Source organism: Sylvia atricapilla, chromosome 2, assembly GCF_009819655.1.
Source record: "Sylvia atricapilla isolate bSylAtr1 chromosome 2, bSylAtr1.pri, whole genome shotgun sequence".
Lineage (NCBI taxonomy): Eukaryota > Metazoa > Chordata > Aves > Passeriformes > Sylviidae > Sylvia > Sylvia atricapilla.
The window spans coordinates 7,997,135-8,069,223 of NC_089141.1; positions in this window are offsets into that span (position 1 = coordinate 7,997,135).

A 72,089-nucleotide genomic window follows, 5' to 3' on the forward strand; every position below is an offset into this window, starting at 1 on the left:
TGATCTTTTATAAATGAACTGTCTAAAGGCTAATGGGCATATCTTCACCAAATGTATTTGGAAAGGAATTCACTGTATCTATCACTGCCTTGGGAAGATGCTTGGTCAGGCGGGACACTGGCAGACCTTTATGATTTCTCTGAATCACATATATGTATCTGGAAACCTCTAAAGTAATTCTTTATATTTCAGTTCTGGAGTCTCAGTGAGTGAGATGTTTATACAAATACTTAATCTGAAACATCTTTAGAATTTCATTAGCTTCCCTGGGATTACTCATTTACTTGTAATTTAGGCATGACTTTGAAGAACTAAATGAAGAATTGATTGAAAAACAGCTTTAAAATATGGTTCCTTAATAGAAACAACTGTTCAGTAGCAAAATCCTATAGTTCATATTAAAAAAAATGAATTGTAATTAGATGGAAATTCCTGTGTAAGAAAATATCTTTAAGGGGTGAAGTTCACTGAATCTCTTTCATCCATGTTATTATCTGACAAATTAATTTAAATGCAATATTATGTAAAATGTAATGGAAGATATTATTTTAAAACATTTCATTCTATTTACATCTTCATGGGAGGGCTAAGTTTTTCTTTTCCTAAGAAAAGACAGCTTTTGAAATTCTCCTGTGGAAGGACTCCTTTTCACACCTTTCAGTTGACTCACATTGAAGAGAATATTTCTTTGACACAATACCTAAACCCCTCAAGAGCCTGGAAGTACACTCCTAGGACTTTGGAGATATGTTTAATCTTGGCACATACCAATGAGTCCCACAGAAGAGGAAGGTGACCACAGAATCATATGCAGGCTTGGATTGTAAAGGACATTAAAGACCTTCTCACTCCAACCCCTCTAACAAAGGCAGGGACACCTTCCAATGTCCCAGGCTGCTCCAAGCCCCATCCAACCTGGCCTTGGACACTTCCAGGGATCCAGGGGCAGCTGCAGCTTCTCTGGGCTCTGTGCCAGGGCCTGCCCACCCTCACAAGGAAGGATTTCTACCCACTAGGTCAGACTGCTCCCTTGACAAAAATCTGTGGTGAAGAGGGTAAAATTGTAAGGCAAAAGAAAGCAGTCTCTTTAGTGAGGTATTACAGAGGATGCAAAGTTATTCTTTTGCTTTGTTGAGCAATATAATAAAGAAGCCTTGCTGTACCAAACCACTGAAGATTATAAAATAAATCTAAGGAAAGGCCAGGAAATCGTCTTTGTTAGTAGCTGCTGTTTCTGCTAGTTTTATAATTTTGAAATGTCAGAAATAACACATGCTTTACATAAGAATGTAGAAAAGAAAACCTGTAGAAGATATGCTCTTTTGTGTGAGGAAAGTATGTTCTCTTTATGGTCTTCATTTTATTCTGATAAAATTTGTATGATAGAAAATAATAAGAAAAAGATGTTGTAAGTTTTTAAAAACTTTTCTCAGACTTTAACAAGTCAGTCTCTCTTTTATTACATTGTAAGAATGTTTTACTTTTATAATTCAAATTTTGAAAGTTTTAAAAGAGTTGTGCCAGCATAAGATAGGATCGAAAAAATATAAGAAAGTAAAATTAGTAGTGATCACACATTATTGAAATAAATAATTTTAAAAATGGTTTTGGAAATAGATAGCAAACTAAATAATTTTTTTCTTGAAATTCCTGACATGAGGTCCACTGGCCCTATCCAGACAAGGAAATCTATGTAATCTATATATATCTATAAATATCCTGCCTCAAAGTCCCAGTGAGAGCCCAGCACACACTGACCCCTGTCCAGATCTCTGGTTTCTGCACCAAAGTGAGCTGTTCAGGCAGGGCTCAGTTGTGCTCCAGCAAGTATGTTTTCAATAGTGATTTCTAAAAAAAACCCACCGATTAATCTCTGAATAAAGCAACTGAAAGTGCTACTAGATGTCAGTCATCTGGTGACATGTAGTAGAGGCTGACAGTATTCAAATCAGGAAAACAGATAGCTGTGTGTGGTTTTGAAGATGCTTTGAACAAAAGGTACTAGTTCAATGCTATTTCCCTGAAGATTTGGAATGTTCTGCTTTGACAAGTTCCATTTTTGCTAGGATCACCATATTAGTCTATTCAGAGGCAGAAGGGATTAAATTAAACACAAACACAAGCCATCAGTTATCAAGCAGGGCTACAAATGGTGTCCTTTATCCTGACTTGTAATTTTCTGACTGCAGAACCTTAAAGATAAGCACTCTATTTTACAAGGTAACAAGAAAGAGACTGGTATATCTAACTCTGGACACTGGCTGGGGTGAATTACCTTGTAATTTCCCCAGTATTTCCTGCCTTCTTTTTTATGGTAGCATAGATCTACATTCACTGCAGTTATTAAACTGCTGTATATTAGATATCTCACTTATACGAATATCGCATGTCATCATGTGCACCAAATCTGTTGATCTTTTTTTCTTTTTATAAAAAGCCTTAAGGATTGAAGGACTCATGAGCTGAAGAAAAAAGGAACTCAAAGACAAAACTGTACAAAATAAGCTTGCTGCTAAAGTACTGGTTTTGTGTGATTAAAGGAGCATGTACTGTTTGTCACATAGAATCATAGTACAGTGTTGTATAGGCTTCAGTTTAGAGGTGTAATGATAGATTTAGTTAACAGAGACAGTTTTTGGGAGGGGGCATTTATGACTGTTTTGATAGTTCTGATAGATAACAGTATTGTGTAAAGGTTTAGAAGTCTTTACCAAAAAACATATCTTATTAGCATATACAGCCTAATATAAATTTATCTATTTATTTATATAAAGCCTGGAGTTATTTATGTGAATATAAACTCCTTCATTTTCCCAATATATTTAAAATTGCCAGCTTCTCATGTTTCTGACACTCTCACCTAATGTGCTTGGAAGGTACTTAACTGCTACTTTCTTCTCTTTGTCTCAAGACATTGTACACTGCTGAATAGTGATTTAAAAACACAGAACACTTTCAAAGCACCTAATGTATATTTTATGACTTCCATAGATAACTTCTCACAAATTACTAAAAATAAAAACTATCTAGTGTTTAAAAAGTACAGTCTTTTTCGGTTTGACTTCTCTTGCTGTCAAGTTATTTGGTGGCATCTCAGTTTTGTTAATAATTTCGGTCTTCTGATAAGTTCTGTGGCTGGCTCATCACTGCAAAACAGGCTACTCGACTCTGATATCTGTGAAAACTAGCAGGATTTCTTCCTTGGTTCTTCCTCTAATTTCTTCCTCTAATTCTATATTAGAATTTTTTGCGCTAATTTAATTTTTATGAGCATGGCTTGCTCCCCTGTTCTTACAAAAAAGTATAACATAAAAAATATATGTTTTAAATGAAACGAAATTATACTTGTTTCTTCACAATAAGAAGTACACCTAAGACTGGTCTTAGGGATAAAAATCTAAAATAATGGATCCTATGTAATATTTGAGTTGCTTTTTCTCCATCTCAAATATTTCACGTATAGTCCTTGACTGAAAAAAATCTGCTCTATTCAGAATTTGAATATTCATGCTGATGAACAAAATAATTACTGATTGCTGTTCAATATATTGCTAATAATGATGGGTAGAGATAAGAAATCACCGTAAATATTACAAAAAGAAGACTATCCATCTCTATTTCAAAAGTGACGGTACTTAATTGCTAAATTATTAATGGCAAAATACACAAGACTAAAATACACAATGTGTATCTCAGATTGGTTTTCTAAACAGCAGAAACATTTGGAGTATTGTGGCTGATTGAAGTTTATCTTGAAATCTTTTGATTTATAATGAAATAGTCATAAATAGTGCAAGTGGGAGTTAGTTTAATCTCAGCATTCAGAGTGCCCAGAAGCCTAGCAAATTTAAGGACCTTAGGAAGTTTATTGGATTGTGCAGTAAACACTTGTAGAAGTTGGGAAGTTAGCTGGCTGTGGTCTTGCACTCAGTCTTAGGGTAAAAAAGACACAAATGGAAAAACAAATCCATTCTGCAGTGCCCATGGAAGAATATGAAATATTACCTTTGTTCTGAATTGACCAGGATATAGAAGTATCTTGTCAGATAAAGAAAATCATGTATCTGGTAAGAATAAAAACAGTACAAAATTAAAAATAAACAATCAAACCCACCAACTAAATAAAACAACTTTTTTAACTGATGATTCAGATTTCCTATTGATTTCACCCAGGGGTCATGAGGACTCACCATTGTTCAGCTAACTGTCCTGCCAGAAAATTCAAATACACAGGGAAAGAATGGAGGTAGTCTTGCTTGTTCCTTAATATATTGGAAGTACTGCTCCTCTTTTTATTTGTTTTGTGCAGCAAGTTGATGTCTTCACTAGGGGTGAGTGAGTCACTAATTAAATATAGAACCAGAACATCAGCTAGCAATCAACCTTGCTCATGAAATCACTAGACCAGCAAAGGATCTGTTTCATTATTATGCACTGCTACTGTATTATCTCTAGTTGCTGTAATAAACAGATTGGGAGGATGTTTTACCCCTCTGTTGTATACCCATATATTCAGCAAGCACTTGGTAGCTGAAAATGGTAGGAAAAAAAATATGTAATGCCTTGACTGATGAATATGGGTATTGAAGCGTGTAAGTGAAAGTGCCTGACTTACACCTGGAGAGAATTAATCAACCAAAAAGCAGTGCCAAGTAGGATATTATATGTTTGCAAAGTACACACTGAAAATGAAGTGAATGTTTTATTAGGAGGTTATGGTGGGTTTTTTTATTTGATCCCTTCTTATTGATGCTTACATCAAATATAATTCTTTTCACTTCACTTAATCTCTTCTCTTTCAAATCCATCTATTATTTGGCCGTAATTCTTATTTCCGATTTTATTCTGATGAATATAGGTTCACTTTGGTCCTTGTGTTGATGAGTCTTAGTGCTAAGATGGGCTAATAGACTAATGTTGTTTAGTGGGGTTTCACTGAATTCATTTGCATAGCTAGTGTTGAATATTACAAACTTTTGAGTTAAGTGAATATTGACAAAATATATACCTTTTTTATTATATTTTTGAGATACACGGACACAAAACTTACACTAAAACTTAATGTGTCAGAATTTAGGAGCAGAACAACCTCTGCTGAAAGAGGAGAGGAAATTATGAGGGGATGGAAAAGGTCTGGGGAAGAGCCAGGAGGTGGAAGGGAGAATGCAACAACCATTGAGGGCAGAAAGGGAGATATATGTGGATGAAGTAATTGTAGCAAGGAAGAGAAAGGACAGTCTGGCTCAAGAAGAGCATTGGTTCAAGGCTTCACAGGAAGAAATATTTATGTTTGTGAGCAAGAGGAGGAAGAAAAGGAAGAGCAGGAGAATAAAAATGGCTATATTTGAAAATTGGTGTATTTGTAATTGGGCAATTTATTACTATTGTTTAGCCATTATATTGTTAAATATTTAACAATATTTAATATTGTTTATTGTTTTATTTCATCAATAAAATAACTTGACAAAATATATGAGCTTGTTTTTAAACAAGCTTAATGTCACATGCCAAGTTAACACCATCCATGAAATAACTTCCACACTGCACTGCATTCTCCTGTGGAAAGTTTGTTTAGCAACAGTTTAAGCTTTTTATCAAGGCCTGTTACACAGGATGGGGGGTTATGGTTTTAACCTAAAAGACAGCTCATTTAGACCAGATATAAGGAAAAGGTTTTTTACAATGAGGATGGTGGAACACTGGAATGGGGTGCCCAGAGAGGTGGTAGATGCCTTGTCCCTGAAAACAATCAAAGCCAGGTTGGGTAGGACTCTGAGCAACCTGATCCAGCTGAAGATGTCTCTGCTCACTGCAGGACTGTAGGACTGGATGACCTTCAAAGATCACTTCCAAACCAAACTCTTCTATGATTCAATAAAATCACCAATTTGTCAAAGAATTTAGAATCATAAATGCCTCTGTAACTATGGAAAATTAGTCGCAGAGCTGGTCCTCTTAATCTGTGCCTTTATAAAGATTAACAACTGTGCAAAACAAACAATAAACAATTAAAGGAAAAGATTACAGAACTAACAATCTAATATTTTTCTTTGTGAACAAAGGATTTCACCCAAGGAAGTGAGTCAGTTTCTGAGGATATCAACTAACAATGGCTTTGTGAAAGATTTTGATTTAAGACCATGGTTCTTTCCTTTGCCTTTGTTGCTACTTACCCAACACTTATGACCTTGTCTACCTACAGACACTCTACCCATTAAATCCTGTTATTACAGTCTTTATTCAGCCTCATCAACTTCTCCAAATGGAGTTGAGAGAGCAGGAGAGAGAAGAAATATGAAAGTAGATTTAATAGGGATAGATAGTGATTCACAGTGTTTCATAGATACCATTAAGATAACAAACACTGTATTCTCAATGAATAGAGTTTTATAAAACCCTTCTAGCTTGCTCCTGCTGATAGCTTTTAAAGTTTCAAGAGGTAAAGCATACATTTCCTTCAGTCAAGGTTGTACTTTGCAGTCATGGGGACATTAAGGTTCTAAGGGACCCACTTAATGTCAGTCATCTTTTATACTCAGTCAATATATCTTCCTCAGTTCATGAATTAAAAAGAAAATATGATTTTTATGAACTTGTTCTGTTTGTATTGTTCACTGGACTTTATTTATGACCCTGCTGGTTCCAACAAATACCAGTCACTATAGGATTACATGGGTATAACTGATGGAAATTTGGGATAGCGAGTCAAATACAATTGGTATTCATTTAAGACATGAAAACATTTTTGCCTTTTGATACTTGAGATGTATTGCAATTGCTTTGCAACCCATACAGCAACTCTATTCTGCTTCTCTAGTGCTCATATGCTTGAAATTATTAAGGCTCACATCCCAGTCCAAATGGGCCTTAATAATCCCTTTCAATAGCAAAATAAATCGGAAATATAGCTAATATGTGGGAATTCTATAATTTTTGTTCAAAATCTGCATCTTATATGAATCTCATTTCTATGTTTAAGCATCCTACTGATGAATAGACTAAAGAATAGCCACACCACTGGCACAAACATCCAGTGTGGATGCTCAGATTTCTTCTCCACCCCACTGCCCCTCATCCTCTTTGTGCCACTATTCCACCACCTCTCTTGACTACATTGTTTTGCTGCTATGCAGACTACTGAAGTCATCTCAGTGGTTTCAAAACAATATATAGACTTGAAGAGCTAATAATCTTAGCCTCCAAATTCTTACAATAGGATTTATTAAAGATTAAAGAAAAGGCTACAATTTCAATTGTATCTGTGACTGAGAAAATGTTAAATATATTTGTGAAATAAAAGATTCCTTATGAATTTGTGAATTTAACCGTTTTTCTTTTGTATGACTTCCCAGAATCAAACATTGGAGATGTTACTTTTCTTTGTAGAGTCTAAGAAACATCATTACTCATGGATGATATAGTGTTTTATTGCAAAATAAACACTTGAATTATGCCTCTGGATATGAAGCATGGTCTGGATAGCAACAGTTTATAGTGACAACCCAATCAATTGTAGGTATTAGTCTTTGCTATAGAAACAATTTGTCAGTCTCTGTCAAAATGAAGTTTGACTAATCCTCCTGATCAGTAGGACAAGCAATACCAAGGTCAGATAGGACTGAAAAATTGTGGAAAGTTTCTAGCTGGAATATTAGTATGATTCTCTCCCTATTTATCTTGGTACTTTGTATAAACATGTTCAAAATAAATAAACGTCACTGGAAGTTTAATTCAGCTGATTCATTTTGCAAAAGAAAAATTTAGAAATTTAATTTGTTTTGGTTAGGTTATATTCAAACTTTTCCAAAGTGTACTTAAATCACTTTGCAAGACCATCTTTTAGAAGTCATACATTTTATTTTGAATGAAAAAGGTCAGAAAAAAGCAGCTATATTCTCTTAAGAAATCTTTTTCATATATGATAATATTTCTCTTAATGATGTAACTGTGTCTCATTGTAAAGGGAGAAAGTGATCTTGCTTGTCATTTTGGTCATAAATAATGAACAATATTCCTATTTATCTGGTAAGTGTTCATAAGGAATTTTTCAATGCATGCAGTAATGTTTTCTAGCTTGCAGAATGTATGAAAACAAACAAATGTAAAGTGGAGGAATTTATCTTTCTAATTTACAGGAATCTGAAGCAGACTGAGACAGATTTGACACTGAATCTTGCATCGAAGGATTCAGTCTCCATTCACCTTTTGTTGCATAAGATGGAAATCCATGTGGAGTTTCATGGATGCAGGAACAGTGAAGAAACACATAAAAACCACTGATATTAATACTGCCTCACTGATTTTTTTAAAAGGAAACAGTCAATCAAAGGAAAATTAGATCTGCAAAGCAATATATCAGAATATAGGTATAAAATAGCCAAGTAATCAAAAAATCAGTAATAATATGCATTGAAAAAACTTTTTCCAATCCTTGCTGGAGAAGTTTGAATGTATACATTGGCACTTTGAAGGATATATTATTGTTCTAGTCTGAGGAAGTACTGAGAGAAAAAATAAGTGCTACACTACACCTGCTAAAGAATTAATGTGCATTATCTAATTTAGAGATATTTATAATTGGTGAGTGTAACTGGTAGATTATATGTTACATTGCAAACAGTGTCAGAATGCATAGGGCTCTTTCCATTAGCTGACTAAATTGCTGATCTTCATGTTCTCTCGGCTGGGACTAAATTTGTGATAGAATATATTATTATGAAGTGTATGTTCATGGATTTGGTTCTTGGGCTATATGCCTTCCAAGTCCATTAAGTAATCTCTAACAAGCTGTCCAGCTGTACCATTTAAAGTCCAATTAATGTGGAAAGGCATGAAGAATATGTGTGAAGGGGAGAACTGGTTCTGTCAAGAGTCAAGTGGAATAAAATATAAGACATCCATTGTGTTTAGGAATTGTCAGTCTTTCACTTCTTGCTATCTGAATTTTCATTTTTTGTTCCATTCATTTAAGCTCCATATTTGCAGATTTTATTGAAAAAATCATATCCTGAACTTTCTTCTCAGCAGTGAAAACAATTCAGAATAAATAAACGGTCTTATTCAGAGTCTATGGTAAAATTCTTTGACAGGGATTTTCACTATGTTTAGATGTACTCTTTCCCATTTAACTGGAAGTATCATCATTCCATTTTTTCAGGAGCCTTATGCATTTCTTATACATGAAAAAGGCTTTTTTCCACAATGCTGGCCTTTGCACATGCTAAAGAAAAACCTAGAGTAAAAATAAGATTGGCAAAGTCCACCAGAAATAGCTGATTATAATAAGACAAATCACATGCGGGTAGCCACTCTTTCTTATTTAGAAAAAACAAAAACCTAATGGATTTATTCTCAGTACTAGATATTTATTTATTTTTCTTACTTAGATAAATATGTTTAGGACTTAAGAAAGTAATACCTAATATTTGTGCAGTTATTTCATCAAAATAGAAACCTTAAGCATGCATTTTATAGTATCCTCCTATAGTTTATTTTACTTTACTTGCACATAGTCATGGTCTGTCTTATACACTGTCATCTGTTAGATTTCACAATTTTAGGATAACTGAAATTTAAAATTAAAATTAAAAATTACCCAGGGGTCCTACAAATAAATGAAATATAATTGTATTAGTCATTTGTACAATAAAGACTACCATTCTCTTGGCTGCCACCTGATCATTTGTGTTTTCCTGTGAAAAATGCCTATGTTTGTGAAGTTTAGATGTGAGAAATCTCATTTAAGTTCTTCAGGAGTATTAGTACCAAGAGGAAAAAAAATAAGAGAGGAAAGTCTCCTCCAGGTTTTTGTGTTCTGTAATGCAGTGTGTGCTGCAGTGCATTACTTGATCATATTTCTGCACTGCACATTTTTAATGTATTTCAAAAGTATAGTTATGTGCATTTGAAGGATAATAAATAGGATTAACTGCAGGGATATTTTTAGCCAACAAGAGAAAAAAAAAAAAAAAGAAAAAAAATTGAAACTGTCCATGACTTTCTTGATAATTTAGTAATATAGTAATTAACACTTAGCAGTATCCAAATCTTAGATTTTAATTAAAGATATTTTACCATTGAGGTTAAGCAGAAAGCATAGTTGCTTCTCATTCTGAACTACAATATCCCAGAACTTCAATGGTCTCAGCTTGGCTGCAATCAGGTTTTCAGACAAATTATTGCTCTGAAGCAGGAGTGGTGATCAGCTGCAGTATTGAAAACAAACTGGAAAATATCCATCTTGTGTATAAAACATGTTTTCCAGTTCATAAAGATATAGTTAAAACTTGTGAGAAAGACTTCAACTTCTTTTAAGATGACAAAAGAGTTGTAGTTAAGGTGCAGATACCTGGAACATGCTTTCATTTTTGAGTGATTTGTTAAAAAAAATCACACACAAAGACCATGCCCCTCAAAAAAACCAAACCAAAAACATAAAACCACACAAAAAACCAAATCAAACCAACCAACCAAAACAAGCAAAAAACAACCAAAAAAGCTGAAAAAACCCAACCAACCAACCAAAAAAACCCACAAAAACCAACCAAAAACCAAACCAAACCAAAAAAAACCACACAAAAAAACCCAAAATAAAAAATCATTTTAAAAACCACCAAAAAAACAAACAAACAAAAAACACCCAAAACAAACCAAAAAATCCCACCCAAAAGTCATGTAAGTTTCCATCATGATTTTATTAGCCTGTTACAGCCAAGGTACAGAACAGGTTAAATTTTTTTTTTTTTAAACTTTCTACACTCAAAACTTGTAATTGTAAAACATTGGTAAACCTAATACCTACCTTCAAGAAGAGGTTTTTCATTTGAGAAACTGAACACAAGCTTTCCAATAACGTCAAACTTATTTAAAAACTTGTGATTTTAATTTTTGTTTATACCATCACCCTTTTTAGTGATTTGCTGCTGGGTTTTTTGGGGGGGATTTTGTTCATTTGGTTTCAAATCTATTGATAAAAGAACAAAATAATCGACTTACTACTGCTGACTGGAGTATTACTAACAAGGAAATAAGTAATCTTCATAGAAGCAAATTAAGGTAACATAAGGAGAACTTTGTACCTTTGAATTAGAGTTAAAAGTCTGAATTGTGATATTTATATTTTGCTACTCTATTTTTTTGACTGAGTACTGTGCATGGAACATTAGCTTCGTAATACCTAGAGTAGAATGGATTGTCTTTCTTAAATTATTGCACGTTTTATTCTAGATAGGAAATCTAAAAATATTTTGCTTGGCACTTAGGAGAGAGAGATCTTTAGGACTTAAACTTTTGGCATTTGTATTGCATTTGGCTTTTTAAAAAGAAAAAATTCTCTCTTAAAATGAAAAAAATCTATTTCTTTGTGATATGAAAGATAAGTGTAGATGACAAAACTTATAATAATTCTTCTTTATTGGGCAAAAACTGTTGTGTAATATATGGTTTATAAACCAATAAAGATATTTAACTTTAAAATCATTGTAAGACAGCAAAATAGCACAAACAAGATGAAGAATTAGCTACTAATATCTGTCTCAGACAAGGGGAGGTTAGGATAGAGCTACTTCTTCACAGGTTGCATTTCCACTGAGATTGGGTCAGCAGGTACACTGAGATGAGTTTCTGTTTCTGATCCAAGATTTTCCAGGCACTGCCAGGGTTAGTAGTGACTCTTCATTGTTGCAGTGAGCATCATGTTTCTGTTTTAGAAGCAACTCTGTTTCTCCTCACAAAGGCATTCTTTTAGAAAAATACAAAGGACAATTGGAAGTTGATTAAGGAAAACCATGTAAGCAAAATGTGGCTACACAATAATATAGAGTTTCTCCTGCAGGCAGCCATAGAAAATCACCTTTAAAAATTGCATGGAAATGTATGAGAATACCACAGTGCATAGTAAAATGAACACTGTCTAGTACTTCCAAATACACTATTCTACTGATATTGCCTACATTTGGAGTAATTCTTAGCATCTCTCCTTTAAATTATGAGACCAGAAATCTTTCACCTCCGTTTTTTACTAGAAGATAAAATGTCAAGATTAACTAAATATTTTCTTTTAATACAGCCATGTGTTTATTACGAAACAGTGATTCAGAAGTAGTTTCTTTTCCCACACCCCTTCTCAGGAGCCAGAGCTTCTCTCAACAGTCGTTCAATTGCCTTTTAAAGGAAACTGCATGCTTTAATTCCTAATTTGATTGCTTGCTCATACTTAGGGTCAGCCTCAAAGGCTAAGAGAACCATTTGACTCCCATTAACACCATGTCTGCTGTTCTGTGGCTCCTATGCCCCACCACATCAATACAGAAGTAGGTTGATTATAATGCAGTTTTTCAGAACCTGTGCTATCACTACTGGAGCTACTAAATGAAGGAGTTGGCTAGCAAACACTGAAGCAAAATCAATGCAAACCTGTTAAGTGTTTTCATGTTACCAATCTCTGCAGTTCTCTGAAAAGACATTCTTTCCAAAATATTTCAGTCAGTTCTAGTTTTTCAGCCTTTGATGTCAAATGCCTTAGAACAACCATCACACGAGAACAGCTTATAGAATTGTATTTAAAGAATATTTATATTTTTTTCAGTCTTTATATCAAATTGTGAGCTGCTTGTTATAAAAATGAGATTTTCCTTTCTTATTCAGAATTTCTTTTTTTTTTTTTTTTTTTTGTCTTTTTAAATTAATTTCATATAGGTTCCCTAGCAGAGTTTGTTTTAAAGTGATGTAGAGAAGGCAGGAGGTAAACATGTGTTTGTAGAGGAGCACTCAGATTTTGTATCCTTTGTACCCATACTGCTTCTTTCCCTACCTTTGGAGAATATCTTCATATTCATTAAAAATAAGAAGTTCTGTTTCTTGGGAATCAGTTCCTCTTGGGTATATGATTTTTGTGGTTAATCAACTCCCTAATTAACAGTCTTATTTTCACAAGTCTTTTGAGTTGTCAGTTACATTACTAGTTCATGAAAAGTAACACAGTTAGTAGGGATCCGGGTCTAATCTAGTAAATATTGTAAAAGGAATACAGAAGTCCAAGCACTATAGTAGAAGTGATATGTGCCAGAATTCTTGTGGTAAAGTATCATTACCTATGGCACTTTTAATAATTGGTACTTAGAGAAGGAAGGCAAGGGTAATGTAGAATTCCACTAGTTAGTCTCAGTATATGATGTAATAAAATTAGCTGTGAAAAAGGGATGTTCATATCGGCCACATAGCTCTCAAATCTCCTTTATAGCAACAACAGATTTATTACAACTGGAGATTATCATCGTGTTTTTTTGGTGTTTTTTGGGGGTTTTTTTGGTTTTGTTTTTTTAATGATGAGGTACATTTTGATTTTGGCATAAAGGCAACTGTGAGGTGCAAGTTCACAATATCCTTTCCCCCCCGAGAACATACAGTAATCTCATTTATTGCCTACTTTCTTCTTTCCCTGAAAAGCTGTGTGGTTGCTGCAGGAAACATCATGTCTTGATAGGAGAGAGAAAAAATTGTGGAAATGGGTTCCAAATGAGAGATTAGTGTCAAAGACTGTACAGAATCCCCACCAGCATTCCTGATTGCAGATCAGACAGAATCTCCTCTTTTTGAACATAAATCTTGCAAAATACTTACACATGGGATATGAAGCCAAAAGAATCTTCCATGTGTTGAAGTGCTTATCTGGCTCAGAACCAGAGGAGCTGGTCAACCTTTGCTTGCTACACTGATTTCATGTTAAGTGTCCATATGTTTCTAAAGAACTATTCTTCATGGAATGCCTCAAAACACTTCTACATTACAAGCTATATAGAAAGAAATTGCTTCAGCCAGCTCTGCAGTACATTTGTGGTGTATCATGCTGCAGTGGTTAATAGAGCACAGCCACACTGTAAAATGGTTCAGGACAAAAGCACAAGAATGCTGAATCTAATTTAAAATGCAAGGGAAAATGAAGCAGGCAGAATATAATTACATAAGCTGAAATTCAGCCAGTACATCAGAATTAAAAGCTTAGTCTTATGAAGCTTTCTTGACTTCTTAATAAGCATTAGAGGTATAGGTGTATTGCTAAACATTTGCCTATGTATGTTCTCTTGAATTTACATTGAATTTATGCAAGTCACTCTCAGCATTAACATAGTGATAAATTACAAGTTAAGGATTATCTAACTGCATAATCTTTATATGGCAAGGACTTCCATCTGTAGGCAAGATATTCACGCCCAAATCACTATAATTCACAAGGGGTATTGAATGAAGTCAGAATGAGGGCTACCCAATATTAGTATCATAGTCTTCACACAGAAATGATAGAAAGTGTGAGCAAAAATACTGCATATACTCTTCAAAGACGATCCAGTATATCTACTCATATTTTTATTTTCTACATGTAGTGGAGACAATGGCTCAGGTCTATACCAGTGAGATTAACATACCACATGTTGTATTTCTCTGGGGAATGTTTTTCCCCAGGACCCCTGAAGCCTGTAACCATGTAGTTTGACCTTTCTTTCCTTTCTTGACCCATTTGGCTCAGGTCCAGCCATCCATCCTGAGCAGGAGCCTTGATAAGGCCCTGTTCTTCCTCTTTTTTCCTCTTGCCCTCCAGCCCTCTTTCCCTCCTTCTGGACCTTTCTTGCCCTCTGGGCCTCCTGAACTCATTTTCCCTCCTGGAATAAACATCTTGGATCAACCCTGGGGGTAAGACCCTCTTTTGGATCTTTTGCCCTGTCCCTGAAATATTCCCCCAAAGCCTCCCAAGAAACTGGGCTAGCCCCGGAGGGCTGCAGGGGATTGGTTTCAACCCCATACACTTTGCTATGAATGGTTGGGTTCTAACATGGCAATACCAGAATTCTCCGTCCTTCTATCAGGGTGCTCCCTTCTTGGCTTCCTCCTGGCTGAGAAAGATTTGTGTTTTGTGTTGAGGTCAGAACTATGGGTTTGCTTTATTGTGCTGCACATGTGGTAACCACATGCTGGGCTTCCTAGCTTGCACTGCCCTGTGTAGGTACTTTGGGTAACTTATCAATTTTCTCGTGGTCTGACTCTTTTTGGTATTCTTGTACTTCCCTTTCCTCATGCCAGTCTCCTCCCAACACAACCTGCCAAAATAGGTTTTCTCCTCTGGTACCTGTAGTCCAATCTCAGCCTTGTATGAGATAGATAACATTGAGGATCAGTTGGCTTTACAAGGCTTTAGTCCCCTGAACATACCTAAGACTGCTCCCTAAATACCTGGGAATCCTGGCACAGATGGACTCACAACTCCCTGTGTAACCAGCCATGAAACCTGCCTGACTTTTCAGCACTGTCTTGTAGCTTCTGCCAGCTTCCCACACTGTTCTCTGTCAGGTACAGCATTTTCCCATGTCTTGTCCAACATAAGCTTGAGAGCCCAGCCAGCAGCCTAGAGAGCTGCCTGGAGCTATAACACACTGTCTGTATGACAAACACTACTTGGTCCACCAGATATATAACATTTATGAAGCTGACTGTAAGAGCTTCTAGTGTAAGGACATCATCAGATAAAAATTAAATTCACATTTCAGAAATATGACCACAGATTTGAAGTTCACGAATACTAAATAAAAAAACATAATGAATGTAACTTTATTCCGTGTCTCTAAATACATTCTTTGGTGGTCTGATGGTACAGAAAATGAAAAAAAAAAATGGAGGGGAAGAAAAGAAGCAACATCTACAGTAATTATTAAATTTCATTCATATTCATAAGACCACTGTGAACAGATTTTTGGTGAGTGCCACCTACATCTGGGTTTCCAAACTTTAGCTGAGGTCTCAGATAGAGCAACCTACAGGGCACTTGCAGAGGGTGATGGCAGAATCCCCAGAGGGGATTTAGAAAACCTTACGAGGTTTAAATAGAGATTTGAGGAATTAAGGAGAAAAGAGTACTGAAAACCAAGACAGACTGTGGTCATGATCTAGGAATTTTGTTTAGTAAGCATTGAAAACTTCTGGCTAGAAGAAATTAAAAACTATGTGTTAATGGCCAGGAGTTAGAGATGGGTTGGATTTTGAAAGCATGAAGAATGGGACCTCTAGACAGCCTGTTTATCTTCACTCTCCTCTCTACTGTGGTATGGTAGAGGTACCACATCCTCTAAGGTATGTGGTAACCTTATGTGCCCATAGACTTAGTCAGAGGTGAGCTCTTAGACATATTTGCAAATCTTGAAGGCCCAGAAGCAACTGTTGTGACTTCCAATAAAAATGAGAGTTAATGTTTTAAAAACTCCTGATTAACAATTACTAAATGTGAGTTTGAAACTTCAGACCACAAATATGGCCAAATGATATATACATAATCTATAAAAGGATAAAAAATAAGAAAGATTCTGCCATCCTGTTCTTTTATAACTGAAAAAAATAATTTTGTCAACAAACTTGAAATCAATGTACAGACCATCCAAAAGTACAAGAGTCAGTAATTGAATGTGACTTGTTCTCTTAAGAATTTAAGAGGAAAAAATTGATCCACTTCTTTACATTTTGTGTTTTTAAACAAAATCTTCTTTTATAAATGAACCATCATACAACAAGAAAAAGTTCAATATTCAAATTTAGAACTGAAGAAATGTGTGCTGCTTGTCAGACATGTCAAATATTTATGGGTTTTGAACAAGTAACTACCCACTTAGGCTAAAAACTCCCTAGACATTCAGAGTTAGACTTCTTTAGCAAAATAGATAAATAAGTCAAAGCTGTCTGAAGTACTTAATCTGATTTTTAATTTTTTTTTGGGGGGGAGGGGGTTTGGTTTGTTATTGAGAGTAGCTCACAGAGAAATTTAAATCTGCCAGAAATGTGCATGTCCATGTTATTGGTAACACCTTTAGTCTTTGCTTTACTCTGACAGTCTACAGCACTAGGGACAGATGAACATTTTGTGATACAAAACTCCCTCCTGCATCCAGCCAGAATAAAATACTAGATCAAACAACTGGGACTTCTGTCCACTGTCACTTATTCCAACCAATACGAAGAAGACCAGAAATTATATTTAAATATACTCAGTACAGAAAGGGTAAACTCACCAAGAGTCAGTGGAGCAGTGCTTTTTCCATCCTCACTCCAGCATCCCACATCTGAGGAACTCTGCAGAAAAATGCTATAAAATTAAAAATAAAAACCAAAACAAAACAAAATAAACAAAACAAACAAACAAAAACCAAAACAAATCTACCATAAAAACAACCCAACCCAAACCAGTATTGCAGCAGAACAGAAGAGATACTCCTTCAGCTATAAGAGAGGGCCACATTGCTGATCAATTGCATTCCATTGATTTATATATTTTTCTTCTGTCATGCATTGTTTTGTTTCAGGATTTGTACAGTTGTCTGTACAAGAAACAGACTGTGGCTCATTCACTTTATGACAAATGATTTATTTTCATTTATAGTGTAAGAAAATTTGTTGGTATTGTTCACTTTTTAATTAAATCTTTCATGCTAATAGTTTTTAAATTATTGAAATGACTGTCAGTGAAATAATTTTCTCTGTCTGCATGTGTAACTACTTTCTCTTGTTAATGTTCTTGTAAACATTACAATAATAATTTTGCCTTTCAGTTTGTACTAATTAAATGGACATTCCAATAACAACAGACTTTTCAAAGAACTTTGACTTGACCTTTTGTATTTGTTTGTGCTTTTCCTGTGGACAATCCTCTGAGGAAATATATATATTTTTGGTGTTAGTGTAAACTTTTATTTCCATCCTCAGACTATATATTAGTAATTAATATCTCCAGTAATTTATTAGAAATGTGTGTGGGGCATTTTTTACTACTTTTTCCTTTACATAGTTCCAATAATGTACATAATCTTGTGTTTCTAATTAATACTCTCAAAATGGAAGTGTACTCTCTGCTATAACAGCAAGTTCAATTTCTGGTACTGTGATTTTTTGGAAACATAACTTTCCAAGAAAATTCTGAAGACGTATGAAATAAGTAATGATTCCTTAAATATTTGATTCATCTGCTGAGATTCCAACTGATTTGCACCAGTGCAGAAGTCCTGACTTGGTTAGAGAGGCAGTGATTTAGACTGATAGTGGATCAGGGTCATTGTCCTAAATTGAGGGAAACATCTATATGGCAATTATGTCACTAAAGATTTCTTGTAGCTGGCAGGATGTGCAAAACCTGTGCAAGCACTAATCAGAAATACTTGGACTTTGATGTGTTATCATGGCTGATTCAGCCACAAATCCAAAATGCAGCACAATTCAGGCTGCTAGAAAGGAAATTTCCTTCAGGAATAGAAAGAGAGTGAACTGATGTAGAAGTTGTCAATTTTACCACATTCTGCACAATCAGGCTGTTACCTAAAATTCAAGTAAGTTTTTCTCCTTCTCTCAGGGTTGTGTTTTGATGGCTGAGATGTATTCCATTCATTATGGGACATCACATCACAACCCCCTGCATGGGGAGCTGATTCTAAAGGGTCTGGTAGCTCACTTTCATTTCTAGCATTGACCATTTAAAACCTACAAAGCACTCGGCTACCATGAGGCATTCCTTTCCTCCCTCCCTCTCCTCATTCCCCCATTTCTCCCTTTTCTTTTCTCTCCCTCCCTTTTTTCCATTCTAAGCATTGGGTAAACCCAACTCATGTGTTCAACACTAGAGCAAAGGTATTTAAATGGCAGTACTCTCCTCCAGTCTTTGTTTATCAATTTAGATGGGAAGAGAGCCAGCTATTCTGAAGATGCTTATCCACAGTTATTTGTGGTCTGAAAGTTTGCAACTCAAGAAAATAAATCATTTCTATGGGACAATTATGGATTTTATAAAAGAAAAGCATAAGCAAGCAAGTATTCGCTTAATGAGACATATTTCTAAGCTAATATGCTACAGTTTTATTAGTTAATTAAATATGAACAGAATAATGATCAAATAATGGGCATATTTAAAATTGAATCAATAAATCAGTCAGTTCCAATTATTCAGTCACTAAATTACTGGATTAAGTATCACCTTGGCTTATGAGTTTGACATGGGAAGGAATTGTTCAGTGTTATCTTTGTCTTGGGAGAATTTAAGAGGGATATAGTTTCCATTCCATCTCAGAACCAACACTCAGAACCAACAAATTCTTGTCAATACAGTGCATATTCCTTATATTTTCTCAATTTCAACATCATATGAATGTTTAAACTGGGACTGAGAAGAGACTTCTTACATTCACAGACATAAGGCAGTAAAACTTTCTTCCAGAGTGCAAGGAGTGAGTGAACAATGCTCTCACCCATGTGGTTTAGTTTTAGTTAGTCCTGAGAGGAGCAAGGAATTAATTGGACTCAATGATCTTTGTGGGTCCTTCCCAACTCAACATTATCTATGATTCTGTCATTCTTTTATCTGCTGTGTGCCTGAAAGTGTGTAGGTAGTTGGTTTTATCTTGAAACCCCCACAGAAACATTAAGAAATGTTATACATGTACAGAATGAATACTCTATGAAGACATCTGAGAATTTAAACTTCCTACTCAAGTTTAACTATTCCACAGAATTAAAAAATAGCATTTCTTATGCCTGTGGGAGAATTCAATGCATACCTTGCATCTGTCATGAAAATACTTTCAGTACTGAGATCTCAACAAGGAAGGCTTTTTTTCCTGTTTAAATCATGATGTAAAAATTATTGTAAAAAAATAATTACATTTTCCTAGAAGGAAAGTCACAATATAGTTGATCTGTGAAGCCCAGGTCTCAGGGAAAGCCTGGAATGCCTTTGTCCTGAGTTGGGTTTCCAGGAGCCCCACAGCCAAGGGCTCATTGCCCGACATGTCTGAACTCCAGCTCTGGGAATGCTGCTGTAGGAGGGGTCTGGAGAAGGAGGGGATGCATCCTCACGAAACTTCACGATAGATAAATATATATCATATCTTCTCTATTATCTAGATAATGTTTTCTGGTGTATCATCAGAAATGAGAGAATGGGCTTTTGGTTTCTAACCTCATTAATGTTCATGAAGCCATTGTTAGCTGTAGTACTCCCTTCCTTATAAATATTTTGAAAATTGTTTTTAATCACAAGGAATCTAAAGACCTAATCAGTTTATTATATGAAAAATAAAAATTGGTAATAAAATTGTATTTCTTTCCTCATACACACATTCACCATATAACCCTTACTTAATTTCCTTCATCGTATTGGTATTTGAAGTAATAACTCGTTCAGAAAACAGATGGATTTTTTTATTTTGTGTAGAACACAAGATGCTTTCAGAGATTTGATTAAAATTGCCACAAAATTATAAATATGTTGAGGAACAATAGGCATTTTTATAGCAAAAATATAATTTTTTAAAGTTTCTTTGTTTTTTCTGTGAGTTTGAAACATGATAAAAACATATGCACACTTAGTGGTGATAATAGAAAAAGAAATGTCTGTGCATCTGTTCAGACCTTAAATAATAATTAAAAATGTTGCTAACCAAAAAGTTAAATGTACGACTGAATATCATACTGCTATTTTTTATGATGGTTTCTTGTTAAAATACAGCTGTAATTGCTACATTCAATTTACACAGCAGTTATTATCATTTATATACTGGACTATCCAGAAAAATAAATCCTTGAAAATTTCACTTTGTTATTTCATTTTCTCCTTTATACTTGTTACTGTTTTATAAATTCTCATAAGTACACCTATGGAAAATATACAGGTTAAATTTTTCTCATATTCAATGAAGTATTTGCTTCTACATGTTTAAGTGATGTGATTTGCCACTGGTTTGGAATTTTGATTTTTTTTCTGTTAATATCTGATCCTGCATTTCCTTGTAACAGCAAACTATTTCTAGTTGTTTGGGATTACTCATGGAGAGCATTTAAAAATCATACCTTAATCAATGCTTTAAGCAGCATGAAATTTTAAAAATTGTAAGGGTTTGGCTCAGGTTTATTTGGTTGAAGTCTTTTGTGTTCTAGGCTCTGTAACAAGCAGAGACTTAAAAACAGAACAGGATCCTGGCTATAGAACCTTTATGAGTGCAAGAAATTGTAATATAATTGTTTTAGGTTGTTCAGCTTTGCCGGTATTTTCTACCCCCTGCTCATTATCATGCAACACATATTCTGAGGTACATACTCTGTCTTCATACCTGATTTCCTCTTTGGAGAACTATCTTGCTTTGCACATGTTTATTCTGATTGCTAAACCTTTTTAATGCTTTTAATTAACTTTTAGCTAGAGAATGCAAGTTTAATGGAAGTACTCTACTTCAGTCCAACCCAGTGGTAGTTTGTTTTGTGTAAGAGCATTTAAATGTAGAGAAAACCCTCTCAGTGTGCTTCTCTTCTCCTGTTAATATTCTTCTTGAAGTGCTTACGGAGAGAGTTTGTTTGATTTTGAATCACACACATGTATTTTAATTCCACCTCAAGTGCAACATGAGTCTGCTTCTGTTTTCTTTTAGCTGAAAAACTAATGAAGATATAAGTGAAATGATTATTTTAATGTAACTCATTATAGATGTGATTAATGTGATTAATGTGATATATACATTGATAAAGGTTTAAAATGTGTATGTATAACTAACGTGTGTATAAAGCATTCCAAGATTCCTGTTATATGTTTGAATAGAAAACCATTTACAGACCAGATCTAAGAAGATGGTCCCTTGAGGGGAAAGCTATTTATGTCTATTCTTGGCCATTTCCATTAAAAATCTTCTACTTCCTCCTGTTATAATTCAGAAAAAGGAGGGCGAATCACTTTAATCTAATTCACAGGTTCAGTTCCCTCCACAGCCTTTGAAAGATCGCAAATTTCTCCACTAAACAGCCCCATGCCTGCTCTAGCAGCCCAGCAGACTTCATAACCTAACAAAACCCACTGCATATCAGGTATTGTTTTGTAAAAAAGGCAGATCAGATTTCATTGCAAAAAATATCAAACCATTAGCCAAAACATGATTAACCAATATTGACCTTTATTTTATAGAAACAACATTTTGAGATTGTCTTTCTCCTAAGTGAAACAGAAACTTAATAATTGTGTACTGGGATATGTAAGGCATACTGAAACATTGTGTGGCAGAAACTGGTGCTGGTTCTGTGGCATACTTCATGCTTTCTGACATGTCCAATTAGCACTGATCGATAAAACGAAAGGTGTTGGATCAGACAGCTTCCAATGATGAATTAAAGTTGAAAATTAAATTCTGGTGGGTTTATTCATAAAAGAAATAAAGAGCTTTAATGGCAGCTGCCACATGCACAAGGACCAATCATTCATGACTCAGTTGAGCACCTGAGACAATTTTCGGTACAATTTGTTTGTTTGGTGTGTAGTTCATTTACGAATTTTTCATGCTGATCTAATTGATTTGCAGGAGGGATAACAACCCCGTTTCCTGCACCTGGTTTGACAATTAATACCATCTGGTTCATTGGATTAGCAGCTGTAGTTCACAACTTGTATCAATTCAGACACATTTGACAAGAGTTCTGTGTCTTTGGTCTCTTTCAATTCATTTTCCTCTTTTTCAATTCATTTTCCTCTTTATATACTGAGCTTCTTCACTGCCAAGTGAAGTTTTCTTAATTTATAGTGCAGAGATAACATGATGATGACAATTATTATTCTAGTCTAGTTAGAGGTGAAAAAAGTCTGCATCAAGCTTAAAGCAAACACAAGGGGATGAATTAACATTGAGGGGCACATCTTCATTTACTTCTGTGGAAATGGAGGGTGATCAATATCTCAGAGAAGTAGAACATTTATCATGAAGAAAATAAATATAATTATTCCATTTTAGAAAATATTATCAGGTCTACAAGGTTATTTGTTGAGTGTCTCATCTGCCTTAACACTACTTCCTGACAGTTCAATAAATATTTCAATATATCTCTCATAGTATGAGAAACTGGGGTAAATTTAAACCTGTGATTTCCTTCACATATAGGCTATTGTAGAAGTATAGGAAATTGCTCGAGGGACACACTGCTCTGTTCTGGGGATACACCTAACCATCAAGAGACCTCATTTCTATTTTCCATGTGCAAGGCTGACATCAGTTAACTTGCTCTTAGGCTTCCCAACCCTATAGGATGATGAGATAAAGTCATGCAACAGTGGTAAATTATTTTGTAGTTTCACAGTTGTAAAAACAAGCTAATTAAAGATTTCTGGTGATTACCACAGAATGGTGCAAATTGAGGTGAATTCCTCACCAGCATAATTTGTGGTGTACTGCTGCTCATTTTCCAAGTGCTGGACAGACTGTAATGGAAGGGAATATCACTGTGCACATACCCTGTTCACATATCCCCTTGGCTAAAATTTCCATCTTCTTAGTCTAAAGAGGAAAAAGAGAACAAAATAAAAAAGCATGAAAAAACACACTTATGTTTGAACTGGAGTATTCTCACACGCTGATGTTATGGAGCTTTTGGCAAAAATCTGTATTTTTGCTGTCTGAATACCAGCACCACTGGGGGGGGTTTGGTCAATGGACTCCTATGTTGTGTCTCACCTGTTGAAATCTTGCTTCTCTCCCTGAACTATTTTGAACCAGCTACATAAATGCTGATGAACCAGAGTCCTTTGCAAAATGGAAGGAGTTTGTGGCACACCATCCTACATGAAAGTTCCTGGAGATCATGGATGAATGCTCAAGAAGGGTTTATAGTACAGGCTGCTATTTCAGGATGCACCTTTAACAAAAAAACATGAACCTACACCTCAGTCACATAAGATCGTTTTTCAAACTTGGAAAATAATATATTTAAATAATATATTTATATAATATATTTAAATAATATTTTAATCCTATCTGTTTGTCTGGGATTTATCTATGCGGTAATAGTAATGATCACTTTTGATGTACAAAGTGCAGCTCAAATATTAGCCAATTAAACTTACACTCTTTGATTAAAAAAATATTTTCCAAAAACATAAGGTGTTTTACATGACCCATTAGTTCATTAAAAAGATTTAAATTAATGTTTTCCAATCATCGAAGAATACATTTCTTAGCAGGGAAAGTTGCCGGTGCCTGAAATCTTTGAAATATGTTCTTCCCTAAAGAATAAAATATTCAGATCATGTGAGTGTAGGTACCTAGCAACCTTTTTCTGCTCTTGCAGCTCTCTGTCAACAGTCTGGTTTTTTAAAACATGTTAATTAGTAGCACTGCTATTTTCTGGGAAAGAAGACTATCTTAGCTGCAGCTACTATCCAGAAAGCTACTGTTTTGGAAATATTTCAGTTAGTAAAAATAAAACAAAAGGAAATTCATCCTGTCCCACTGTGTATAGATATTTTTCTACTGCAGAATTTTATAAGTTGCAGCAGAGGCATCACTACTAAAATTTGCATAGTTCATTTATAGCACCGTCTACAAATGTATATGTTTATTTTCCACATATTATAAACCCAAATAGGAGAGGGAGCAAATAATTTTAGATGTATAATACTGACACATGTAAATATTTTTATATATGTGTATGCATGTATGCATGCTTTACAAACATTTATGTATTTGTACGTGTGTATTTATATCCATTTTTTATACATGGAGTAACAGAAGCAAATATTTAACTTTTTGTTTGTAGTAAAACTGGGTAAAATAATTTGCTAACACCTTGATTTTACATTTACTGTACTCTTGGAGCAAAAATTGATCCACTGGACTTAATGATTAATTTTGAAAGCTTTTCCCAGGAAGAGAAAAAAAAAAGTTCGGTCTAAAGATGGACATTTAAAATCTCTTTAGCATTTCTTTCTATAATTTTACCTTTACTATAGTTTCTGAATTCATCTTTGTCAAAACTGACAGTAAGAATAAGATGAAATGCTGAAGCCAGTACACCTAGAGTAAAAGTAGCAATTACCATGAAAACACTATTAAATTAATATATGTTGAAGTGCAGAAATAACTATTCACGAAAAGAGTAGACATTCTGCTATAGTCACTGCAATAAGGGGTCAGCCAATTTCATCAATAAGCTATTTTATTGAGAAATATTGTGAAATAGAAATTTGAAAAAGCCACAAGCAAAGGACAGCACCAAGCCCGGGATCAGTGCTGGGTGAACCTTAGATCCAGCCTCTATCGCACCGTATCCTCTCCCATTCACAGAGACTACTTCTGCAGGGCTGGTTTATGTACAGTTTTTTGGCCAGAAAGAAGGTTGCCTCATCCTTTTGTCCACTCAGTCACTGTTCAATATTCATATTTCTTTTATGTTAAATTCATAGATTATTTGTTTAAAATTGTTTAAAAATGTTCTTTTCTCTTATTTTAAATAAAAATTTGGAATATTGCATGGTAAAAATGGTTTTTTAATGCTATTATAAATATACTCAGTTAGCAAATGAATAGCTAGATTCACAAAATTATTTTGGGAGCTGTGGACAAATGTGCTATACAATATACTAATGGACTAATTTTAGTTTAATGAGACTACCAAGAAGTCACAAAATAATTTCATTTCATGTTTTAAGTCACATTCACATTACTGTTATCTAGTAGTTTATTTGTGTTCAAAGTTCATTCAAATAATTATAATTAAAAGGGGGAAATAACTCCACAGAGCTACAATCAATATTTTTTTCTCATTTTAGCCAAAATGTAAATTTATTGAAATGCATAAGATGTTCAGTTAATACCAGGACATTAAAAGAACTTAAATGGGCAATGAAGACTGTAAGGTCAAAATGTTAATTTTTCTTTTCACATTAATATATCAATTGAAAACAAAATAACAGGAACATGTTAGGATATAAATTTCTTTAGCAAACTCTAAAACATTTATTTCCAAAGTATTCAGAATGAACAGAAAGTGTGGAGTCAAAAAAGCTTTTAAAGGCCCCAATTATATTATAGACAGTATAGATCTCCTGCTGCAGTGATTAACTAAGCAGAAATGTTGGGATCGTACAAAGACAGAAATTATGATGAAGGTAAAGTCCTGAGACTGAGTGAGTTTCATTTTATGTCACTATAGGGTGAGTATAATTGTATTTAGTCAGCACTGATCTATAAAAGGAGCAGAGTAGGGCCAGTGTTTTACTCCTGGTCTATTTTCAATGTGCTGTGTATTTACAGATAAACTAATTTTTTTCCTTTCCTCTCTCCTAACACATAAACTTCCCCAGAAAATATATTAAAAAAAAAAAAAAAAACCCACCAAAAAAAACCCAAAAAAACAAAAACAGCTGTAGAGATATCAGTGCCCCCAAGTGGCTTCCAAACATGCTTATACATATTCTCACCTGTTTCTGTTTGTTTGCTGGAGGTTCCAAATGCTTCTGCATTAATACAGAGCCTTGAAATACTACCATGTTTTTTATTGCCATGATTTGTCCTAGTAAAATCAGTAGAGCTAGTTGTGCTGAAAATGTCAATAAAATGTTCTCCAGATTGGTTTCCAAACATCGTGGCTGCTATTTGTCATGTAAGGCTCACTTTTTCTAGGAAAAACTATGTCTGTGTGTATGATGATAAAAGGGAGAGAGCAGGGAAGACAGACTGAGAGGCAGTGACATGCTCTGCACAGTCAGAAATGTGCGTTTTGCAGCATTGAACCTTCAAATTTACCAGCTTAGATCCTTCAGATTTTATGCTTCCTTTCATACATTGAAAGTCAGATTAAAGGTTGTTTGTGTTTGCAGGGGCAAACAGTTCAATTTGTTCAGTTTGCAGTTCAGTTTAGGAAACTTCGAATACACATATAACTTGTAAGAATTCTAAACACTTCCCTTTTTTCAGGATCAGACCTGAGCAGTGGACATAAAATAATCATCACACCCATTTGTCAGTGGAACTAATTTTGGTTTGTAATATTTCTTCTTAAGTGAAAAGCAGAGCAACTGCAAGTAACTGCAAGTGTTTCAATCAAATTCTCAGAGCCCAATGTGTCATTGTTACTTCTTTGCTGAGTAAAGCTGTTCTGACCATATGCTAACACTTCAGACTGCAGGAGTGTTTAAGAGCAGCAGCATAAGCAAATCTATAAAAACATAGCTAATAAAGTCTAAAAGAGACAACAATGACGATACAATTTAATTCAGGCATTGGTGTTGTTTGGCACACCTCTTGATTTCTGTACAGTTCTGTCTTTCCTAAGGGAGATAAGGGAGTATTTCAAACTTTTTTTTTTTTTTTTACCAGCTGTGCACCTTGTGAGCATGAATAAAAACTCACTGATACCAGCATGCTTTGATGTAAACCAAAGCCTGCATTGTTATTACAAACACTCGGAAATCACAGACCTACTCAATTCCTCCTCCAAATTATAAATGCTAATAAAACTATGTCTAGGCTATTTTAAACAACTGGTTTTCCTCCTCAATCTCTAAAAAATATTTCTGACCCTGAAACAATGTGTAATAAAAAGGAATTCTTGACATTTTCCAAGGCCACATTAGCTCTTCTGAATATGAATTTCAGGTAGAAGACCAAGGTCTGAAGGAGTCTTAACAAACCTCAGGGTTTTGGCAATACTGTTTTTGCAAAATGATTTCTAAGATGTATTGCTATTTCACTGCACAAGTGTGGTTCATAAAGATGTTTTCAAAATGCAATGTCCCTTGGACCTAGACAGCCTAAAGGACAGAATTTTGTGAAATTCAATAAGTACAAATTAAAAAATTTTCCAGCTGGGATGGATTTTTTATTTTTTTTCTTTTAATAAATATGGGTTTAGACCTCCAGCTGGGCAGCAGCTCTGCTGAAAGGCCTCTGAGGGTCTGAGGGTCTGAGCCAACAGCATGCTGACCTAGACATATCCGAAATACCCAGCTCTGTCCTGGGAAACTGAGGGGTACTGTCCACCCAGCACCCTGTAGCCTTCAAGTCCTGGTTCCTCTGTAGAAGAAAAGGCATTCACAAATGGGGACAAATGTAAGATGTTTGAGGCTGGAGCACTGGCCCTATGAGGAGAGGCTGAAGGTCTGAGACTCACTAAGTCTGGAGAAAAGAAAGGTCAACTTCCTGCCTCCCTCAAGAGTATGAGGGAGCATGGGAGTAATTTGAGACAGGGATAAACAGGGATCATTCTCGCTGGATGTAAGAAAGTTTCTCCACCCTGAGAGCAGTGAAGCATTTGAACTGGCTGTCCAAAGAAGTTATGTAAGACCATCTTTTCAAGCTCTGAGCAGACTGGTTTGCTATCTGACTGCTTTGGGCAGGATGTTAGACTTGAAGGCCTCCTGGCGGTCCTTTCATCCCAAGCAGCTCTTGCGTGCAGAGTGCTACACAGTTGAAAACTCCCCAGCAGTTCCAAAATTATGAGTAGATGCAGAATCTTCCAAAATTACTATTTGCTTCATTTTTTTACTGACAACAACAAAACAACACCTAGGAATTTTCCACTCAGTCCATTATGGACAAGACTTTTGTAAAGTGCTCCTTCTTTAGGTGTTCAAACACTTGGATCAAATGGTTGAGAACTGAGGGGTAGTTTTCTGGGACTAGGAGGAGAGCTGAGGTGGAATAGTCTTGCCATTTTCCATTGAAAGCACATCTAAATCTTTTAAAAATACTAGGAAGATTAATGAAAACTGAGGGCTGAGCTGACAGCTAGGATTCAGCTGGCATTTGTTCAGCTGACATCTGTTATTAGTTGTTTTTCTGTTAGGACTTTTCCATTGAAGTTCCAGAGTTCTACCAGATTCAGTCTGAGGTAATCCAGTTGTGGGGTACTTCAAGGCTGAATCTGTTTCTTGTAAACCTAATGTGATCTGTTATGCTGCATCTGCCATTTGTGAGGAATTCCTCATGGAAGCCTTTAATGGCGTAAATTTTTTATTGACATGGAAGCTACAGCATGAAGAATTGCATGTATCTTACTTTATCTAGCTGTAATATGTATAACAGAGAGCAAAGAATAATCTCCCTACATATTTCCCATCAAATAATAATAATTCTATATATTGCTTATGTAATATTCTTCATTCCAGTATTTCCTTGCATGGATTCTCTGACTTTGCCTTGGCGGCTGTATTTTTATTCTCTTATTGCTTCTGGAATATGCAGACTGTCTCAGCATGCTCTCAGCATGTCTTATTTCCCTATGCATTTTTTGTGTGCCTGACAGCTTTCACTGATACCTTGTGAGTGGTCCAATCTCCTGCAGAGTCTTTAAAGTTTAGTAATTTTGACATCATACCAGACTTGTGAGAATCATGCAGTTCTCCTCCCTAACCTTGTTCTCTCGGCACTTCTTCCTCTCTGAGTCTGTTGCTTTTGACTTTCTGTGTTATCAATCTCACACATCTCTCCCTAACAGGCACAGGGATTAGTTCCATGAAGAGAGACTCCCTTTGTCTATGGAATTCATGACAAACTATGTATTTGTGCAATGTCTGATACTATAACCAGGACATAAAATATTAGAGAATAATCAAACAGTGGAAAGATATTGGTGTTTTTAATGCACCTCTGCACTTTGGAACTGTAGTCTGCGGTCTGCAGAAGGCATACATAACACTGAGGTACTTCTGCGAAAGATTGTATACATATAAGCATGAGTCCAGTCTGTTTACTTTCCCTACAAAATGGAATTTTGGAATTGGTGTACAAAATCATCAGCTCTTGAAAAGGAAGACTGAAGGAAAAATGCAAATACCAGCAATGCGCAGTGAGAAACAACTTAAATTTAAGGTGGGACTGAAATGTTGGACTCAGAGATCAGAAGGCAAAGTGAACCCAACTCTTCTAATGACTGATTCATAGCAATGTCTCTAACTGATTTTCAAAATTAACTAACAAGACTCATCCATCAAACAGAAAAAAAATTACAAAGACAGTAAAGGGCTTTCTATTTTTATCAGGAATACACATAAAAACCTGTCACTACAAATGCCAAGAAATATTGACCCCTAAGGAAGTATTTTGGCAGAACACATAAAAAAATCACTACCACTCCCCCCAAAAAAGGACAAATTTATTAATTTTTTAGTTGAGATATAGAAGAGATTTGTATTTGCTGCAGTCCTCCATGAACTAAAATTCAGAATTTCAGTTCAAATACTGGTTTATTGTTATATTTTTTTTTAAGGTCAACTCTGATTAGAAAAACTTACATTGCTTAATCCAACCCTCAACTAGTTAGAGACAGTGCTAGAGTAAATGCCCTAGGCCATCCCCCATCTCAGGATATTGGAACCTGAGTTCAAGATGTCTTAGATGAAGGTTGATCTTCAAAAACATCCTTAGACTTATGGGTTGCCTAACTTTTTTCATCAAGCAGTTAAGCATAGCTTGTCTAAATATAACACCACTGAAGAAAATACAGGAGAAAAAAAAACAAGAAGGAACAGATTTAGCAAAAAATAATAATATTTTTCCCTTAAACTTCACTGGGAAAATTGAAATCTTTTATAACTGCTTCTTTTCTGGAGTACCCACCCTGGGCTCTGCTACTGTCTGTGTACATCCACTTCTCCCATCCCATACACCTCACCTGTTCCTCTACTTCTGATGTGAATTTTCTGCTTTCGCTGGGTACAGACCCCTTTGTGTCAGTGTATTGCATTACAACTGCAGCATTTACATACACCAGTGCCTCCTCTTTCCACCCTAACTCACAGCACATTTGGCCCATCTTTTTATAAATCATTTTGGTAAAACCTACATCTGTTAAAGTAGATGTTTTATCTAGTAAAATTCACTCTGAACTCTAAGTAGTCATTACTCCAAGTAGCTCACTAAAAGCATATAATTCTCCCCGTATCTGCAAATAAACATCCTTAGAAATTGTATGTTTTTCCCAGAAGTATTCTGTCTTCTTTGGCTAGGCTTATTTTCTGTCATTCTTCTAAAAAATGCAGTGGCAGCAACTCTGTATGTGAAAAGGCTGCGGCAGATATAAGGGTCAAGGTATAAGAGTATAATATATCTCATTAATTTTCAGATGTGATTTGTGTTCTTAATAATTTCTTATTTGGAAAAGAAAGTAGAATGAAAAAAAAAAAAAAAAAAAAAAAGGTGGGAACCCCCACAAGTTTTAATGCTTTTAAAATAACAGCACTGTGCAAAACTAGTGATTGACATAAATTTTTAAACAGACAGGCTGTAAATTTTTTCATCTAAAAATTCCAAGTGTGTCATCACTGTCATTGACTTACTTTATGATGGTTTGAAATGGATAAATACAATACCTGAGGAGCAAGAACATCATAAATCTTCATTGAGAAATCTCTTCTATCTCCCAGTGTAACAAGAAAAGTGAAAGGAACAGATTGCATACAACTAGGCAGAGCTGTTTTACTTCACAAAATTAAATGATCAGCATGGTATTATGTCAGTTCATGCTGTTGCAATTCACAGAACAATTTCAAAATGAGCAGGTGTGCCATCAATAAACTACCACGTTACATTTCCCTATGCTTATAAGGAAGTCTCTGCAAAGTTCAAATTAGGCACCCTTTCCATGAAACCAGAAGCAGTTTAATGACTTCTTCCCCTCTCCTGATCCCAAATAAAAGTGCTGTAGTGATACATGATAGTTTTTTACTTTGAAGGTGCTAGTCACTGTGAAACAAAATCATTCGTAACCTTTCATGCATTTGACGTTTCAGATGGCACTTTTCCCTTTGTGATGTTCCTATAGTAGTTGTTGTTTCATACTCATTTGAAATAACAAGAATTACATTTTTCCTAGTGAGAAACAAGTGGTGTGTGTATGGTTTTCTGCTATTTGATGATTGTCTGATTCTACGGGTCTAGGGGAGTGTCTTCATGAATCAAAGCCATCCTATGCTGTTTTGATATCAATTCTTAATTGAGAGGTTTTACAAGATGCTTTTATTATGTAACAGGTAGATTTAAAAATTGAATGATTTGATATACTGCAAAATTCCAGTTTATTGAAACCAGTTTATTGGTCAATGGCTCCAACTCTTGCATTGATTTTATCACACAATAAAAGTCTCTACCGGTTGATTTTACTCAGCCCAGGAGACAAAGAAAACAAACAAAGAAAAAAGTGCCATCTGAATCTTCAAATGCATATAAGGTCATGAATGATTTTGTTTCAAGGTGACTGGCACCTTCAAGCAAAACACTGTCATATATCAATGTAGGACCTTTTTTATTGATTCTGCTGCACTTCCAATCATATTTTTGAGCTTCAGAAATCCCCTGTAGGACATTGTATAAATATAGCCACCATAAAGACAGTAAAAGGAGGCAGGCAGAGGAAGAAGGCAGTTGGACACCTGGTCTAACCTCTTTGATGAACGATGAATTAACAAATGTAAATTATGAATTCATACAAAGGAAGAATAGATCATAAGGTAAGTAATTGAAAGCAAGAGGCTTCACAGAGAAGAGTAACATAGATCAACAATACTACAAAATATACAAGAACTGATATATATACTCTCTGAGCTCAAATTAATCAAAATAAGGAATGTGGTAGTTAAAACATTCAGAACTTTCCCTTTAAAGTCACTTTATGACATCAAAGGATAAAGAGGTCATGAAATCATACATATATGGATCCATTAAAAAAAAAACTAAAGGAAATATTTTTACTTCAAAATACCAGGGTAGAGACTTAATGAACAGCTTTTTTTCCTCCTTTACTCTGGCAACCCTTAGTCAAAGTTTCTTTAATGCATTTCTAAGACTCTCATCTATCTCTCCATCCTCTGCCCTTTCTTCTTTCCATTTCTCAACTTCCATGCTTCCCTACACACAGATTCTGTCAAGGGATGAATGAAGAAAAGAAAAGGAAAGGAAGGGTCCAAGACCAAAAGGGACTTATTTGGAAATGTCAGCCTTCTGAACTCAGTCTTCTTCCACTCTCTCCTCTACCAATTCAAGAGCCTTTAGATCCTTTTTTTTTCTACTTTTTTTCTTTTTTTCTCATTATTTTCTTTCAGAATTGCAATGAAAAGTAAATTTAAATTTTTTTCCCTTCAAATTGTTCTTAATATTTGTTTTCTTCAGTATCTTAGTTTGGGAAGACAGGTATCTGGCAGGGAAAGCTGGAGTTTCCCTTGGAATGGAGAATGTAAAACCCTCCCTTCCAAATTACTATAATTTTGCAACCAAAAGCTTTCAGGCAAAGATTTGGGAATAGGAATAACAGTTCTTTACTAGGAATATTAAGAATACAAATGTACAAAAAGCAAAGCAAACAAAACAAACAAAAATCCTAGAAACCCTGACAGAGTCAGAAATACAACCTGACAACCTTTTGGTCAGGGTGCTGGAAGCAGTCCAAAGTGAGTCCTCCTGGAGTGGCAGATGTAGTTCTGTTGGAGTAGAGATGGTCCTCAGAAAAAGATCCAGTCTCCCTAGGGGAATCCAGTGGAAACAGCAGATACCTGGTGTTCTGGCATCTCAGTTTTTATCTAGGTAGGAACTGCCTGGTGTCCCCCACTGGGTGGAGCATCTCACACTGGGATGATGTAATGTGTCATGTCATTGGTGAGGCTTAATGGCCCATTAACAGAAAATATCTCCTGGAGGGAGGATGGGTCATGGAAGAGATAAGAAATATTATTCCTCCTGGTTTTAATGGCTGGCTCATTACCAGAAGATACCTGCCCCCTCCTCCCTGGAGTTACAAGATATAAAGAAAACACCTCCCCATTTGGTTTCAACAGATGGAATAGAATAAGCATTTTTTTGGTTACATAACCCAAGACATTCAGGGTAAGACCCCATACCTCATTCTTTTTCCAAAGTGTCTGGGACAAAAAGGGCAATTCTAAAATGTTTGATGGACCTTAGGGTACATATTCATTTCTTTTCACATTTTTCCCTTGATTTTCCTTTTTGGCTATTCAAATTTTCAGTTCCTACTATTCCATGTGGTTGCAATAATTCTCAGATAATAAAGGAAGACCATAACTATATCAGTGATTTTAAATAGCTGGCAAATATACTGAACTGATTTAGCACAGATTATGAACTACTCAAGAGTAAAAAAAATTCTTGCTTAATTTCAAACTGACATATTTTAATAGCAGGGTGAAAAGACTAATTGTTGTTATTTCACATAACATTGATACAATATAATGACAGGGATGTCAGATACAGCAGAGAGGTCTTCACTGAAAAAAAAATTACTGTCTGACTGTAAACCTTGCCTTAAAGTTGTTTCATATGGATATTAGATAAATGGCTGAAAGCAGTTAGTTTTTATTCTTAAATGGATTGAATATTCCTATATAATTTTTTTCTTAACAATTCCAGTTCTTCAGTTTTTCAGTGATCTTTCTAGGTCCCTTCAAAACACAGGTGAATCTAAATCCTTTGGCATTATCTTGGGGTAATTTTATGATGATGCTTTATTCCATAAACTGCCTGTTTTATGCCCAGAAAAAGGCTGCTGTAGCTTTGAGGTGGATGCTGTAGCCTTGGCCTTGGGCTCCTGTAGGGTTTGAATTCAATCTCTCTCTCTCTGCCTGGTCTGCAACTTACATGGATTATGCATTGCATTTGCTGGGTTAATTTTCTTCAGTTTAGGCAAGAAGCTTCTGGGTTTTTTTGGTTTGGGGTTATTTTTTGGCGGGCAGGGGCGGGGGCGGGGGGAGGGGCGCAGATTTTGGGGTGTTTTTTCCTTCCCTTCTTCTGTAGGATTTTCAAATCCTTTCAGCAGGTTTTTTTTTTTGTTTTGTTTTTTTTGGGGGGGGTTATCTTTCTTTTCTCTAGGGCCTGGGGAGCCTGTGGAATGGCTATGGCAGATCGAATCCCAGAAAGACTGAGCCAGCAAAAGAACAGACATTAAACTCCACCAACTTCTCCTGCTAAGAGGAGAAGATCCACACCACAAATCCAACAGGTTCTGATATAGGTACATATTATAAAGTTGGCTTTTTGCAAATATTAAAATGAATGGTATATGCATAATGTTGGAAAGATTTCCTGTATTAATATAGTATTTTGCAGTATTAATATAGTTTCTGTTATTTTTGCTGTTAAGAGGGCTTAGAAATGGTGATGTGATGAGTGTATACATATATATATTTCTTAGGTTACAGCGTAATATTATAACAGAAACTATGTGATGTTTGATGCTTTTTGTTGCTAACTCAGAAGAATGGGAAAGATAACCAGGAAATCCCCACATTCTTGGATTATCTGGATGAAGATATCAGCATAGACGCCAGAACTCCACAGGAAGAATTTTTTGCCTCTGTTATCAGAAAGTGAGGCAGCAAGGCGGAGCCAGCAAAAGAAATAAAATGTTGATAGAATGGGGGTAGGCGGAGGTTAAAACCAACAGCTACAAGGAATGTTTGAATAATACATAAGGGTTTATGAATATGCAACAAACTGATACATTTAAATAAGTGTTTTCTGACTTACGGTGTGCTTTTGGTTGAATGCCAAGCACCCAGCCATACATGTTTTCCCTTATTCTGTCTTCTATTTGACTTTTTATTAAACTTTTTCAAATTTACCAAGGAAATGAACTTCCTTTTTCATAGGTTTGCAGCTGCTGTGTGAACTCCTTTTTCTCCTCCCTTCCCAGAGATGAAGAAGGGCAGCTACCATCTTTGCCTCCCGGACACACAGTGAGGTGGAGGTGGGTTGTGAGGTTCAAATTTCTTTTCTTCCTGTGCTCTGAGGATATCTTGCTTTGTTAATAAACACTTTTATTTTTTCACTTCCATTTCCTGATATCCAGTTCTCTCATTGTCAGAAGAAGAGGGAGTTACTGAGCCTTTTCCCTCTAAAGGAAACACTCATTCCAGGGCATTTCCACCTTCCAAACTTGTCTCCAAAACTGAGACAGGCATATAACTTCTGCATGGTATTTAATTTATTCTCTTCTTGCTGCTTAAATTTCCCATACCTGCAGAAGACAGCTAAAAGACTTTTAAAAAATGTGACATATAGAATTATTGCTTGCAATATGTGGCAAGGCTGCTCTGCTGGTCTGTATAGAACTTTCAATTGTAACCAATTTTAGTGTTTAATAAAATTTACTTCAATTTAATACAATTCTTATTAAGTTAGATTTGTCTGGTCCCTAAGGACAGCAGACAACAACTTAAAATACTGCTATTTTTAGTCATATTATATTCAACTGAGGTGTTTGAACTGCAGTAATACAATTATTGGATATCTACTCAGTGAAAATAGCAATGATCTTGAATAATGTCCAAATGGACAAAGTGTTTTGTGAAGTAAAGATTGAAATTTGTTCCAGTGAGAACACTTCAGTGCAGGAGATAAGGTGAAAATGCATCTTGTGTTAATTATTCAATGCAATGGAAAAAAAAGCAGTGAAAAACAGTACAAAATACACCATTATTATATCTACAGCCTTCAGCTGTATTCCTGTATGCAGAGTTTGTCCTCCAGTATAGCAGCCTAGCTTCTCTGGCTGGGTGCTTGGTTTGTTTGGTATTAATAGTATATAACTTGAAAACACCTTCATCATGAAGGGTTAATGAAGAGAAAAAGAAAAAAAAAAAATGATACTTAGTTACGGTATCCATCTCACAGAAGCCTAATATTACTCTTGGGAAGCTGTGTGGGAAACCACATGGCAGACCTCAGCTTTTAGTTCAGGCTTTTGCTCCAAAAACTCTTGCTGCATTTCACATTACACTGTCAACAGTAACAACCTGGCATGCCAAGATGAGAATATGGCCAAACCTTCAGTGCTTGCCTATAGAGTCTTGTTTAAGGCTGAGAGAATTGGGATTGTTCAGCCTGGAACAGAGAAGGCTTTGGGGTAACCAAATTGTGGACTTAGAGTACCTGAAGGGAGACAAGAATGACAGAGAGAGACAATTTACAAGAGTCTGGAGTGACAGGACAAGGGGAATGGCTTCAAAATGAAGGAGAGCCAGTTTAGCTTAGATACTAGAAAAAATTATTTACTGTGAGTGTCATGAGGCCCTGGCACAAGTTTCTCAGAGAAGATGTAGGTGCCCCATCCCTGGAATTGTTCAAGGCCAGGTTGGATGGGGCTCTGAGCAAGCAGTGCAAGGTGTTCCTGCCTATGGCAGAAGGGCTGGAACTAGATGACCTTTAAGGTGCCTGCCAAGCCAAGCCAGTCTATGATTTTGTGATTCTTTGAAACACACTTTTCATCTAGTATGGGTCAGACATTGCATCTCATCAATTAAAGAGCTTCCTTTATCAGTGGATGGAGAACAAATTACTGGTGATTCTAATATATTGGAACACAAGAAACCCATGTGTTTTTATTCTTCTACAGCAAGGTGATGGGCCTGCACATCAGCCTCTTATGGCTGAGTTTTGGAACAGACAGTTCTGTGAAAATATGTGAGAAATTTCTATTTTTACTTTTCTGAAGAAATCAACAAAAAATTGCATTTTTTGAAACATTTAATCTGTACCCCAAGAATTAAGTGTATTCTGGGTCGAATTGTTAAATGAGTTCACACTTATTAAGGAAAATCTGACTTCTACATAGGCCTAAGGGAGCTAAGAAATGCCAGCTGTGAAATGCCATGGTGAAATCACATGCAGATTTCTGAAATGGCTAGAGAAATACAAAAACACACATCATTAATTCTGAAATATTTTAAATATTTTATAAACTGTTTTCCACTTAACAGTGTCTTTATTTTTTAGATACATTTCATATGTGTTAAAAAAAATACATATTTTCTATACATAACAAAATCTCTCTAGTTTTTCAAATTTAATTTTCTAAGTTCCTCCCACTGGTAATATTTTTCACTCTATTTCTCTAAGCATAGTCTCTTATGGTAAAAACTGTGCGTTGAATCAAATAAAATAGCAGAAATACCCTTTTATATGATACTCCACTGTATTATCTTAACTGGATTTAATAACATTCACTGTAATCAAACTGAATGCCATTAAACAATAGGCCAGGAAAATTCAAAAGTCACTCTTTTTGGTGACAAGGAAGAACAACTCTTCTAATATTTTTTAATTCAAGAACAAGTAAACAAAATTGTAGGTAGTTGTGTCTGTCAGTAGGTTGACCCATAAATCAGTTAAGATCAGTTAAGATCGGTTAAGATCAGATTTCAATTAAATTGGTTATTCAAAGATTTCAAAACTAAAATATCTTCAAAATATCAGACTTTACCTGTTATTAATATTATTTTTATGAGGTTATGAGTCAGTGATTAAGAGATTTCTCCTTCAGAGGTGTTGGCTTGTTCAGACCAAAGTATCTGCATTGCAAATTAAAATGGAAGGGAAAAGCTACGGAACATGAAGAAGGATTAGGGGACTGCTTTTTAAAAGAAAATCTCTGAAAATTTATTTTAGAATTTAATCTTCAGCTGACAACTTGTATTATTATTTGATAGATAGTATCATATGCTTAAGAAACCCAGAACTCAACAAACCACTTCAAAGACGCCCGGGGAAAAGGAAATGAGTCAAAAGGGTTTAAAAAGTAAAGCAGCATTTTTAATTATGACTTGTTATCTTAGCAGATAGAAATGTCCACTTCAGCCATCTCTCTACATCAGTAAGGTGAGCTACATATGTAGTGTCTGAGGTAATAAGATCTTACATGACTGTGTAATTTTTTAAAATACTAACAAAAAGACCCAATGCAAACCAGAATGATTTAGTCTCTGGTCAATGATATAGTAAAATGAATAAGAATTATTATAAGCTTACCCTTTCCCTTAAAATGAAGAAATATAAAAAAAAGCTTCTAAACAAATGAACAAAGCCATAAACCATTGTCTCTGCTCCCAATTATTGCATAACATTTTGGCAAGGAATTGAAATGTGATTAATAATATATTTAAACTATTTAGGCTTAAGTAATTATAGTTACTTCTCACATAAGCCAGTCAGTTTATAAAGGTAGATTTCATATGTCTGGAATTAGACAAATTCAGGAGATAAATGAAATTGGCTTCTGAAAAATACCTAAAGTGCAAGACTGTGTTTGTAATAGGGTACACACAAAGCCACAGACATAGAGGCTGATATGAAAATGTTTCCTTAACAAAGAAAGTTTCTTTCAAAAACCACTTTCTGCAACCTTTTTCCCATGAGATATGACTAGTGCTGGCACTAAATCATAAACAATATGGTCAAAATATTGACCATAATGGAGCAAACACTTGTAATAAGTGTTAAAATTTTAACTCGTGTGTGATACAAAGACCAATAACCAAACAGAGACTGAAGGCAAACAAATAGGATTTCATGGCTGATGTTTCAGGCAATTAATGTAGACAGCTTTTGTTTTCCATTGAGGTTAACTGGAAATAATTCATTCTCGAAACTTCAGACAGACTCCCACCAACATTTGTCTCCATATTTCTCTTGATCCTCTGAGCAGCAGATTTTCCAATTCCATTTGCGTCAGTACCACCTCTTCCAGCTCTGACTGTGTTCTCCTTTAATTCTTCCTCAAACTATTTCATAAGGTGCTTTCAGAAGTAGTTCAGAAGACATAACTTTTCTCCTCAACTTAAGGAAGAAACTGAGTGATACACTTCAGCATCCCTCAGGAACCTGAGACCTCTGTGATGCCTTTTCTCCAAGATGACAATCCTGCAGGAAGGAGGGTAAACATGGAGAAGAAGAAATCAGAAGCCATAAGGCAGTGAGTGCTGGTTAAATCATAACTTTCAGAAACCTAACCATCTAATATTCTTTCAAATTCTATAACATTGAGCCATTTCAGCACAGGATAGTGCTGGAGCTCAGGACTTCTGGATGAACAACCAATATGATTTATCAGAAGCCATTTATTGTTTTCATTCAGCTGTATTTATACATTCTAGGATCACTTGTTCATGCAACCAGGCATCATTTCATTGGATCCTCTATCTTGTCCACGTGCTCAGCATGCACCTTTCAGGAAGTAGTTACAGTCCATCACTTCATGGGCCTCCTTTATCTAGTTCTTGCAGTCTTGGTATTCTGTTTCTCAACTTCTTCTTACTTATTTTAGCACTGTTTAAGTCTCAGTAACCTTGATGAATTCCTGAGAGTTCTGATAAGAATAACTAAAGATGGTTTGGCTGCAGCACACTGTGATCTAAGCTGTTCAAATACATTGCAACAGCAAAACAACGTCATCTGTTGTTACCTTACCGCTAAATGTGGTTTCCTCTCTATAATACACACAGAACCTTTCTTATACACTCTAGAGAAAGAGCAGCTGGAGTCAGCCATCAGGAAAGTTACAGAAATATGTACTTGTTCTTGTCACTTCCTATTGTTCATGGTGCTCTGTAATGTGTTCTTTACATGCACTGCAATACTGGCTATATATATTTTTTAACCTTGTGGTCATTCTACCTGAGGTAATCCACAGAGCTCTGTTAAACCAGCTCAGCTAAAAGCAAAACCATGTGTAGCAATTAGCTGTCACCGTGTAATTGGGTTTTCTGTATCTGAACTGAGAGGAAACAACCTGTAAAATCAAAGCTGGGTTAATGTGAAAGAGAATACACTTTGTTGTCTCAGTCTACTCTTCAGTCACCAATGTGCAGCACAGTATAGACTTCAACAGTTAAACTGCTGCTGCTGACCTTGATAGTGTCATTCTAACTGCTTTTGAGGTTCTAAACAAAGGAAAGTGAGCTGTTAACAATTAGATTTAAAAGACATGGAGGAGATAACAGTCCGTAAAAGTGAATGACATTCTCAGACAGACTCGACTGGTATTTTCCTTCTCAATGGAGACACAAAAGGATGACTGTGGTGAGGAGAGTATAGCTGTAATTAACTTGTCATTTCTATTAATAATTATATAGTTTCAAGACTGCATATTTTTACAGCTAAGGTCATAGACTAAAATGCAGGTTCAATTCTTGCTTCTCTCAGAATTCTCATGGGACACTGCACAATCAATTTATCTTTCAGTGCATTTATTGCTTTTTATGTGAAAAGGAATAGTAATTTTTATTTTCCCCACAGTCATTTATATGCATTTCTAGTTCTGTTTTAGTTATGTTTTTTTCTTATTATAAATGAGATTTAATAACTATTTTACAACAAACTCTTTTAAAAAATAATCCAATTGGAATAGAAACATTTTAGTAAGGCGTTTAGTTTGCAAATTTCCCAATTTTACTAGAGAATATTTGTCTCAGTTCATTAAAATTCTCTGTATGATATCCCATTTTAAGTTTAATTAAAATAAAATGGGCATCTTTTTCCTCAGAAAAATAACTTCTCTTCCTTATTCTTCATTCCTTATTCAGCTTTAGATGTTTAGAAAGATTACTTTAACCAACAGTAATAATTTAATTTGGATTGGAGAGGATCCAAAGGAAGGCCATGAAGATGGTCAAAGGACTGGGGAACTTACTCTGTGAGAATAGATGGAAGATCATAGGTATTTTCTCCTTGAAGAGAAGAAGACTCAAGGGGGCAACTCACCACAGTAGGCTGGTGTGTGAATCTCCATGTGCAGTAACTAGGGTGACCACCTAGCCACAGTGAAATGCAAAGAGTAGATATCTTTGATTACCTCACCAATGATGCTGGGCAGCACAGACACACGGGGGACAGGTTCTGTTAGTCTCTGCTCATCCCACTGCACTGTAGGGTGGGGGGTCCTACCTGCCTCAGTATATCAAAGGGCTTAGTCCTCAAGAAGTTTTTTCTCAAAGCTGTGTTTTTTCTGATCTCTCTCTCTTCCAGCAGGAGGCTCAACCAGGTCTGTTAGAGGGTGTTATCTCTACAAAGGAATTCTTCTTCTCAGAACAAAAAATCCTTACCATCATTGAGTCCAACCATTCCTCCAGCACTGCCAAGCTCACCTCTAAACCATGTCCCTAAGAGCCACATACACATGCTTTTGAACTCCTCCAGGGCTGCTGACTCAACCACTTCCATGAGCAAACTGTTCCAACAATTTGTTAAACCTTCTTCTTGTCCTTGCGTTTGTTACTTGGAGAGGAGCCTGAGCCCCACCTGGCTCCACCCTCCTTTCAGGCAGTTGTAGAGAGTGAGCAGGTCCTCCCTGAGCTTCATTTTCTCCGGGTTAAACAACTGTAGCTCCCTTGGATGCTCCTCATCAGACTTGTGCTCCAGACCCTTCTCCAGCCCCATTGCTTGGTTTTTGGACACATTATTTAATATTAATGTTCAAATTTTATATCAGGCAAGGGAATAGGAGTAAAAAATTTGAACATAGGAGATTTCATTTCAAGTATGCCTCATGGGAAATTATTAGTTTCTTAAGTGTAAAAGAAAACCTTGCATACCTCAATCTTGTCACTTCTTCTTGTAGGTAACCATTGACATTGAGGGACATCTCTGAAAGCAAGAAAGGAATGGTTTAGATTTATCATTAGCTATACTGTCTAACATAATTTGACAGCATGAAACTATGAAATGGATAGAATGATTAAAATTTAAATCCAGCCATACTCACAGTAGGTATTAAAGTCAATGCACTTTCTAAGCCAAAAGCCATTGGAAAGAGTTAGGGCAGAAGCACTGAATATTTTGGGGTCCATCAATTTCAGTACTTGGTCTCCTCACACTAGTGTCCATGAAATGTCAGTCCTTTTAGTGACAGCTCCTGAATAAAATTATGTGCATGTGTAGCTGTCATTTCTATACTTTTCCAGCATTCAAATATTTAACCACATAATGTGTGTCTCCTAGAATTAGGTTGATGCAGTGGCAAAGTACAGCATGCTTTGTTTCCCTTGTCTTCCCTTTTATGCAAGTAGCATAAAATCCAGTTGACTACAGTTCCATTTTACACTTCTAGTAGTCTGGAGAGCTCTGTTTTTCCAAAACAGACATGACTTGCCACTTGCCATATATGCTTTTAGAAAGTGTATATTTATACACTATGTAAAGAACTAAATTATGTAAATACATAGTAATTATATTTTTAAAGCAGCTGGAATTACTGTACTAATAATGTAACTGATACAAACCACAAAACATTGACATGAAAAGCTAATTACCAAGTTATACTTAGTATTTCTTCATCATAACCAATTTTCATGGTGCCTGTAAACATCAACAATCCATAGGTGAAAAGGACCAGGGGTTGAAACCTCATCTATTTATCCTTGCTTATACTAATGAAACTTAATGTCACTTTTCTAGTACATTTCTTTCTACAAAGATATTTTCAGTAACAGTGATGAATGGCATATACTTCAAGCAATTTAAAAAATAATTTGATGTTTTTATGAAAAGAAAATATGAAACAATTAATTTAAAGCTTTTCAACACTGTAAGGATTTTAGAGGGATTGAGGGGATTGAGATAGTTTTAAAAGAAAAAAATAGAGCAATGTGGACAAAACTAATTTTTTTTCTTTTTTTTTTTTTTTGTCAGTCTCTAGAATCCAGCCCTTAAACGGAAATGCAAAGAGTTGCCCATTTCTCTGCCTCCATTACACTCATCAATTGATGTATGATATTTGTATCATCTGTCAAAGCATTCCTTTATGAACAATGAACTATTCCTGATGCACAGTCATTAGCAGCAAAGTATGGAACCTTAACTAAAAGGTTTTAGTTGCTAAATACTTTAATTTTGCACTTCCATGATGTTTTCCAAAAGTCATTTTGCTGTTCTCTTCATTCTATGCGGTTCAAGAGGGAGTAGAGGCATCCTAAGAAGACAAATCAGTTTGCTTCATTCTGCATTGAAGGTAAAAAACTTTCCAGCCCTAGAGATTACAGAGATTACTCAGGAATCAAATCTGAGGAGTTCCAGGAGTTCCATGACTCACAATCATGAGTCATCATTGTGCTCAGGGATGGAGGGGGAGGAACCCTTAATATTTTTTAAATGTATTTTCATTGCAGTTGCCATTAATAATGTATAACTAGCTTTAGCCTTGTGTGGTAATTTGGTCGAAAGTTTTAGAGGATATACTCTATAAAGTGCATATTCATGCTCTGACAATATTTTTAGCCATTGTGTATATAATAGGAAGTAAAGAAATCATGCAAAGGAGTACAGAAGGTCGTCCAGCCATTATGCTCACTCTGCCACTAAAGTTCACTGACTAATGGATTTCTGATGCAGATGGAAGTTTTTGCACCATTGAGATATCGCTTTAACAGATTAGGCACAATAGCTGTGACTTATTCTTTCAAGCCTGAAGAGTTTGCTTTCATGGCTTCAAGAGAAGACTTCCCAGAGCAGCAAGATATTCACAGCAGATAGCACTTAAACACAAGGAGGAAAAAAAAAAGTAAAAAGAAAAAGTTGCTTTCTTTCTTCAATAATGAAGGTCCTAGCAAGCTTGCTTGAATGCCACAAGAATAAATCAAGTTAATTACACAAAAGTAAAGAGAAGTTCTTAAAGAAGAAGTTGAGTTCCACCAAGTTCTCATAATGAAAAGTCTTCTTGGAAGTGAAATACTCTGGCAACTTGAATTATAGTTCAAAAATATTTTAAAATACTAGAAAATATTAATAAATAATGTCACAATCTTTCTGAGACTATAATGTACGTTTACCTGTTAGAAGGTATCTGAATATGTTATTATTAAGAAAAATAAATAGAACAAAATGCATGACCACTAAAACATATATTTATAAAAAAAATAAAATTGTTTTTATTGTCTGCTACCCTACTGTCTTCAGTGGACACTGAATTATGTTGTGTAGACCTTCCTGTCATTACCAGCATCACCTTTTACCTATTTTTGCACTCTTTCTATTGTTTTAACATAATAAAAAGGTATTTATTATAAAATAAAGACATTGAAACCCAAAGAGAAGTCAACTTCCAGTTTTGTTTTAATCTTATATTTGAAAAAATGGTTTTAACTGGGGCTTTTTAAGGAATACATTGGAATATATATTAAATAGATAACATGCATGTAATGGTTTTGGTTCACCAATTTGAAATTTCCTAGCCAATGCACCAAATAATGTGGTGGGTTGAGCACTGGCCAAATACCAGGGCACTCACTAGAATCACTTATTCCTTTTCTGCTGCAAGATCAGATTAGGAGAGGAGTAAAGCAGGCTCCAACTTCGAAGGGTATAAAAAATTTATTTAAACAGAATTGAAAGAAAAGGAAAAAAAATAATAAGAATCAGAATAAAACCTTCAGAACACTTCTCCCCCACAAGCTTCTTTTCTTTCCTACTGGCAATGTACAGAGACAAAACCTGGGACTTAGATCAGTTTACCACCTCTAACATAGTCTTTCATCAGTTCTCTTTGGGAGAGGAGTCTCTTTTGCTCTGTCATGGAGACTTCTCCACAAGAAAACAGTTCTCTCATGGCTTCAATTCTCATGAATAGCAGCTGCCTGGAAATCTGCATTTGTGAAGTCCCTCGCATCTCATGCAGCCTTCCCAAAGCTGTGTTCATGAGCCATGCCAAACTTATGGGGTACTATTTTGAGGATGAGCTCTTCAAAAACAAAGGTTCTCTTCATCTATCTCTGAGACTATCTTCATCTCTGGGAACAGAGGCCTTCTTCTTTCCCTGGGGCAAAGGGTCTTCATCACTCTTGTGTCTGTCTCTGTTCAAGCTTCTCATGAGATCACAGCTGTGAATGCCTTTGCGCATATCTGCAATTTGAACACTCCATCCCTTCTTTCATGAATTAAAGGGATATTTCTAGTGTATCACAAAAGTCCATCATCATGGCCTTGCAAAAGAATTTTAGCTTAAGACTAAGGCATCTCCTCATTTTCCTCCCATCTGGGACTTAAGTTCTTCTTCACTGACCTTGGTGTCTTCATGTTGTTTCTCTACATGTCTCCATTCTGTCCTTTTCTGTCACTCAAGAGAGGATCAATGTTCTGCAAGTTTCATCTGTGCAATGAAAGAGCTAATATCTCACCTGGGGCCTGCAGCGGGTCATTGATGGTTTCTGCCAAGTGGTGGCCAAAGCAGCAGGGTGATAGATTCAGGTTGTGCTGGGGCTTTGCCAGGATCTCTGGGGGCCCGGTCAGAACAGCTGCTCTGGCTGCATAGCAGGTCTCCAGCCCTGCTTTGTTCAATTTTAGCTGTGGGCTGATGGCTTCCCCTTCCCATGCCTGGTGGTTTCTGGTAAAACTCAGCAGTGGCAGAATTTCAGCTGAGCTGTGGGCCGGTGTGGCCACGCTAGAAGTGGGCTGTGGGGGGCCAGCCCAGCCCAGCCCAGCCCCGCCAGACCACGCAGCAGAGTGGGCCTGTGGCTCCCTGTTCCCTGCTTCTTCTGGGTTGACCTGTCTCCTATCCCATATATCCCATATATCCCATATCCTGGATACATTGTTGTGTCTGGCAGCTGCCCCTCCCTCTCTGGCAGGGCCTGCTGTTTTTTTGCTGCTGGCTCACTCTCTCTCTCGCTGGCTCTGCTGCTTGCTGCTCCTCTCTCTCTGCCTGCCTGCTGCCTGACCCTGCTGCTGGCTTTCGCCGCTTCTGTTTGTTTCTTTCTTCCCTCTTTCCTTTCTTCCTTTTGTTTTCCCTTCCCCCCCCACCCCTTCCTGAAGATTTTGAGCCGGCTCCGGACCTGACCTGACCTGAGAAGTCGGAGGATCCCCGGGGTCTGCGGAAAGAAGCGTCACACCCTCCTCATTCACAGTAACCTTTCCTACTTGGTGTTGGGGAGTGTTCTTTCCATTGTCAATAAACCTTTTTTTTCCACTTTTCCTCCAAGGCATTTTCCTTCCTGAACCCAGGGCTGGGGGAGAGGGGTGGTGGAGGTTTTGGTTTAGGGGGCTCCTTTTAGAGGTTCTTTCCTAATTTATTCCAAACCAGAACACTGCTCAAGACATGGAAATAAGAGAGCTTTTCCCAGGGTTAGTTTGTTTTAACATGTGTGTTCACAGAGGTGTGTTCAGATTTCTAATGGTTTGAAAAGGTGTCAGTATTCAAACTAGCCACTGATTGGTTTTGTCAGGCGTGGAGGAAAGTGTTAGCAGCTTCTCTTAGAAAAAGCTTTTCCATGGGTGGCTTCTTCCCTCCGCACTAAATGTCAATCAAAAAACCAGCACAACCCTTCACCTCAAAAGAAGGACAGATGTACTAATTGTAGAAATATACATAAAGCTGTGTATCATTGATAAGAGTCTAAATGACAGCAAAATAATGAATGATGCTGGTTTTCAGCAGTTGTTCTCCATCAGTCTTTGACCACAAATCTTCTGTATGTCTTCTCACTTATAGAGAAGTGAGAAGAATATATATATTGATACATACTGATAACTTGTACTGCATCCTCTTATCACTGAGAAGGCCAAGCAAAACTTTTCTTTTAATTTAAAATTTTTATGCAAAGCAAAACATTTCTTCTGGTTTTTTACTTTCTTCTCAAAACTTAATAAAATACAGACTTCTATTCCGCAAAATTCACATGTATTGTAATTGTTTCCAGTGCTACACATGTCTTGGCCTAATATCTTGCCTTCTGAAGCCCTACATTCTTACCCGCTTTAGCTGATAAGAATGTAAATTATCATGAAAATTATCTCTTACCATGAATCTCCCCTATCTATAGCTGACCAAAATCTCTGTCCCCTTCTGCATCTGAGGTGTATTTTACAGAGACTAAAATCAGGTTTGAATATTAAAACTCTATGCTACATTTTAAAGGAAAAACTGTAATTAACTGTCCTATTGTTACATTCACTCTAAAATATTACTTACTGAAAATTAATATACTTTTTTTTTTGGTGCAATAAGCTAAACAAGACTATTTCCAGCCCAGATTCCCAACTACAGCTGGTTTATGTGCTTGGTATGACCTTTGCTTCTGCTGGAAATGAGCCGTAAATAACAAGTGTTATTACTTTTAAGTAAATTTAATTGTGTTTATATCTAAAGAACTGAGATATTTTAAGTAGATAGGGAAAAGCTTTGCACTTATTTAGATTCTTTTGTTTTTTGTTAGTAACAGAATATTTACTATTTGCTCTTTTAGTTCTATTTTGACATCTAGACCACTTTAATGTGTCAGTCCTAAATGCATTATCCTTTTACTACATTTGCATTATTCTGGTTTTTGCTTAAATTTAAGGGTTTGTCCCTCCAAAACTAACTTTCATTTTTCTAAACAGCTTTAATGTAAGTAATTATTCTTTACAATTGTGGCAAAATTCATTTGCTAACAGAGCATTGAATGGGAAATTAATGGAACAGAAATTAAGAATTCAGGATTATATTTGAACTGCATTTTAAACTCTTATTTTAGTTTGCTTTGTAATTATGTTTGATTTAGCATTTGGAAAAAGTACTTCACCTTCTTTAAGTACTGTTGTTTGCAATTTAGTCTTATATCACCCTTATCCTGTAGTCAAAGTATTCAAATCAAGTCTCCCTGAAAAATCACTCTGCTTGCTTTGGCTGACTCAAAGCAGATTTTAACTCACCTCAGAAGTCCTATCAGCAAGCTCACTCATTAGTGGGACTAACCATAGACATTGGATTGGTCATGCTCCTAACTTCAAATTCAGTTTTGGAGAGGAAAAACTTTCTCCAGGCACAAGTTTTACTTCAGTGAGTGGCTCCTGGAAGGGAGTAAGCTGGAATCCCAGCAATTACCAAATCTGAAGAAGAGGAATGAAAGAAATTAATTTTAACAGTATGAGCACCAACCAGGACAATGTGTGCCTTCATGATATGGTTTCATGTTGGCCTATTTCTGTCCTGCTAATTCAGAGCCAGAAATCCAGCTCTACAGCTCCTGCTTTTTTGTCCCATGATCTGTACCCTCATGAGCAGAACACCTTCAGCTGTGTCATTCAAAGTAATGACCTACTGATTTAGGTGGTCTTAATCCTAACAATAACATCAATAGTCTTATTTTGTGGGTCCCACACTATCCAACAGAGGAATGCAGCTTTAATGCATTTATTTAATTAATGCACCTTTATGACATCAACATGGAAAGCAAGTGCAATCAACTCTATTGCACTTTATCAGGTCAATGATCCTTGATCTAAGAGATTTATGTAGAGCCTCTAATGAAGTAGTAGCAGCTGTATGGAGTTTTTTTACAGTATCTTTTCATCTCCTGTTTTTAGCAACAAAATATTACGACCTTGAATTGAACTGAATACAGTCACTGACAAAACAAAATATGTCCAGAAGGCTCACCAAAATATAGGGATAAAATAATGTGTGTTTGCCAACTACACATTGATGTAGAATATTGCTTTCACTGAAACTTCTTTGAGGGCAACAATATCACAAGAATATGCTGCAGTCAAACTTTTGGAATATGTTAGTTACTTATTTTACTGAAATGCCAAAAACTCCACCTCAATAAAATTGCATAGGCTTGCTATATTTCAATAACTCTTGCCCAGGACAGAAATATGCACTGAAAAATCCTAGATCCAAACCAATGAACGCAGAATAAGTGAAAGGAGATTCCAAATTCCTTAATACTCAATTGAATTTAAAATACTAATGTAGAAGATACACAATGGGGATTGAAGTATAAATTCAACATAGACAACATAATTTAAAAGTCATGTCAATTGCCACAACACAAGTGAGAAAAAGGGCAAATTATTAATCTTTATCTTTCTTTATGTAACAATAATATCATTTAAAAAAAAGTACTAAAAAAACCCACTTCTATCTGTCCGTAGTACGCACTCAATTAAAAGGTCTCTTTGCCTCATACCCTGCATTACAATAACAACTGTATTATAAATTCACCTATATTTTTTATTTTTTGTTATTACAGGATCATTCCAGAATTCTCACAAATTGAATTCTAGTGCTGAAACACAAACATGACAGTAGCAACAGGGCCAAACTGACATGTGATGTTTTGTATGTAACCCAAGGAGAGATCTTACATCTCTGAGATTTGACCACCACTGTTCACATCTTTATGGGTATTTTGGTGTAGGTTTCTTTTTTTCTATTTTTTTTTCTTTAGTTGAATGAAGGTAAGAAAATAGAGATTCTGATGTAATAACATAAGTCCCAGTTGATTTTTGTCATATATTTTCCAAAATATTATGGAAGAGACTGTAAAATTGAAAGATCTAGAAACAATAGATGGGGTAGATCCCCATGCATAGATGGGTAGATCATCCTGCAATGTGTGAAATGTGGTCACTGAGTGGTCATCTTTTACAGCTCAGCTCCAATTCAGTTCCATTTTTCTCATCAGCCCTGGACCTGCTTAGCTTCCTATCAAAACCAGCACTCCAAACTTGACAATTTAGGTTTTTCAGCTTACTGCTTAGTATGGATGTGATTCTGAGTAGCTATTTTTCTCCAAAATAAGATGTCACAAATGGAAGACTTTTAAATATAAATCTTCTGTATATTGGTGACAAGCTTTGTTTTCTTGTTAGCAGGACATTTAAATTGTACTGCTTGGCTGCAGAATCTCATGCTGTGCTGCTGCATTCAGAAACCATTATCACTGCAGGAAATAATAGCAAGTGGATATATTAATTAAGAGTTTTGAAAAGTAATGATGAAGATAAGATGTATCTACATTTCTGTGATTCACAGCTATGTGAAACAGAATAGCTAAGGAATGACATAGTAATTCAAGTCATTGCATTTTATTGTAAATAAATTAATCCAGTAATAATGTGGGCTAGAAAGAAATACCTAGAAAGATAAAATTAAACAAGGTTATTTGACAATGAAGTTCATATGAGAGGCTTACTGTAGGCCTTGGACAAATCACTGGACTTTGTTTCTGCATCTCCAAAGCAATACTGGAGTCATTATTCTCAGAGAATAATGATTAAATAAGGCAAAGCTGCTGTGATGTCTAACCATTAGCACTGTTACCACTAAAGCTTGAAGAATTAATTAAAAACATAAAGGGTTTAGATTGTATATTGGATTTTTTTTTTTTTAACTAAGAGGTTGCCCAACACTGCAATAGGCTTCCTAGAGAAGGGATAGACAGACTTATTATCCCTGTAGGTATTTAAAAGATGCATAGATCCATGTGTCACTTAGCGACATGGTTTAGTGGTGGGCTTGGCAGTGTGTGGTTTACAGTTGGATTTGATAATTTTAAAGGCCTTTTTCAACCTAAATTATTTTAGGATGTCATTTAAAAGAAAATATAATTATCTAAGCCTATTAAACATTAATAGTTGAAAGAAACCTTAGCTGTTTCTATCAATTTTAAAAATCTACTGCTAAAGAAATGAAAAGATGGAAGAAAAAGAGGGATATATAAATTTTCAGCATTTCTGGACCAAGGTGGATAAAATTCAGAAACCAATCCTCCAGTCCTCAAAGCTTCATGCAGCTTTCTGAAATATCTGCCTCATCCTTCTTGTTGGATGACTTTTACAATTAAGCCAATAAACAATGTAATTATCAAGATAGATACTTCCACCTTTGATAATAGGTATTGTTGCAATGGGAATTGATAAACAAAATCTTTCCTCATATGTAAAGTCTAAATAAAGTCAATATAATTGAGCTTATATTTCATTTGAATCTGGCCATCAGTTCATGTCTAAGACAGAAAAGAGATTCAGTTGTGTGAAAAGAAAGAAGCAAAAAACCTCAAATATAGCTTGGGACAAACTTTAGACTTTTACAAAATATTTGGAGTTCTGCAAGGAGAGTACAAGAAAAGGTCTCTCCAAGGGACTAGTTATTGAAACATTGCTTCAAATTAAAAGAGAGTATGTTTAGATTAGATATTAGAAAAAATTCTTTACTATGAGGCACAGGTTACCTGGACAAGTTGTTGAAGTGATCAAGGCCATTTGGATGGGGCTCTGAACAACATGGTCTAGTGGAAGATGTCCCTGCTCATGGAAGGAGATGATCTTTAAGGTCCCTTCAAATCCAAAGCATTCTGTGGTTCTGTGATTGTTGATACAAGTTAAACTTGAAATGCTGCCATAATTTCACTGTCCTTTCTAAATACATACACGTGTAAATACTCCTGTGTGGTTTTTGTCTGTGTGTGTGCAGGAGTCTTCCTCAGTTATGTCATCTCTTTATACATGGCAAAATCCAGGCATAACTTTTCTTTCTGGCTCACTCTATGTTCAGTATAGAAAAAGAAGGTGTAATTACTATGAGAGACAGACAAAGCTTGGCATATTGTCACTCTGGCTAGTCAACAGATTAGTATGACTGGAGCTCTACTGTTCAATAGTAGCTTTTGTAAAAGTCCGGTATTGAACAAGGAAGGAAATTATGTAATTGAAGATTACTGTGATTGACTCTGATTGGAACAAGAATTGCAGAAGAAAGATGAGAAAGTCTAAAGACGAGCACAAACACAAGGATGGAGCATGAGAGTGGAGTGGGATGTTCAACAGAGGTGGCCTTTGTGAATACCACTTGTTAATAGCACACGTACAACTCCTAGTGCCTATCCCAGAATTTAGGAACTCCTGATTTATCAGTTTTCTTTCCTTCAAGGAATGTTATAAAACAAACGAACAAAAAAAAAAAAAAAAAAAAAGCCGTTCTTTTCCTATAACAGCAATGAAAAGTAGTTCTGCCTAGGAATATTAGGCTTTAAGACATAAAATAAATTCTTATTTGGTGATTATGCTGGGAAAATATTTATGTCCCACAAAGTATAGTACACAATCCTGTGAGTTTTAAGTAAATATCATAATGAGTTTCAATGTCAGCTGTCTCTATCAGACCTCACCTATTCTCCTGACTGATAAACTACACAACAAACTATGCTGAGAAACACAACATTTAATTTTTTTAGAATGCTAAAGTAAGTTATGAAACTTCAATTACATTTCCTTTAGAAGAGTTTCACATGAAACCAATGTCCATAATTTGAACTTCAACTATGTTTTTTAAATTGAGTCTTACAAACTCTTATGCAGGTGCTTAACTTCATTCAGAAGAGTCAAACAGTTTTTTTCGCTTTTTCAGGTGGGCTGTGTTGCTACTCCTGGCCAGGCATTTAGCTCAGCTTACACAAATATCTAAATGAACAAAAATGCAGAGTATTTGCAACATTATCTAACACAAGGAATAAAAGAGGGTGAAGACATCTCAGAGATTGCTTGCTTCCTGATTTACATAAACATTGCAATGTATAAATATTGGCTTAAGAGGATTGAAAAAATCTCTGAAAATGTTTTGAATCTTCTGTGAATGTAAAAAAAAAAAAAAAATTAAAATCCAAACCGTTGGTGCTAGCTAAGGTGTTTTAGACAACGCATTGGATAGGAAAAACATTATATAAAGATCCAAGAGAGTATCTATCATTTCCTGTCCTTTTCTATAGGCCAGAAATTCTCTGCTGTTGCCTCCACTGCACATTTCCCAGTAATTCAACAGTGAATAATTCCCATTTATCATAGAGTTCTTCATGAAGACACTTCCAGGCTGGAGCTTGATGTTATATAAAAATCTCATGAAAATCTGAGATGCATAAAATGTGCAGGAGAGGCAGCTGGGAATGCATTGTAGAAACATTCAGTTAAGGGTCTATACAGAGCAGGTCTGATGCTCTGCTGTTTTCCCCTTTTTATTAAACCATCAGTGTAGTAGAGTCTGGACTACGGTGTCTTCTGTCCTAGCAGATAATCTGTATGCATAACATCTGGTCAGATGTTAAAACAATCTTCCCTTGTATTTTTATTATTATGGGCAAATTGTTTTACTTCTGCTTTATCATTCCTGGAATTGACTGTCAACTGATTGTTACATCATGTTCCTATGAGAAATGAAGGTCAAATCCCAACAATCATTTGTGTAAATTGGTATAGATTTCTAGCCATGCATGCCAGCCTGAATCCTCCTCAGTTCTGATGGACATTAAAAGACAGTAAGAATTACAGAGGCAAGAGAAAAAGCAGAACTTTGGGTGCCAGTTCCAGCATCAATAAAGTATCATTAGTCAATGAATGTAGAGTTCAGCACAGATTGAATTGTGTGTAGACTTAAATCTAATAGTATTGAACTTTGTGATATTATTAAAATCTCATGTGAGAAATGGAAAGTTAACTTTTTCTCATATGTGATATGCTGATTTTCTTACATGAAGCTGGGCTTCACACACACAGAGAAGAAAAGAAGTTTTCTTGTGTATTCAGATGTTCATGCTGAAGCCCATATTTACACCATCAGTCATGAAATTGCAACTTCAGGAGGATATAAATATAAAATAGTGTATCAAACACCCAGCTTCTGCTGAAGCTCTTTCATTGAGTCACTGATAAATCAGTTTAGTTGTAACTTCCTACCTTCATTTTGACAATGAAAAGAATTATTGTTCAGGACTGTCACTGTCAAGTTGTATGTATAATTGAATCTCTGTATGGTTTTTATACAAAAAATTTATTGTCACTTCCTAAATTTTCTTTTTTATGTTGGGGTATTCTGTTTGTTTATTTTGTTTTGTTTAATGAAGTGAAAGCAGTTCTACAGTAACTTAGCTACTTATAGTAATTTAAATTTTATTCTAATGATTTTTGTGCTACATTAATTTTGTAATTAAGAGTGAGAATGGAGATCATGACTGACAACATTCACAAGCCAGGCTTCTAATTCTTTGATTAGCTCCTGGCAGGAGAATTGAAAACAGACAATTTGATTTGTTTTCCCCATGGGAATGATACAGGCATGAAGAGAAGTTAGCAGAAAAAAAATGAAAAACCAAATCCTAAATGTCCACCTGTGGCCCAAAATATTAAAGCAGTTAAATCTAATTACTAATATACTAGATCTTGATGTGAATTCTCAAGCATTATTTACCAACAGTGACAAAATTTTGCAAGAAAAAAACAAGGTTCCTTCATATATTACATTGTATTATGGGAAACATTGGTTTTTAGACTTGGAAAAAATAATTATGCATATTCTGAATATTATGAGTAATATTTTCTAGGTAAGGACAATATGCTTGCACCAGTTTCCACAGAAATCAGTGCTCATCTCTTTTGAATTTATGTGACTCAACTTCAGTTGCAGTTGAAGTGTTTGTTATGTCACTCCAGAGTTAAATAGATTCTTCACAGTGGAAAACTTCTTTAGTCTTAGATGATATGAGAGGAGTGACATCAAAATGAAAAAAAAAATTAAAATTTTATTATTTCCTTTAGCCCATAAAATTTTTTGTTTGGAAAATAAATAGATCTCTGTGGTTCATGGAATTGACGCCAAATTGCAAGATAGAGAGTTGCTTTCTCAAATTTTGATGAAATGGCCTTTATAGTTTTTCAGCTAAAGCCCTCAATATAATTTCTTCTTGATTTTATTGAATCAGGTTTCTGTCTCTGCTCAAATGAGATTTCTTGAGCCTTGCAACTCAAGGAGTCAGAACTGAACATTTCATCCATTATGAAAAGAGTTTGTCTTGGTTAGTATGGGGAAAAGTCAGGTAGTCATAAATTCACAAAATAAGTGCTGTATGTATTCTACCACATTAGAGTCCAGGATAACATGAAATTCAATATTCATTCAGAAAGCACAACAGTGTTCATGAAATACTGAGTTATATAATTTTAAATGTTTTCATTTCTGTGACCCAGAAAGGTAAATTATTTATTTTTCTGTACATACATTTGAAAACTTCATTATTCTTTGTGAAGAGAAAGGAGGGAAGGTATACTACTGTTCGGAGGTATAAATTAAACAATCATGCTGTGCAAATTGTAAATTGTTCACACTGGCCATTGTCTATAGGTCTGCACTTACATTACTTAGAATGATGGCAATTCAGACCTGACAGGTGTTTTGGAAGTGCTGTAGTAAATATGATTTAATTATAATAACAGTGGTGTATAGAGACTTACAAAATATGCTCTGACTAATCACAAAAAAACTGTATCCCTCGGACAAGGATTATGGAAAGCAGCCCTAGGATAAACTCAGCATTATGGCTGAGAGGCAAAAGATACCATCAAGCACCTGCTTCCAGATGCTAATATCCATCCATGGGGACAGCAGACTCAGAAACTACCTGAGTAATTTCTTCAGTGTCCCATTTCTCCATTCTGTGAGGAAAGGCAACACACAGCTTTTATCCTGACCAATTCATAACTCTCAAGGGAGATGCTGGTTTTCCTTACTCCATGATTATCTGCATGCCAGTCACAGAAAATGGTTGAAGTTTAACAAGAGCTCTGGAGATCATCTGGTCCAATCTTCTTGCTTTAGAAGCTTCATCTAGAGCATGTTTTCCAGGACTATGTCGAAATATCTTTTTAATATCGCCAATACTCCTCAATCTCCCTGAGAAATCATCTCCAATGCTCAATCAACCTCACAGTAAAAAACCCCACTAATCCTACAGATCATGTGTTTCAGATTCTGTTTATTGCCTCTTTTCCAGTCACTAGACACTACTGTAACATATTTTACAATATTTTATTCATCAATGTCAGTGGGCAAAGCTCAAAGAGTTTTTTTAGGAGAAAGACACTGTGCAGAAAATTTATCAATTGTTTTTTATGGTCATTGTTTACTTTTTTACATAGTCTACTTCTCATAATTGGTGTCTGGGTGTACACAAAAAACAACTCCTAGACATTTCTAGTCCTCAATGCTAGAGAGAAAGACATTTTAATAATTATTTTTGACTCTTCCAATTAGTCTGAAAAGTAGAAAAAATGCAGGTTGGTTTTGTTTAGTTTTGTCTTATTAATTATTCTAAGGTAATGTGCTTTTTACATTATTATTAATTTTATTCAAGTGTCCTGATACAAATTACTGGAATGCTTTGTGTTTGCAACAGTGTCTGTATCTGTCAGGTCTTTATGTTTTATTGACTGAATATCACACCTGAAAACACCCAGCATCAGACATTTTTAATAGGAAAGATAGACAAGATTTAATTGGCATTTACCTGACACTCAAATATCATGAATGTTGTCTTAAAGTCCTAAAGCTGCTATCAAATTGGATTATAAAAAAAGGAGAATGTAATCAATGAGAAATTAACTTTAAAGGCTTTATTAATAGCTTAGATGAAAATCAAATTTGATTATATATACTGTAATTATATTGTTCTCATCTTCTAGCCACTGTTAGCTTAAACCTGAATTTTTAAAATTATATAACTGATTCTTCCAGAACTAATTCCACTTAATCAATACCAACTCCTTGATTTTGTCACATTGATTCCCAAATGTATAGCAAAAAAAATACATGGTCTAATCTGCTGCTGTTTTAAAAAAACCTGCTGTCATGTAGTGCACTACATGACAGAGGTTTTTTTAAAACAGCAGATTCTCACTTTTTTTTTTCTTTTTTTTTTTTTTTTTAAGAAAAAAATTGCACAAGTGAAAAAGAACAAAAGGAAAGAAACCCCCAACAACCCTCTTCTTATTTGCATGTGCAGTTGGAGGTAAGTGTAGGTTGTTAATGGCAAAGTCACTTTGAAAAACAAAATTCTGTATTATAAACTTTTGTTAAATATTAAGAGGGTTTGCATGCCTCGATTTTTCTTCTTGGAAGATCTTCAGCTGGGAGTATGTATTGTAACTCCACAAAAGCACTTTACTCCATTAGGTAGCCTCAAAAATGACAGAGAAGAAAGGCTACAAAAACTGTAGGGCAGTCAATGTTTTTCCATACTGTAAAAAAAAAAAATATTAGTGACTGAAATATGTTTTCATATTTAGCCCACAGTTTGTCAAAGCTCAAAGGTCCTTTGATAATGTGCTGTGAAATTTATCTTACCTTTTTAGCTTTTTGTCAATCTGTTTGGTCATGCTTGAAGAGCTGAATTGCTCAAATCACTTCTGGTATAAAAAAAACAGAGATTAAAGTATAGGGAGACTGGAATGATTAACTCTACAATGTTATCTAAAAATTATGGGTTTATCTGCAATAGAGATATCAGGGACTGGATGAACACCAGTCCAACTTCCTAATGAACTAAGATGCAATCTGTAGAAAATGTGGTTCACTACTGGTTTACTGTCATTTCAGCACTCCAGATTTGCAATTCTGTCAGTGACTAGAAATCCTGGAAGAGAACTTTCCTGCAGGTAGCCTTCAGACATGGGGAAAAGATAAATCTGTGAATCCAAAACCCATCTTAGGCACAATTAATAGGTGAGATGATATCATGTGAAAAAGTGAAGTTACAAAGTATTTGTGGAGCTGATCAATTAAATATTGTTCAAGTAAGGGTAAGGACAAAAATTATATAGAAGCCCAGAGTTGTTTGTTTGCCTTCATTAGGACTTCTCTAAGTGACTGTGAAACAAGGACTATGCTTTGTGATGTCTTTGGGCAGAGAGAAGAGTAAACCTTTGAGCAATAAATTATTGGTAGTTAAAGCCGTGTTTGGAGAAGTGTCACCATATGCTTGTTTTTCCACTCTTCCCTAGGCCTCTAATCTTGACCACTGTCAATAGGATAACACAGAACCAGATGGATCATTGAACTACTCTTGTATGTTCCTATCTTATGTTCAAGGGCAGCATGAACAAAGTAATCTGTAAAAAAGAAGTCACTTGCCAGATCTTAGACTATCAACAGACACAGTAAGAGTAAGCCTGTCAGACTCTTGGTTCACATTCCAAAGCAGACTCCCCCTGACTACTTTGTCTAAACACATTCACAAATGACCAAGGCATACGTTTAAGGACACCTTTCTCACATTCCTGGAGTACACAGGTAAACTTTTAAGTAAAACTAGAAAATTACAGATGTTCAACAAAGGAAAAGAGAAAAGCCCCTTAGTTCATAATTTCATTTTGTAGTACTTTTTTAAATATATTCTGTATTTCAGCACAGCTCATTGCAAATTGTGAATAAAATTAATCTCAGACATGTTGTTCTCAGGGCTTTTCTTCCCCTCTGATTATTGAATACTGTGGATTTATTTTTCCATGAGACATTAGGTTTGCCCAGTGTGAGCTGTATCATTACAGAGTGTGTGGTACACTGACCTTCCAATAAGCAGAAGGCTATAATAAAATGTACATATTCTGTGCAGCAGAACAAAAAGAAAAATGCATCTTACTTTCATTTTATACATGAATATTAATAATCTTTATTTTATAAATAAAGACCATTTCTCAATGAAATGGTCATGTTTATCAGCAGCATTTTCAAAAAAGCATCTCAAAAGTAGTTAACTGTTTATTGAATTAGAATGAGCAATAATTTATAAATTCTTTTTTGGCATTTTATTGTGATGTCTTTTTAATGAAATCACCACTATTTCTTCGCTTGGGAACTAAACAAAATTATAACACCTATGGAAAATGTGTGGGTTTGCCCTAGGACTCAAATTCCCTGAAATAAACAGTTTTAGTCATATTGATTATGTCAGAATATCCAATACTAGAATCACATATTCAGAGATATGTTTCACTTTTTGATAATGCTAAGGGTAAAAACCTAATAAAATAGTAAAAAAAACACACCTAAATATGTTGGTTTAGAGTTCAAGTATCTTTACAGTGCAGATAGTAATCAAATAAACCACTAACAGGTATAAGCTGAAACTATGCTTACATAGTCTTTTTCTAACTGCTAAAAAGTCCAAAAAACTTATTATCAATATAAATTTACTTCTAAAAATAAGCACTCCAGAACCAAAGCTCTGTGGTAATTAGAAAACAGCCAAGGTTTCATGACAATTTCAGTTCCACTTAAGAAACTGGAAGTTGAACAACCAAGTGGAAAAATGTTTTTTAAAGAAGTATGGAGAAGGTAATGTGGATTTTGCCAAGAAAAAGAAATCTGTCAGACCAATTTAATTTCCTTCTCCAATATGGCAATAAGATTAGGGAATAGAAAAGAAGTTGCAAATGTCATTTTTCCATGCGAGTAAGGCTTTTGACACAAGACATTCTTATGTGCAAAGGAGGCAACACGGTCTAGCTGGAAATAATATACTGGGCTGTGCACTCATTGGAAATCTGACCATCTCTCAGTGCTTTGCAATTCACAATGAAAGGTTATCAAGCAGGATCAGACTTTCTATTTTCAACATTTTTAACAATCAGAATGGAGAAATCTCATTAAAACCACAAATTCCATCATATTGAAAGAGATTGGTCATTTACAGGAGATAGAATTTGGGACTCAAAATGATCTTGAAAAATGGATGATAAAAAATACAAAAGATGCATAATGCTCCAACAGAGGAAAGGCAAGGTGCTGCCACTCAGGCAAATTCATGTGGCAATGCAGAACTTTGTAGGCAGCAGCAGTTCAGTAAAGACAAGATACATCATTGAATCTCAAGCTGAAGGTGAATCAAGAACACCTCAATGTCCTGAAAGAAAGTGATCTAGCTTACTTAACAACCAATAGAAGATCAAAAAGGTCAAACACTGAGGAGAGGAACAATAATTGGAATGATTGTGAATAAACAAATGTGCCCTACACTTTTCTGGACTTCTTGAATGTATGCCAACCTTCAAGTAAAAGTAAGAAAAAAGAATGATCAGTCACCAACCTAATACATCCTTCTTTAGATGTTCTAGTCAAAAGAAATGACTATTGGAAATTAATGCAATGTCTACATGTTACAGATGTCCAAAGACTTAAACTTTTTCTGAAAGAGCCATAAAGATAGTATTTGCAAGTCTTTACCCATAGAAAACTTAAGAACTGAGTAGAAAATGACCCTGGCAATAAGATTATTGTCTAAGTTATCATGTCCTAGGACAGGGGAACAGACCTGATAATCTCTCACTGGTCAATGATTTTGTAACTTCAAAATCTTTCTCTTGTATTTGCTTTACTGAGTGAAAAATACATTTTTTAACTAACTGTTTTTTTTTTTTTTTTAATTTCAATTAATTTTTATCTGTATATCTATGACATTACCAGGAGAAGCCAAATCAGTTTATAGTAATCTAAAATAGATACATTGAGACCAGATTAGCTATTTACCCAAGGTACGGTAGGGACCTCTACTGAAAAATAGCTTGACCTCTTTGCCAAAGGATTCAGGAAGAAATTTATTTTTCCACTGTCTGTAGGAGAAACTAGGACTAGTTTAAACTAGATATCTAACTTTGATGGCTAACATTTATTGAAAAAAATATTGTTATTCCCAATTAGATATTAGTTATTCTTTCCAATTATTATGGAAAGAGGTCAGTAAGTAGTATTGATCTCTCTCTATATAAATTAGTTCTGTGATTTAGTTAGTTACATCTGGGGGAAGGCAAGTAAAGACTGATTTTTAAAGGAAGACAGTGTCTCAAGGTATCTTTCAGTATCATTTGAACTATCTGCACAATCAAGTGTGAAATCATTAACATTTACCCATACAGCACTGTTATCTTTTATATAAATGGGCAAAAACCTGAAACAAGATAATAAATAGCTTTGTTTTCCTTTCACTGTTCTTGTATGATTGAGAAATTGGGTCTTGGTTAGTAGTAAACTTTATTTAAAACAAGCAATAAGTGTGATTGTCTTTATTTATACCGTGTTCTCTTCAAAATCCATTCTTGCTCAGAAAATCTGTAAGAAAAACCCCCTAATGTTGAAATCTCAGTTATTTGGAAAATTGCAGGTTGTCCTTTGTAAGCAAAAGTGATAGAATCTCCAATAAAGAAAACACTCCTTGACAAATTCACAGAACCTATTACTGGCAGGAAAAAAACCCCAAACAAAATAGCTGTAATAGAAATGAGATAAAAGTTGAATATTCATGTGTCAGCTTTTTAGGACAATACAGTCTCTCTATTTGGAGGTAATAAGGTGTTGATAATATGATGGCATGAGAGAAGAGAGGAGGAGAATTCAGCCGTGCTATTTTTGGTTTATAGCTAGTTAGCTTTGAATGGTATGTTTCATTCATTCATTTAATTAGCAGTAGATCACATTCTTTATATGGCAGGTGCTGTTTTGCAATCCCAGTGATTCTGGCCAGAAGCACCGGAACTACCAACTACAGAGTCGACCCATGTAGAAGTTCTTCAAGTCTGTTTCTCCCAAATCCACATCCAAGGCAGAGTCCACCGTTATAAAATTAGCTTAGTTTATTCAGTACTTTAAATGACTCTGAAATTGTGAAACCTCCTAACAGGATATTACCTTGCATCTTTCATCATTACCAGGACCTTTGCCATCATGGTTCATTTTCTTAACAACTTCTTCACTTCAAAGAAATTATGTGATTCTTCACATTAAAATAAAAATAAAAATTACACAGCCCTCTTCACCATCTGAGGGGAGCCAATGTTATTTTTATTTATGCCTCACATTTTTTATAAATCCATTTTCCAGCATAGGATGAAAAATAACCCTGGGGCTGTAACTGTGCTGGGAGATTTAACACGTGCCACATGCAGGGGATAGCTCGGACACGTGAGGAGGTTGGAGGTAGCTGACATAACAGTATCCAAGTGGACAACCACTTCAGAAAATGCAGAGAAGTTCTGTCTCTGGGGGAACTTCTCCTGGCAGACAATCCGGGAAGAGAAAGCTACAATCGAGCTGCAAGTGACACTACCCCTTGTCAGCAGTGTAGACTACCGGATGCCCAGGAAAAAAATGCCCAGGAAATCAGGCTATAAGGGGAATCTTAGCACATTAAAGCAGTTAGGTGCACCACAGTTTTGCCCATGGGTTCTCTTTCCTTGGGAGTAGGGGCTCACCCAAAGGGTCAAACCCTCTCTCTCCCCCAACCTTTTTCTTCTTCCCTGCCTGTCCTTCCTATCCTCACCTGTTCCTCCATCCTTCTTCGCCTATTCCCCAAGGCAGCTTGTTGCCACCACTTGCACCCAGCAGCCACTGTCACTATTGGCACCTTGCCTGGCAGCCAGCCCACAGCCATCATTCACCAACAGGAGAGGCACACAGCCACTGCTGTTTGGAAACCATACCCAGCCCACCACAGGAACCATGCTGGCTCACCACAGCACACGCTCCACCTGCAGAGCTGATGTCAACAGGATGCTCCAGGGTTCTTGCAGTAATGCTGACCCTGTCTTCTGCTTCTATCTGCATCTCTCTTTTTCCCTTTCTGTTCTTTTTTCTATCCTACTCCAGTGAGGACCGTACTCTTTCTTTATAAGTAAACAGTTCTCAGATATGTTTTTCTATATTTGCGTTTTATTTTGATCCAAGAAATTTATCGAAAAGAATCTTTCTCAACTCCCCTTACAGCTGAACAGGACACCATCATCAAGTTTTCCATTGATGTGGAAGGAATTTTAAAAAGCATATAATAATCGTATTGAGTGATCAAGGTATCTGCTCTGTGGGAGACTTTTTCTGTAGCTGAGATTGCTATCTTGGGGTACAAAAAGGTTGTTTCTAGCCTTTTCACACTTCTGCAAAGGTACAGCAATGTAAGCGAATGTTCAAGAAAAGAGTAGCCTCCAAAAATATCCAAACGCACAAATTTGGAAAGAATATAAAAATACCTCCCACCTAAATTTAGAACCCCTTTTCCCTCTAACTAATGAACAAACAAACTTCATACTAAAACCAAGAAAAAAAGCTCTGGATTTCAGGAAAATGAAATTCTATGTTTTCACAAAAAAAAAAAAAAAAAAAAAAAAAAAAAAAAAAAAAAAAAAAAAAACACCTGAAAGCTTACTGCCAGAGTAGTTGTGATTTGAAATTCTTCTCTCAGTGTTAGAAGCTTTTTTCCACAGACTGAGATCAAAGACTGTATCTCTGGGCTCTGTGCTGGGCAAACCCCCTGGACTGGCTTCATACCCCCCTGGCCAGAATTCAAACCCTCTTGTTCAGGTCCCAAACCTCTCTGCCGAGGTTTTGACCTTCCAGGGCATCCAGAGGAATGCCCAGGACTCCAACAGTAGTCTAGCTATGTAAAAGCCTGCATTCAGAGTCTGCAAACTAATACCTGCAGTCAGAGTTCAGCAGGAAATAACCAGCAGTCAGAGGCTGCAAGGGAAACCTAGAGCAGGAGTTTGCTGCAACCAGAGTCAGTGAATGCTTGGACTCAGGATGGCTGAGCTGTAAAGAGGAATAAACCAGGATCTTTTTCATGCTGTGATAAACAAGAAGTCTGTGTTTTGGCTCATTTCTACCCTCTAACAAAAGGGCTGCTGCAATGGGTGTTCACTTGCTCTTAAGCAGCTTTGCACTATAAGTTTCTATTTCCTCTTGTTTTGGTTATCTTATGCTTTCAACCTCATGGTGAAGAGCTTCTACAAGACCAACAGTACAGAGAATCCTCCAATAGGTTTCAGAAATCTGGGAGTTTGAAGTAATGGGTCTTTAAGGCAACAACAGATTAATAGATTCCAGTTAATTTTTCAATTTTCAGTAATTATCATTGCTCCATTCCAGGAGTAAAATTATTAAACGTTAGCTGAACATTTAACTTATATAATTTGTTTTAAAAATCTGTTTTATGAATTATGAATGGAATAAGTTAAGAAGAAATACAAGTTACATAACTTATACTTGTCTTCATTTTTTATTAAAAAAACTTAACCACAATGTTGTAATCTCCTTCAAAACTGGAGTTTTGCTTTGCTTAAAATATCCTTTATAAAATATTAATCTGTGAGGTGAACAGCAGGGAAAATTGAGCTGTGTTCCATCTTCATGTCAGCTGGGGGTTCACATATTCTCCAAGCATTTTCAGAGCAATTCTAGAACTCATTTTCAGAAGTACAGTTTCTCTCTCATGGCCATTTAATCTGATCAAAGACAAGTAGTGGGGAAAAGATGGAAGTGATTCAGCAGGCAAGACCACAGGAAAAGGAGACTCTGTTGTTTCCTATTAACAGATGTTCTGGTACAGGCAGGACCCTGCCCTCACCCTCCAGACCTGGACATGTGTTTGCTACAAAATCCTTTGTTATTCTTCTTTAGACCTGTTACCATCTGAATAAACACAGAAGGGCAAGGAGGACTAAATCTCTGTGAATAAAATATACTGAGCCCAGAAAGGTTCAAAATGTACCACATAACTTGATTAAAACCAAATTAGGTTAGCTGTTGGTGCCAAAAATGTTATCATTTATTATTTAATAATAAAAGGGGAGAAAAGAAAGACAGAAGAAAGTTAGGAGAAGGAAGGAAAAAGAAATAGAAAAGTTTATTGGGGGGGTGGGGCACATTTACAGGCAGACTGAGAGAGGCAGGAGTTATAAAAACATATCACCATTCCAGAGGTCCCAACAACATCTCATTGTTCTCCTCCATCCAGTCTTCTTGGTGGTGAGGGGCTCCATATCCAAAATATTAATATATTAATATAAGCCCATGGATTAATATACATTTGGGCCAGGTGGGAACACCCAGGTGCCTCTCCTAAGGGGTGTAGGTTTGACATTGTCCCTCGCAACACTGTGGATCTGTTGCATCATACTGCAGTGCTCTGGTGCAGGGTCTGAGGACCCTTTTTGGGGGGTCTTTGATGGGCCATGACACCTTCTCTGCTGTCTGTCCTGTGGATGCAGCTTTTCTTGGGCTGAAGGGGCCCAGAGCTGAGCTGGTCTGCACAGCAGAGGATGAGTGTTCACTGCCTAGGACCAGAGGCTATTTCACCACACACACAAAACCTCTCCTCCTCCCTATTTTGGTATGAGGGGGTCTGTGCAAGCCTGGCAGCTGATACCCTGGGGACTGTGATCTCCACCCTGAAAGTGTTATGCTTGGTCTTCCTGTGAGTGTTCTTTTCTCCCCCAGTCCAGACCTGAGTCACTTTATCTTATCTCCATCAATGTGCAGTGCAGGGCCTTAGTCACGGCCCCATTCACGTCTTCTCTGCAGCTTTTGTTATACAGTTTTGGTATATTAGGTATATTAGGTATATAAAAGTTCTTCATGAAGATGTTTAAGCCTTAAACCATAACATTTCAGTCTCTGACAGACCAATGAAAGGTTTATTAAAATTCACGGGTGCAAGGAAAGAACAACATGGCATGGACTTTAGTAAATTATGTATTAAATATATTACACAGTCACAGAGTATGATCTCCTTTACTTGCCATCTGAGTATATCGAATACTGGCTCTGCAGAGGGATCAGGACAGACTGGATTAGTGAGTTGAGGCCAGTTGTATGAGGTTAAACAAACCTGAGTGCCAGGTCCTGCCCTTAGGTCACAACAACCCCCTGCAGTGCTACAGAATGGGGTGGAGTGGTTGGAAAGCTCCCAGAGGAAAAGGACCCGGGGATTCTGGTGGACAGCAGCTAAACATGAGCCCAGGTGGGCAGCAAGGCCAAGGGCACCTGGCTGGGATCAGTGACAGTGTGGCAGCAGGACCAGGGCAGTGATTGTCCCCCTGTGCTGGGCACCAGTGAGACCACACCTCAAGCACTGTGTCCAGTCTTGGGCCTCTCACCTGAACAAAGGCATTTAGAGCCTGTAGCACATCCAGAGGAGGAAATGCAGCTGGGGAAGGGTCTGGAGCACAAGTCCTGTGAAGAGTAGCTGAAGGAGCTGGGGGTGTTTGTTCTGGAGAAAAGGAGGCTTAGGGGCAATGTCTGAAGGGTAAGGAAGTTATAGCTGGGTGGTGGTCAGTCTTTTCTCCCAATTACCAAGTGACAGGATGAGAGGAAATGGTCTCAAATTGTGCCAGGGGAGATTTAGATTTGACTTTTGGAAAAAGCTCGTCACGGAAAGCATTTTCTAGGAAGGGGCTGCCCAGGGGAGTGATGGAGCCACCATCTCAGAAGATATTTAAAAAATGTGCAGATGTGGCAGTGAAAGACATGGTTTAGTGCTGCACTTGGCAGTGCTGGATTAATAATTGTAAAGTTCTTAAAGTTCTTTTCCAACCCAAACAATGCTGTGATTCTTTGATTTCATGGACATTTAATTTGATCTGCCTTGATAATCAGTAAGTCAAGAAAATGCATAGATAGGAATTATACCATATTTTTCTGAAATAACTCTTCAGAATGAGTCTGTCTGAACATGGTGAATTTTTTATGACATGATGGAACAGGAAAGAAAAGCTGCACTGACAACTCTAGAAGTGTAGACATCTGCCAACACACACACAAAAAAAAAAAGGCAAAAAAGGCAGGACTAATCAAAGGTGTAGAGTATGAAAATTTTTATCCTGAAGATGAGAAATAATTACACAATGAAGTGAGAACATAATAAATTCATGAGGCAAGAGAGGAAGACAAAAAAAAACATGCAAAAAGAAAAATCTGTGGAAAATACGACTTACCACATGAAAGAGAAGAATGCTGATGTTGTACCAAAAGCTTAACAAATACAGATATTATTACATTTAAAGCAGCAGAAGATGGGTGATTTGCAGGCTTTTAAGGATGATGGAGGACATTCAAAATACCTCCATCCAGACATACCAGAATTTACTAGTTTGATGGTTGAGAATATTTTGACAGGATAGCTAGAGAAGCCAGTCACTCAGGAATATCTAGGGAGAAGGTAAACCATCTTCAGCATCAAATATTCTGGATATATAACTCAAATTTGTTCTGGAAGTGTTGCTTCTTTTAAGTGTTTTCTCCACTTGAGCAAAACATCAGATCAATAGGAATTTTGCTTGATTACATAGTCCTGAGGTTATTTGTCTTCTAAAGAAAGAATTCTGCTTCATTAAATGTGCTGCCTTTAGTCCAGCAAAACACTATTTTTTTCTTTCTGGTAATACCAAGAATTCCTACAAGCAATCCAATTCTTCATTGTTATTATGCTCAAAATCTTGTTTATATGCAAAGAGAAAGGTATAGATTATATATCTAAAATATGCATATCAAGCCAAGAATTTATTGTTAGTATGGCTGAAATATTATTAGCATTAATCGAGGATTATGAGTCTAATGTAATTGATACAACAAAGGGGAAAAAAAAGGAAAAGCAAGAAAATCAGTGCAGTTTAAAACAGTTATACACATCTTAGTTTTCACTCCTGCTGAAGCTATGCTCACCCTGCCACTGCTCTTCTGTGTGCTAAGGTCAGAAGGGTTCATGCTGTGCTGAGAGATGACATGTGCAGAGTATTCAGCATCCTTTGCTAGCATGATGATGATGTTCAAGTTGATCACTATTTCTTCCTTAATCGAGGATTCACTTTAGGCTGTTTTTCATGTGACTGATAACACACTTTATACCTTTCTGCTCATGCAGTGGTCTGCAGTACCATATGCAGTACTATTTCTGTGTTGCCCTTGCCACTCCTAAACCACATTTTGTGCAGGTCTTCTTTTCAGTGAAGGGTCAGGGGTGGGCTGTGTTCAGCTTCCAGGACTACCCTGCATCCCACTTCCCATGGCTGTATACCTCTAAGCAGCATTCTGGGCTCCACCTGACAAAGTTTCTGCTCTTACACCAGTGCTGACTTTCCCTACACTGTGTCTTCATGTTCATCATAAACATCTTCGAGTAACTGCTCTTGTTACTCTCTATTTTGATCTGTACTTGTATCACACAAATACAAACAAAAGTAGTGCATATATCCATGGACACCTGGCCGGTAAAAGAAACTGCTGTCACAGCTAAACCAAGAAAAACAAATATCAGGCAGGTCAAGAAAAGTTAATACAGAGGACAATGGATAAACCCCAAACTTGAGGCCTTGAAATCTCAGTACAGTGCTTATGGCCCATTATCATTATGACAATGATGTGCTAGAGAGCTCCAGGTTTATTTTGTTCAGGCAGCAAGTACAGGGGACCTAAGGATGATCCCCAGGTGCTGGCTTCCTGACTAAATCATGTTCTTAAATTCAAGTGCATAAAGGAGTGTTGTTTATTTCAGTTCTGGCAGTGAAGTGTTTGCTGTCATCATGCCATTTGTGAGCAGCAGTAAACCCTGCTATTACAGCAATGAGTTCTGCTACATTACTGGAATTGAAACCAGAAACTTATATTTAAGTACATTCTTTAAAGACTTTTGAAAGTAAAAATAAAGTGCTTAGTATAGTGCAGCACTGAAACTAATGAAAAATAATGTCCTCAGAGCTTCTCATCACAACAGGATTACAGTACTGATTTTTGTGAACATGTTAACTACTGTTGGTTGCAGATATAAAAATAGTTTTGAGGTTCCAAAAGTGAAAAACCACATTTTTTTGAAAGAGGATTTATTTTTGAAGTGCAGTTTTGGAACTATACTTCCCCAAGAGACTGGTGTGAGTCTTTTCCCCCCCTTCTTTCTATTTTTGAAGATACTTTTGTCCAACAGTTGTGGGCTTTGGGATTTTAAATTATTCTCCTACAAATTAGAATGCAAAAGGTAAAGCACAAATAACTAAAAATTTAGAAAAGTAAAACTTGTGAGAATCAGTGCCCATTTTTTCCTCATTAAATAAAAACAAGCTGAAGAAAAAAATCTGTTTTAAGATACTGTGAAAAACATTTAGTCAGAAAATTACATGCTCTTATGTAATTTTGAAGTTCTGTGAAAAAGTCTTGATAGGGTTAAAAATTAAAGCTATTTCTGAGGCTGCAAAGCTGGGGAACAGAACCTCAGCTTCACTGCAACCAGAATGTTATCTTCACACTATTGTTTTAACCAAATCAAGTATAACTTTGCCTGGGTAATCAGGAAATAAAGCTATTCTTTACTAGGTTGGATGAAACTGTACTTAATCATCATATGATAGATGATATAATTGTAACATTTGTTGGTAGATGAATGTGGTTATTACCTTAAACCAGAATTGTGAGAATCACAAGGGAAGATATTTACCAAAATCCATGCTTGGGTGTATATACAATAGAACAATGATTAACACAGAGTTGTATAACAAACGGGTATAATACTGTACACTTTGTGAGCCCTTGTTGGAGTTGGATTTGGGTCTGTACCCCGACTCCCAGAGCTCTTCAATAAAGCACCACATATAATCATCCGTGATTATGTGTTTCCTGCGCTAACAGTCTGATTTCTCTTTTTTTATTCATTGTTTAAACGACAGACAGTACTTCAGTCAGTGTAAAATATTAAGGTCATTAGAACCAATGGACTTCAGTTAGAAAAAATAAATTTATTTATGGTATTTAAGGACTAGGTTATGTCATCTGAACATTTACTTTTTGATGGACATATAAAATAAACTGCAGTGTCGATATACACATAGATGAATAATATTATGTGCGTGTGTAAGATGAGAGAAGATGGGGGCGGGACTGAGGTTGCACAGACCTCACCTGCCTTTTTAGGGAGCTTTCCAATCTTTCCACAAGCTGTTATAAAACAATGGGGGAGAGCACCTACAGTTTCAGTTCTTCTCCTCTTATTCTATACATATGGGAGAAACAAAGATGAGTGAATAAAATCAATATGCACTATTTAGGAAAACAGGCCAATGAAACTACAAGGCAGCAAAAGTATTCCCAGTTAAGCATAAGGTAAACAAAGGTATTTTATTTCTTTTTTTAATCTGCCTAGTAGCTTGCTTTTAAATTTTAACCAGCTGAGATTATAGCTGCTTTTAAAGAGTCAACTGCTGTTTAGCAGGAAACTTAAAAAAATTAAGATGGTTAACAACAGGTAGCAAACATGCATTGCTGTCCACGGTAACTAATGCAAATGCAGAAAGAGGAAGTTCTTTGAAGAATGCCAAGGAGTTTTGTTGCGTTCACTTAGGAGGAGTAATTAGACAGTTCCATTCAGCTCACAAAAAAATTCTGGTTTACTCCGCAACACGTGATTTAAATAATGGAGCCTACTAAGCAGTTCTTGACATTAACCAGAATGTGTTTTTCAGTGAGTTATATTTCCTTTATCTACTTACACATTCCATGAAAGACTGAAGTTTATTATGGCATTTATTAATCACAACTCTACAACTGAACTAACATAGAAACGCTTAAAAATATTTACAAGCTAAGAGGATTTGCCACTAAAATAATTGGAGTCTACTTTAAACTAGATTGACATTAGAGAAGATAAAATTACGTAAAACCTTAATTGTCTAGAGCAAAAGAACAAACTCTGCAGTTTAAAACAGAATCTGATATCTGTTTTACTGTTTGATTTTGAAAATTTCTGTCAATCAATATATCATTTATCCTGCATGCTGTTTTATCTCAATTTTTTAAAGAAAAATCCCACCCAGAATAGTGAGATGTTTTAGTAGATAATCTGTTGGTGGTTTTTTGGTTTTTGGGGTTTTTTTTCCTCAGAATCTAATCCAGAGTCTGTAATTCTTGGTGAGTATCCTAATACTAAATGAACAAAGGTCAAAATCCTTAGCAGTGGCATGGTTGAAAAGGTGACTCAAGTTAAAGGGACTGGACTAAAATTAATCTGTTGGAATAAAATTATTATTCATAATTAAATCTATATCCAGATCCAGACATATTGAATGCTTGCATGTTATCCTAATGATCTCACTGGAGTAGGAATGATTCAAAAGTCGTAAAAGCCAAGAGGGAAGGATAATTTGTCCCCTGAAAACTGGAGGTCCCTACTCTCTTTCTCCAAATCTGACAATTCAAGACTACTTGAAAAATTCCTGGTGGTCTGGACCTTGACTGTTGTTTAAGTCTGCTCTCTTCTTGTTTTTCAGGTTCTACCATCAGCAATGCAGCATGTAAGGTTTCTGCATCACATCACATATGACTGCTCACATTGACAAAAAATATCTTTTTAATACAGTACAGTTTGATGTCAAATCCTCAACCTCAGTGCACAGACAAGTGCCACCTCCTATAAACCCATTTGTCTATTTTCTTTCCTCAAATATAAGCATACTGTCAGTGAAGTTTGTAAAACCACATAATTGTATGAATCAATTGTTTTGATAATGTGTTCCAGCCATCTGCTGTAGCACTCAGCCCACTGCAATGTGGACAATTTAAAACACCACACAGCAAAGAGCAAGGTGACACTTCACTATCTCTTTTCTCAGTTTTTTTACCAGACAGTTTTCTAAGGTTGATCTCCTGCATTTGAGCAATCAAGGTATTAGCTGCTGTTTCTTGATTAACAGGAAATATTTACAACTGAATGAGGAGATCCCAGAGAACACATGAAAATACTGCTGGAACAGCCATTTGCAGCCTTGTACATGCCCAAAAAAGTATGGAACTTGCACCAGAAAAGAGATGCAAGAACCAATGAGACATTATATACAATACTTGCTAATGAGGGGGTTTTTGCAACTGCCTCATCTGAGTAGCAACTGATGCGATGAACCTGCACTATTAAAAAATGAACTACAATATGTCCATAAATTTGGACATAAAAATTTTATAAACATTGAATTCTTTGTTTGTTATACATGCAGTCAATTTAATTAACACTGTGAGCTAGTGATCAAAATAATCTATTTGCCTATTTTTAAATTCTTTGTACCAGATGAATAAAAATTACTCAAAGCATTATATACTGGATAATAACAGTGCTCAGTCAGGCTTATTGGTCATCTTTCAGGACAATACAAATTTATTTTTAATTAATT